The sequence below is a fragment of the Coregonus lavaretus genome, assembly GCF_964263955.1.
Source record: "Coregonus lavaretus genome assembly, chromosome: 7".
In the NCBI taxonomy this organism is placed as follows: domain Eukaryota; kingdom Metazoa; phylum Chordata; class Actinopteri; order Salmoniformes; family Salmonidae; genus Coregonus; species Coregonus lavaretus.
Window position 1 is genome coordinate 32,078,188 of NC_139994.1, and position 72,089 is coordinate 32,150,276.

General features: G+C 42.4%; 1 protein-coding gene across 1 annotated transcript; it reads left to right on the forward strand.

Moving 5' to 3' along the window:
• Positions 1 to 4,021: 4,021 nt before the first annotated feature.
• On the forward strand, positions 4,022 to 48,551 carry LOC311132333 (sterile alpha motif domain-containing protein 12-like; the record flags this gene model as incomplete). The annotated part of the gene is made up of 5 exons (XM_084165578.1): positions 4,022 to 4,082; positions 28,567 to 28,763; positions 34,038 to 34,167; positions 47,993 to 48,133; positions 48,499 to 48,551. The coding sequence occupies 5 exons, from the start codon at positions 4,022 to 4,024 to the stop codon at positions 48,549 to 48,551; spliced, it is 582 nt and encodes a 193-aa protein (XP_084021704.1).
• Between the last annotated feature and the right edge of the window lie 23,538 nt (positions 48,552 to 72,089).

The following is a 72,089-nucleotide window of genomic DNA, read 5'->3' on the forward strand; positions in this document are numbered from 1 at the left end:
TTATATAGACAGGTGTGTGCCTTTCCAAATCATGTCCAATCAATTTAATTTACCACAGGTGGACTCCAATCAAGTTGTAGAAACATCTCAAGGATGATCAATTGAAACAGGATGCACCTGAGCTCAATTTCATGTCTCATAGCAAAGGGTCTGAATACTTATGTAAATGTAATATTTCCGTTTTTTATTTTGAATAAATTAGCAAAAATGTCTAAAAACCTGTTTTTGCTTTGTCATTTAGGGGTATTGTGTGTAGATTAGAATAAGGCTGTAACGTAACAACATGTGGAAAAAGTGAAGGGGTCTGAATACTTTCCGAATGCACTGTACATGTAAACAGGGCTGAAAAGTGACTGGTAGCAGGAATATATAAATACTTATGGTAATATACTAATGGTAATATATACATGTAAACAGGAGTAATAGTGACAAGTAGCAAGATAAATAGATAGATACTAATGGAAATGGCAATCAATAATCAATTAACAGCAGCATAGTGGTAGTAATAAAGCTAATCAATAATCATTTTAGCAGCAGCGTACGTGTGGGGATAGAAGCTTTTTGGGAGTCTGTTGGTCTTAGCCTTGATGCAATGGTACCACCTGCCGGAGGGGAGCATGGAGAACAGTCCATGTCTCAAATGGCTGGAGCCTTTGGCAATTTATCTGGCTTTTTTTAGACACCACCTGGCAGGTACGTCCTGGATGGCTAGGAGCTCACCCCCTTCCGGTCGTGGGCCATGCAGTTATCATACCAGACGGTGATACAACCAGTCAGGATGCTCTTGATGGTGCAGCTGTAAAAGTTCCTAAGGATCTGAGGGGCCATGCCAAATAGATACAACCATAATCCAAGGCGGGACATTTTCCTGCATCCAGGATGAGGCCTGCTCCCAGCAGGAACATGAAGCACTCCATGTCAGTAAGTCATGCATATTTTTTATATATACTGTATATAGCTAATACTCCACTCATATGCAGAGTGGAGAAGCACTATGCACCATAAACCTGTCTAATCCTGGAGTAACTCCCTGTCAGAGACTGATTAGAAGGTTTTGGGCCAATGGGAGTGAGAGCGAAGCTACAGACATGGTCCTCTGTAGCTCAATGAGTAGAGCATGGCGCTTGTAACGCCAGGGTAGTGGGTTCGATCCCTGGGACCACCCATACGTAAAAATTGATGCACACATGACTGTAAGTCGCTTTGGATAAAAGTGTCTGCTAAATGGTATATTATACGATACAACTTGAGCCACAGAATAAGGCTACCTTCAAACCAAAATTCATGAAGCACATGTCCAACACAGCTGTTTGGTGAGGAAAACACTGTTTTACATTTTTTAATTGGTTGGATAGTCTTTGCAACGGAGTTGCTGCGTCTTTTACTCATCCATTTGACTGATTGGAAGGTAGTGACACCGTTTCGCCCCAGCCTCCCAGGTACCAGAGTCCCCCTTAGGACTAGCTGGCTAAGCTAGCACACAGTGTATTTCGCTCCCGCTTGCCGAACACCTGCCCTCACCGTCGTTAACAGAACTGCAGGAAAACAGTGCCTGACAGGCGGGGACGAAGGACACTGCCTCCCGGTGTACGGCTAGCTAGCTACCGTTGTCGCCCCCGTCCTTTCTTCTGTGGAGTTTATCGGCGGCTGGCATCCAAAGTTATTGTGCATTAACGCCACCTACTGTACTGGAGCACACCCGCCTCCCGCCTATCCTAACTTAAAAATGGACCAATCTAAATATAAAAAGGGGTTCTTGCAGATGCAGGAACAGCCCGAATTGCAGGCCGCAATTGCACCCTTCTTGGATGCCTCAAAACAAAAGTGATGTAGGCTAAATTAAGCACGTGGAGTAATGAGTAGGATTCTGTGTTTACTTTTCACATGCAAAAGTGATTGCATAAAAATAATTTGCTTTATATGCCATCTCAATTAAAATTAGTTTGAAAATTCAAACATAGATTTTATGGAAAATAGATGCACCATGCTGCCTTGCTGACACCATGACCGAGTGGTGCAGATTACTGTTTGATTTGAGAAGGCCGCTCCTCCCTCAACGTCATGGGCCATAGACGGTGCACAATGGCTCAGGTTAATAGAACTCCCTCAGTGATGGGTTTCTTTCTTTCTTGAAGGGTAGGCTTAGTGGAGTTGCCAACAACCGGATGCATCAGGTTTTCAGGGATACAGCTAATTCAACCTAGCTTCCCTTTCCGTTGAAAACCGGATAGGTTTCCACAGCCACAAAGTCAAAATTGTCTGTATCGTAAAAATGAAAACTAAAATTAGATTTTTGGTCTTAATTTAAGGTTAGGGTTAGGCATATGGTTAGCAGTGTGGTTAGGGTTGAAATCACATTTTAAGAAGATAAATTGTAGAAATAGGCTGGGTTTATTGCTTACCTGATAGTTACTTTAGGTTCCTCCAGAGAGGAAGAGGTGAAGCAAGATGTTTTACTCCGCCCAATATATGTTCACGAAAATAAGCACACGAAGTAAGAAATTTTTGTGTGGAGCTCAATGAGAGCGTGTCGAATTTGGTCAACAAAAAATAGAATTGCTAATTTGGTATTTGAGGCTTATTTGATCGAATATACGTTTTGTAATGGTTAGGTTGTTACAAATGCACTGATATAAGTGGACACACGTGTCATTTCGGCAACATACCCAAAAACTACTTTATATTGGAGTTGTGCCTGTGGTCATAGAGATAGATAGAGGACTCATTAAGATTTTAAAGTAGTTGACTGTGTGGGAATTCCTATGAGTTGGGAGCAATCAGCCAATGAAGACAATGTACTACTTTTAAATGGAGATAGCCTCAAAGGCGCTGCCCAAGCTGTCACAGATGCTATAATGGCTCCGATACAAAGATGAGTCCTCTATCTATCTCTATGGCATGTTGTTCACAAACGTATCTGTCTTCACATTAGCTAGAATGGTCCCTCCCGCCTAACTTCCATCTTTGAGGACATGTATTTCCATTGTTAGTGCGGTCACTCCAATATCTTGTCAATATAATAGACAATCTTCGGTTACTGGTCAACTGTGAAAGCCTGTGATTGGACGATATTGCAGTTGCCGCGCTCTGCATATTTTTGGCCTGGTCATCTATTCCTACAGTGCAATTGATATGGATACCACTATAGTGTTTGCGAAGAGGGCTTGGTGTTTGCGAAGAAGTTCATTCACATCACGTGCTATACAGATCAGTATTAATGCGCAGGCATCTGTCGGTATTTGAAACTAACTGAAGGGAAGATTCCCGGTGTTTGTGATGCTCGTCATTTGGTGCGACGCAAACAGGGTGGCGAGAGTGTGGAAACAGAAGAGTAGTTGTCTGTTCTTTTGAGTTTTGAAGTTGAGTCTTTGCCTGACAAAGTGAAGTTAGAATATATAAGTTATCCTGTACGAGCTGTAATATTTTTGAATTTGTGAGTGTAGTGTTAGATGGTAGGGTATTTCTTTATATTATTTTTCAAGTAAAATATAAGGGAGTTGTACTCCAGTCTAGTAGGTGGCAGTAATGCAACAAATTGGATGCCAACCGCAGTTAAACCTCATCGAAGAAGAAGAATAAGGTATTTGAAACCCAATACAGCTTTCCTTAGAAAGAGCTGTGATTGAAATACTACTGAATAGGTCTTCTGTCTTCAATAATCATATACAGCCTATGCAGGTGTGGATATATTTTGAGCAATCATTGGCATAATTAGTCAATTTTTGACGCGCGCTGTTATCGTGCTGTGCTCGAGGTCTGCACCTGTTCACTAGGATACTGGAGCCCGCGGTGAGTGTTCCATCTGCGTAGGGAAACATCACTTTGTTTTGACATTTTAAACCCTTTTACTTGCATTAACTACATAGCGCGTTATTTCTACCGAGTATTTACAGTGAAGGCTGGTTTAGCAGTTATTAGGAGTTATGCCATCTAGACCCGCGAACGGCTTTGTTCAGACCAGTGATATTCGGTGAAGAAGGCAAGAAGCCATAGCCGAGTCATAGTGTGCAGTTCAACTGCAATGCTCGGCCAGTCACCTCACGTTCTTGGAGGCATCTTGTGGATTCAGAATCCAATGAGAGGTATGTTTGGTGGGCTCATAACCTATGGGAATGCAACCCTTCTCTGTGTCAGGTGGGATGAAAATTGTGGACAGGTTGCTGATCTCATGATCATCCATTTTTTGCCATGCACTGATGCTATCACGTTCAATCCTAACCATTCTCTCTGGTTCCACTTCTTCAGTAAAAATGTAACTTGGTTTGGTGTAATCAACACCTATCATTTCATCACAATTTTAAAATGCAACATTTGTTACTATTCAAGCTGATAGCATTACACATGATGATGACACAGTCGGTGTGTGTCATTCATGTGTTGTCCTGGGTCACCTCTGCATCTCCTGGGATATTTTATGTGGAACTGAAGTGAGGAAGTCTAAACTCCTATTTGGCCCATATGACCAGACTACTATTCAACATACCTATGCTCTAAATCTTGTAAAACCATTTTTACATTTTCTCAAGGACCACCTTAACTGTGGTACCTTTTGCTATATTTGCAGATCAATTAGGCCTTCATCTGCAGAAATGATTATTGAGACTGCATTAATTAATTGCTTTGCTGAGATTGTGGAGAAATGTGAACGGCACATCAGAGGCATTTCTAATCTCACAGAAGGTCTTCTTCTGCTAAAACTGCCCAAACATCCTTTTAATGCACTGGAGATTACATTTGTATATTTCTTACACATAATGTTTCCGTTTTTACACACTTTTAGTGAGGGTGCCCCTATATCTAGACATTTTTAATTATTACTAATACCATATAGGGCCTACATACATAGAGACAAAATGTACCTTGGTCCTACTCTCTAACCTGCAAACAAGTCCTGTAATGAATATAAATAGCATGTAGGCAGTTCTGTGATGAGTCCTCACTGTGCTGGTATGAGTTTAAACAACCTGGATTCAGGGGTAGACGTAATCGTAAATCCGGGACACTCCAATTAGTATGATATGTTACGTTTCATATGGTATGTATTCATTTGTGCATGTCCATCATCCGTTTCGTATGATATATGTTACGAATTGTAATTTGTACATTATGTTTACGAATTTGCTAAACGTATTTTAATGTTATGACTTCCAATTGGTTGTGGCTAATGTTAGCTAGGCTAGGGGTTAAGGTTAGGAGTTAGATTAAAGGGTTAGAGGAAGGGTTAGTTAACATGCTAAGTAGCTAAAAAGTAGTAAGTAGGTGCTAAAGTTGTCTGTGATGAGGTTAGAATATGCAACCTTTAGGTTGCTAGACGTTAGCGTTATATGTCCACCCTGACCAACCATACTACTTTAGTTTTTAGCCTTAAGTAACCTTCTGTCTTATGGAACCATACCAAACGTAACATATCATAGTAATTTGAGTGTCCTGGATTTACATTTACTATGTTATGTATAGTCTATGAAACCAGGCTGGTTTAAAAAAAACAGTAGCATCCTTATGTTGGAGTTTCACCTTAGTACAGATGTGATGTAGCCTGGTTCTGCAATGTCACCGTGTTACATTATGAACCGATACCAACTCTTCTTAGACAATGAATGCAGCGCAGGTATTAATCAAATCAAATCAAATTTTATTGGTCACATGCGCCGAATACAACAGGTGCAGACATTACAGTGAAATGCTTACTTACATGTATAACATGTGAGACAATTATTAGCTGTTTGAAAATGTGAAATTTTTAGAATCCCTTGGTTTAACAGTTAAATATTTGTTTAAGTCATTAGTTATTTTCTGATTTTTATGCACTACCCGTTCAAAAGTTTGGGGTCACTTAGAAATGTCCTTGTTTTCGAAAGAAAAGCATATTTTTTTGTCCATTTTAAAATAACATCAAATTGATCAGAAATACAGTGTAGACCAGGGGTGTCAAACTCATTTTAGCTCAGGGGCCACATGGAGGAAAATCTATTCCCAAGTGGGCCGGACCGGAAAAATCATGGTGTGTGTGTGTGTGTATATATATATATATATATATATCTTAAAAACAACAACTTCAGATTGTTTTCTTTGTTTTAATACGATCAACATACAACATAAAGCTGGAGCCTGAGGACAGTGTGTCCAAAATAGTACAAGCACAACATCACTATTAATCATAAAACACGTCAAGTTTATTTGAAAATTCTAAAGAAAAAGAACACACAAACACACAATGCCTCAGTGATTAACAGAACTGTTTCACAGATCACAGAACTATATCAGGGTGTCATTTCTCAGGCAGAAATGTAGATAAAAATAATGAAAATCCTGTTCCCCAAACAAGTGCAAGAACCACAGTCAAGAATAGGTTAAATATACAAATAAAATAAAATCAATTAAAAACAATAGCACATCAACATAAAAACATATAAACATAAATCTGAAAGCGTTGCTCAAACTCCCGTAACAGTCCCGTTATTTTATCTTTGAACCGCTTCATGTCTGCCACATGTTGGGTCGCGCACACATTTTTCAGACAGGGGAAGTGAGCTGCATCACCACCGGCAAGTTGCGTCTCCCACAATGACACCTTTAACTTGAAAGAACATATGCTGTCATAATACTGCGTGACAACTTTGTTGCGCCCTTGCAGCTGTTTGTTCAAGTTATTCAGGTGCTCTGTAACATCCACCATAAATGCAAGGTCCTGCATCCATTCTGCGGAATGAAATTCTAACACTGGTTTGCCCTTTTCTTCCATGAACTGTTCAATTTCTTCTCGTAAATCAAAGAAAAGCCTCAGCACAGCACCTCGGCTTAACCATCTTACCTCAGTGTGGTATGGCAGGCCATTGATGTGGTCTTTCTCTCTGAGAAGGCTGTCAAACTGACGGTGATTCAGGCTTCTGGATCGGATGAAATTAACAGTTTGGATGACCACCTTCATGACGTTATCCATCTTTAATGACTTGCAACACAAAGCCTCCTGGTGCAAAATACAGTGAAAAGTCAAAAAATCACGTCCTCCATTTGCAGATTGCACTTTCTCTGCCTGCTTTTTTCCCGATCATTGAGGGCGCACCATCTGTAGCCAGGCTGACAGCGCGGGACCAGTCCACTCCGACCCTGTCCAGCGCGCCGACGAGTGCGGTAAAAATATCAGCTGCTGTCGTTGTATCTGTCATCGGCACCAACTCCACGAACTCCTCGGTGACGGTCAATGTGTCATCAACTCCGCGGATGAAAATGGCCAGTTGTGCAACATCTGTAATGTCCGTGCTTTCATCAATTGCAACCGAAAACGCAATAAATGACTTTACTTTTTGCTTCAACTGGCTGTCCAAATCCACTGAAAGATCGGAAATCCTGTCTGCAACTGTGTTTCTTGGCTTTGTGTTGCAAGTCATTAAAGATGGATAACGTCATGAAGGTGGTCATCCAAACTGTTAATTTCATCCGATCCAGAAGCCTGAATCACCGTCAGTTTGACAGCCTTCTCAGAGAGGCTGATATTTGCAAAAGCCTGCCGCTTTTCAGGGCACACAATCTCCGCTGCCTTCATCATGCATGTTTTTACAAATTCACCCTCACTAAATGGTTTTGAAGCCACTGCGATTTCATTAGCAATGAGGTAGCTAGCTTTCACTGCAGCGTCACTGATGTCTCAGCTGTGAGTAAACACAGACTGCTGTTTCTTCAGACCCGCCAACAGTTCATTCACCTTCTCTCATCTCCGCTGTCCTTGAAAGTTGTCATATTTGTCGGCATGAAGACTCACATAGTGGTGACGAAGGTTATATTCTTTCAGCACTACAACATGCTCTGAACACACCAAACATACAGCTTTCCCATTCAATTCCGTGAATAAATAGGATTACCATTTTTCTTGGAACACTCTGCACTCTGCGTCCACTTTTCTCTTTTTTGACAGAGGCATATTGGGGCAATGAGGGTGCCAAAGCACATAATGTTAAAAGTAGAAGCCGTAATAAATATCGCGGGCAACACAAAGTAGCTCATTGGCTGCACGTGCTTGACCTACTTGCTCTGCCCCGGTATAAACAGTGCTTGCTTAACACAATTGCTATTGCGCCATCCAGTGGACGCAATTGGAACAGCAGTTTATTTTATAGAAAAATTGCAGCGCATTTTTATACTTTTTTTATTTTGTTCAAAATCATCTCGCATCTCGTTTGACACCCCTGGTGTAGACATTGTTAATGTTGTAAATGGCTATTGTAGCTGGAAACGGCTTTTTTTATTTTTATTTTTTTTAATGGAATATCTACATAGGTGTACAGAGGCCCATTATCACCAACCATCAGTCCTGTGTTCCAATGGCATGTTGTGTTTGCTAATCCAAGTTCATCATTTTAAAAGGCTAATTGATCATTAGATAACCCTTTTGCAATTATGTTACCACAGCTGAAAACTGTTGTGCTGATTTTAAAGAAGCAATAAAACTAGCCTTCTTGAGGCTAGTTGAGTATCTCGAGCATCAGCAATTGTGGGTTCAATTACAGGCTCAAAATGGCCAGAAACAAAGAACTTTCTTCTGAAACTCGTCAGTCTATTCTTGTTCTGAGAAATGAAGGCTATTCCATGCGAGAAATTGCCAAGAAACTGAAGATCTCATACTACTCCCTTCATAGAACAGTGCAAACTGTCTCTAACCAGAATAGAAAGAGGAGTGGGAGGTCCCGGTGCACAACTGAGCGAGAGGACAATTAGTGTCTAGTTTGAGAAACGGGCACCACACAGGTCCTCCAACTGGCAGCTTCATTAAATAGTACCCGCAAAACACCAGTCTCAACGTCAACAGTAAAGAGGCAACTCCGGGATGCTGACCTTCTAGGCAGAGTTGCAAAGAAAAAGCCATATCTCAGACTGGCCAATAAAAAGAAAATATTAAGATGGGCAGTCTGAGATATGGCTTTTTCTTTGCAACTCTGCCTAGAAGGTCAGCATCCCGGAGTCGCCTCTTCACTGTTGACATACAGTAGTGTATAACCTGCAAGTGATAAAGCACATCATTACTTCAACTGCTTGATCTCCAGTCGAGACACCTTGATCTTAATATAATTATTTAGTAGCATGAAATGTATTCTGGCAGATTCAGACAGTCTAAAATGCTAGGGATGGTGAGGTGATATTGCTTTGTGTGAAGATCCTGTGGTGAAGCAGGCAGACTGTCTTGGAGATGAGGTACAGTTGAAGTCGGAAGTTTACATACACTTAGGTCGTTTTTCAACCACTCCACAAATTTCTAGTTAACAAACTATAGTTTTGGCAAGTTGGTTAGGACATCCACTTCGTGCATGACACAAGTCATTTTTCCAACAATTGTTTACAGACAGATTATTTCACTTATAATTCACTGTATCACAATTCCAGTGGGTCAGAAGTTTACATACACTAAGTTGACTGTGCCTTTAAACAGCTTGGAAAATTCCAGAAAATGATGTCATAGCTTTAGAAGCTTCTGATAGGCTAATTGACATCATTTGAGTCAATTGGAAGTGTACCTGTGGATGTATTTCAAGGCCTACCTTCAAACTCAGTGCCTCTTTGCTTGACATCATGGGAAAATCAAAAGAAATCAGCCAAGAAAAAAATAAAATAATTGTAGACCTCATTCTTGGGAGAAATTTCCAAACGCCTGAAGGTACCACGTTCATCTGTACAAACAATAGTACGCAAGTATAAACACCATGGGACCACGCAGCCGTCATACCGCTCAGGAAGGAGACACGTTCTGTCTCCTAGAGATGAACGTACTTTGGTGCGAAAAGTGCAAATCAATCCCAGAACAACAGCAAATTACCTTGTGAATATGCTGGAGGAAACGGGTACAAAAGTATCTATATCCACAGTAAAACTAGTCCTATATCGACATAACCTGAAAGGCCGCTCCGCAAGGAAGAAGCCACTGCTCCAAAACTGCCATAAAAAGCCAGACTACGGTTTGCAACTGCACATGGGGACAAAGATTGTACTTTTTGGAGAAATGTCCTCTGTTCTGATGAAACAAAAATAGAACTGTTTGGCCATAATGACCATTATGTTTGGAGGAGAAAGGTGGGTAGCTTGCAAGCCGAAGTACACCATCCCAACTGTGAAGCAGGGGGGTGGCAGCATCATGCTGTGGGGGTGCTTTGCTGCAGGAGGGACTGATGCACTTCACAAAATAGATGGCATCATGAGGAAGGAGCATTATGTGGATATATTGAAGCAACATCTCAAGACATCAGTCAGGAAGTTAAAGCTTGTTCGCAAATGGGTCTTCCAAATGGACAATGATCCCAAGCATACTTCCAAAGTTGTGGCAAAACGGCTTAAGGACAACAAAGTCAAGGTATTGGAGTGGCCATCACAAAGCCCTGACCTCAATCCTATAGAAAATGTGTGGGCAGAACTGAAAAAGCATGTGCGACCAAGGAGGCCTACAAACCTGACTCAGTTACACCAGCTCTGTCAGGAGGAATGGGCCAAAATTGCCCCAACTTATTGTGGGAAGCTTGTGGAAGGCTACCCAAAACGTTTGACCCAAGGAAAAAAAAAAAAAGTAAATGCAATGCTACCAAATACTAATTGAGTGTATGTAAACTTCTGACCCACTGGGAATGTGATGAAATAAATAAAAGCTGAAATAAATCATTCTCTCTCTCCTATTATTCTGACATTTCACATTCTGAAAATAGTGGTGATCCTAACTGACCTAAAACAGGGAATTTTGACTTGGATTAAATGTCAGGAATTGTGAAAAACTGAGTTTAAATGTATTTGGCTAAGGTGTATGTAAACTTCCGACTTCAACTGTATATCATGACAGTCTGAGACAGTTATTAATCACATACACACTCGAAATACATATTACATCATGTTCTTGAGAACCTATGGGCAGACACCCTACCTCCCTCAATCTACACACACATCCTTGATTAAAGACCAGTGCCGTTACAAATGTCCACTGAGTTCTACTTGAGGCTTCATCATGTAGCGTCATCATAACTTAATACTGCCCTGAGAAACGTGGAGGACATAATTGTTATTATGTTGTCCGTGATATCATAACTTGTGTCGCTTCATGACAAATGATACGATCACAGTCATGACATCATGTCCCGCTTTATGACGGTGGACGCTTATCTTGCACATACTGACATAAGTTATGACTGCTTATGTAATCTGTTGCATAATACTTGGGACACTGTAAATGGCTTTGTGGCTGAGGGTTCCAGTGAACTGGTACAGAACATTACTTTAGCCTACAATTGGATGCCCTGGCCTATCCATCAGACCAATGCTCTCAAACCTTAGTTAAGCGCAGCGTTTACCTCTTTGGCCAAGCCTATCCATTCCCTTCAGTCTGGCCTCTCTCTGCTCAGCCTGTCTAATGCGCCCTACACTGACCCTCCTCACTAAGCATCAGGGTTTGCACAAGGTGCTTAAAGTACTTGAATTTGGCACTCTGAAATCCAAGTACTGGAATACCTTAAATCAGAAATTTTCTCAAGTTGGTACTTGAATTTGAATGGAGAGGAGAACAGAAAATGATCAAATATGTTAATATGAAAAAGATTAAACATTTGTTGGTCTTGCAAATTCATTTTCAGGCAGACTACCAAGTTTTATTTCCTCACGTGTTTCGTGCCCTGTTGCCAGGCGAACTCGCTCATTCCACCCACACTGCCACTCAGCCAGGCAGGTACAGAACTGACTGATTAGGCGCCGCCAAATGTCACATTGATAGCTAAAATACTGGGCAAATGTAGATTCAAGCCTGCCTGACAGGATATTGATGTTTATGAATGGGTTTTGCCAGACCCAACCAGGGATGCAGTGGAGGGTAAACACAGTTTTTAAGCACTTTTTTGTTTGTGAAATAGCGTTTACTCACCGTTTTTATTTAGTTAATTATTGTTTACCCACTTACTGCGTTACCAGCATTGATCAACGTTCAGAAGGCTTCTTGATCTGAGTTCTAGTCGCCCCTACCTCTAAGAAATGAGTGAAATCGTGAATGATTCATGCATGTTCGCCTGCTCGCCCGGATTTAACTTGTTAGCGGCGCATTCACGCACCACTCTGTCCAACGGGAAACTCCGCCCACGACATAGGCCGAGAGGTGAAACGAACTACCTCAGTCCAGACCTACAGTGGCAAGTAGCAGAGAGACATCACCCAAACAAAAACAAACCTGACTCTTGGAGAATGAGTGTACAACTGGTAAATAGTTGCTGATATTTCAGTCAAATGTCTAGCTAGCTAGGTAACTCAAGGGCTCTGGCTATTAGCTAGGTAACTATCTATAACTAACTGGCTAGAAGGATTAAGTTAGACACTAACGTTGAACGGAGCCTGACCTCAACAGGAGCAGTTGACTGAAATTAAGCTAGCTATAATCAAAAGATGGGCTACTATAAGTTAACATAACAAAATAGAGAGTAGTGAGACGGACTGTGGTGAGTCATACAGCAATGTAGGCAAAGGAGATGCACAGAGAGAGGAAGCATTGAAGCAAGCAGGGAGAGAGTTTAGTAGTACAGTGGTTCCCAAACTTGGGTTCCAGGACCCTTGTGGGGTCCTCTAAAATTGAAATAGATTCTCTCAGGGGAACCTTTCATCTTACCAAAGACATTAATAAGTTGTTTCTCTTCAAATGGGTATAGAATACAACATTTTAGAGTAATCTAAGGGCCTTTTTACACTGTCGGAATTCACCTTTATGTCATTGTGTTGGGACAGCCTGTGGGACCAAACATTTTGTGAAATATAAACACAATTTAATATTATTATCATGTACACTGAACAAAAATACAGTTCAAATAAGGAAATCAGTCAACATCATCAGTACTGACTTACCACTCATGTATGTCGTATATAAGTAGTGAAACACTTGAGTAGAAATTGTAAGGTAGTGATGAATAGTAAGTAAGTTGGTTATTTTCATGAGGTTGTGGCGATATACTGTCATCTGGTGGCGACTAGAAACAATTGCATAATAGGAACTATTACAAATTGATGGTCCTTGAAATTAAATATTAGTGCTTGAAAACTTCCATGAAAGTCCTTGAATTTGACTTGCCACTGTCTGTACGAACCCTGGTGCAGCCATTCAGATGCCTAAATCTCTCAGTTCCACCGCCCCTGGCAACGTAGCGGCCTGTCAGCCCAGGGAAAGAGGCTGGCTACACTTCCCTGAGGGACCTGTAGGCTATTTGTTGCGCCTCAACACTAGCCCCTTTCGCTTAGTTTACCCAGGGCTTTGGGGAAAACCCCACAGTATAGGGAGAAAACACTTTTTAACAGAACCTACGTGATATCATATTTAACTAAAAAAATTTATGTGGTTGTCAGTTCTACACAAGAATATGAATATTTATAGCTGAGAAACCATTTATTTGGTGTTGTAGTCATTCAGTATCCCTAAGTAGTACGTTACAACATCACTAATATTTTCAGTCATATTGTAGTCAATAAAAGCGGTTAAGATGGATAAGATACAGTGAGGGAAAATAAGTATTTGATCCCCTGCTGATTTTGTACGTTTGCCCACTGACAAAGACATGATCAGTTTATATAATTTTAATGGTAGGTTTATTTGAAAAAGTGAGAGACAGAATAACAACAAAAACATCCAAAACAACGCATGTAAAAAATGTTATAAATTGATTTGCATTTTAATGAGGGTAATAAGTATTTGACCCCTCTGCAAAACATGACTTAGTACTTGGTGGCAAAACCCTTGTTGGCAATCACAGAGGTCAGACGTTTCTTGTAGTTGGCCACCAGGTTTGCACACATCTAAGGAGGGATTTTGTCCCACTCCTCTTTGCAGATCTTCTCCAAGTCCTTAAGGTTTTGAGGCTGAAGTTTGGCAACTCAAACCTTCAGCTCCCTCCACAGATTTTCTATGGGATTAAGGTCTGGAGACTGGCTAGGCCACTCCAGGACCTTAATGTGCTTCTTCTTGAGCCACTCCTTTGTTGCCTTGGCCGTGTGTTTTGGGTCATTGTCATGCTAGAATACCCATCCACAACCCATTTTCAATGCCCTGGCTGAGGGAAGGAGGTTCTCACCCAAGATTCGACGGTACATGGCCCCGTCCATCGTCCCTTTGATGCGGTGAAGCTGTCCTGTCCCCTTAGCAGAAAAACACCCCCAAAGCATAATGTTTCCACCTCCATGTTTGACGGTGGGGATGGTGTTCTTGGGGTCATAGGCAGCATTCCTCCTCCAAACACGGCGAGTTGAGTTGATGCCAAAGAGCTCCATTTTGGTCTCATCTGACCATAACACTTTCACCCAGTTCTCCTCTGAATCATTCAGATGTTCATTGGCAAACTTCAGACGGGCCTGTATATGAACTTTTTTGAGCAGGGGGACCTTGCGGGCGCTGCAGGATTTCAGTCCTTCACGGCGTAGTGTGTTACCAATTGTTTTCTTGGTGACTATGGTCCCAGCTGCCTTGAGATCATTGACAAGATCCTCCCGTGTAGTTCTGGGCTGATTCCTCACCGTTCTCATGATCATTGCAACTCCATGAGGTGAGATCTTTTATGGAGCTCCAGGCCGAGGGAGATTGACAGTTATTTTGTGTTTCTTCCATTTGCGAATAATCGCACCAACTGTTGTCACCTTCTCGCCAAGGTGCTTGGTGATGGTCTTGTAGCCCATTCCAGCCTTGTGTAGGTCTACAATCTTGTCCCTGACATCCTTGGAGAGCTCTTTGGTCTTGGCCATGGTGGAGAGTTTGGAATCTGATTGATTGCTTCTGTGGACAGGTGTCTTTTATACAGGGAACAAATTGAGATTAGGAGCACTCCCTTTAAGAGTGTGCTCCTAATCTCAGATCATTACCTGTATAAAAGACACCTGGGAGCCAGTGATCTTTCTGATTGAGAGGGGGTCAAATACTTATTTCCCTAATTAAAATGCAAATCAATTTATGACATGCGTATTTCTCTCACTGTTCAAATAAACCTACCATTAAAATTATAGACTGATTATTTCTTTGTCAGTGGGCAAACGTACAAAATCAGCAGGGGATCAAATAGTTTTTTCCCTCACTGTATCGTGCCAGATTCGTTATGGTTTCAAAATATCCACAAAAAAACATCTTCATATTCACAGAGCAACCTATATTTTGTCAAAGTCACTGATTAGAGAACTTCTGCTATTCCTCCCACTGAGCTTGTATAACTCCCAATTACTGAAGTGGATTCGATTTAAATAGAAAGGCAGCTTTTATTTTTATACACTGACACACTATGTACTGAGGCAGATTCACACACAGAGATACAGGGATGAGGTAACTCAGTCTAATTTTAGACCTGATAAATATGCAATTGACACAATGCACTGAGAGCACGTAACTCCTGTTGTCGCTCATGTGTACAGTAACATCAGCTCTATAGATTTGCTGTTTGTCAACATAATCAATTCACTCAGTCAAGGACATGAATGACCTCTAAAGGGGGCTTTCACACCAAATTGGTTTGGTGTGGTTTTTCCGAACTGGTGCATTTACCACCTTTTAGTTTGGTTCATTTGGACTGGTGTGAACATTCTATCCACATTCGGGAGCACACTAAACAACTCACCACGGTACGCTCAAAAAGGGTGGTCTCTGTTCAATTCGTACCGTGGTGCGGTTCGCTGCAGGTGAAAACGCAGTCCGGACCAAACACAGTAACGCATTATTATTGGTTGTTTGACTGCGAACATTTGATGAAATACACACAGTATCATAACTTGATCTCTGAAACATTCTGTGAGTAGCAGCGAATCCGATGCAGATTCTGGGCTATATTTTCCACACTATTGCGCTGTTTTCTCCCACATGTTGTTGGAAGACTAAAGCGAAAGTAATATGAAGATTGGGACACAAGTGACGCTTCATGATAATCATAAATGGATTTAACGTGAGCATGTTTGTCCAATAAACAAATAATTAGCATGGACACGTGGCTTTGTTTTAGGAATTTGTTTGACATTTGTGAAACCAACCAGACCAAAAATACAATGTAACATACCGTTTGAACTATAGCTCAGAACTATGTGTGAAAATACTTGGGAGTAAAAAAACATAAGAAAGTAGGACTTTGGACAGTTATTTCTTCCACCTTTTAGAAATCTATAAGAACTATTTTTGTTATAATTATGATTCCCATCTCCTTTGAATAAAGGGTGTGTCCAAAATGGCACCCTGTTCCCTTTATAGTGCACTAGTCTTGACCAGAGCCTTATGAGCCCTGGACAAAGGTAGTGCACTATAATGGGATTAGGGTGCCATTTGGGACGTAGACATTGAGTCAACTTGCTGTGTACTTCTGCTTTGTCACAACTCTGGATGACCATGAAGTTCACTGAGCCCCATTCTGCTGAGTGATTGAAGCCACTGAAGTGAGAATTTCAAAGTCATTGATATAACTGTGGGCACAGATGTGGGACTCTGTCAGAGGAAGTCAGTAGAGACTTATTTGCTGAATTTTTGCATAAAATATATTTGTTTGGGCCATGACGTCTTTCGCATGAGGTGAGAGCGATGTCTTGGTAAGGAATGCAATTGTATGCATGATGGAGCACCTGAGTTTGAATACAAACTCTTAGTTCACTGGGTCATACAGTGCCTTGCAAAAGTATTCATCCCCCTTGGCGTTTTTCCTATTTTGTTGCATTACAACCTGTAATTTTAAATGGATTTTATTTGGATTTCATGTAATGGACATACACAAAAGTCCAAATTGGTGAAGTGAAATGAAAAAAATAACTTGTTTCTAAAAAGAAATATAAACGGAAAAGTGGTGCGTGCATATGTATTCACCCCCTTTGCTATGAAGCCCCTAAATAAGATCTGCTGCAACCAATTACCTTCAGAAGTCACATAATTAGGTAGATTGCACACAGGTGGACTTTATTTAAGTGTCACATGATCTGTCACATGTTCTCAGTGTATATATACACCTGTTCTGAAAGGCCCCAGAGTCTGCAACACCACTAAGCAAGAGGCACCACCAAGCAAGCGGCACCATGAAGACCAAGGAGCTCTCCAAACAGGGCAGGGACAAAGTTGTAGAGAAGTACAGATCAGGGTTGGGTTATACAAAAATATCAGAAACTTTGAACATCCCACGGAGCACCATTAAATCCATTATTAAAAAATGGAAAGCATATGGCACCACAACAAACCTGCCAAGAGAGGGCCGCCCACCAAAACTCACGTACCAGGCAAGGAGGGAATTAATCAGAGAGGCAACAAAGAGACCAAAGATAACCCTGAAGGAGCTGCAAAGCTCCACAGCGGAGATTGGAGTATCTGTCCATAGGACCACTTTAAGCCGTACACGCCACAGAGCTGTGCTTTACTGAAGAGTGTCCAGAAAAAAAGCCATTGCTTAAAGAAAAGAAGAAGCCGATAGGTTTGGTGTTTGCCAAAAGGCATGTGGGAGACTCCCCAAACATATGGAAGAAGGTACTCTGGTCAGATGAGACTAAAATTGAGCTTTTTGGCCATCAAGGAAAATGTCTGGCGCAAACCCAACACCTCTCATCACCCCGAGAACACCATCCCCACAGTGAAGCATGGTGGTGGCAGCATCATGCTGTGGGGATGTTTTTCATCGGCAGGGACTGGGAAACTGGTCTGAATTGAAGGTATGATGGATGGCGCTAAATACAGGGAAATTCTTGAGGGGAAACCTGTTTCAGTCTTCCAGAGATTTGAGACTGGGATGGAGGTTCACCTTCCAGCAGGACAATGACCCTAAGCATACTGCTAAAGCAACACTCGGGTGGTTTAAGGGGAAACATTTAAATGTATTGGAATGGCCTAGTCAAAGCCCAGACCTCAATCCAATTGAGAATCTGTTGTATGACTTAAAGATTGCTGTACACCAGCGGAACCCATCCAACTTGAAGGAACTGGAGCAGTTTTGCCTTGAAGAATGGGCAAAAATCCCAGTGGCTAGATGTGCCAAGCTTATAGAGCCATACCCCAAGAGACTTGCAGCTGTATTTGCTACAAAAGGTGGCTCTACAAAGTATTGACTTTGGGGGGGGTGAATAGTTATGCACGCTCAAGTTTAGTTTTTTTGTCTTATTTCTTGTGTGTTTCACAATAAAAAAATATTTTGCATCTTCAAAGTGGTAGGCATGTTGTGTTTTTAATTCCAGGTTGTAAGGCAACAAAATAGGAAAAATGCCAAAGGGGGTGAATACTTTCGCAAGCCACTGTATACACTGAGTGTACAAAATATTAAGAACCTGCTTTTTCTATGACCAGGTGGATCGAGGTGAAAGCTATGATCCCTTATTGATTCCACTTCAATCAGTGTAGATGAAGGGGAGGAGACGGGTTAAATAAGGATTTTTTTTTAAAGCCTTGAGACAATTGAGACATGGATTGTGTATGTGCCATTCAGAGGGTGAATGGGCAAAACAAAAGTTTTAAGTGTCTTTGAACGGGGTATGGTGGTAGGCAATGTTCCCTAAAAAAAAAAAAAAAGCGGCACTGAGCAAATTTCAGGTCTGCTGAGCGCAAACTTGAATGTTTAGAAAGTTCTGTGTAATTTCTGGCGCACGTTTAATGTGAACGCTTTAAGTTAGTTTTAACAGTGGCCAAGTAAGCTACTGTGGCTATTTAATCATAATGTAGGCCTACCAGAGTGGCCTACCATCAAAAACAGTGGAGAAAAATGCATCTCATAACATTTTAACATGGAAATAGATGTTCTATCATTCAGCATACAGTAGCAGCAAATGTGTGTTCAATGTAGGCCTACATTCCATGAGACGTTTGAAAAGAAACATGCAGGGCTTGACATTAACCTGTTTATCCACTTGTCCTTCAGACAAGGAGGTGACTGAAATGTTGTTTGATGCAAGAAACAACTTTACAAAATAATTCATTATTATTCCCATACCACTATTACAGGGAATCAGACAAATGCTACCCTCTGCCTATTGGCTACTTAGCTTATTCAATAAGGGGGGTACAACTAATTATTAGGAAGGTGTTAATGTTTCGTACACTCAGTGTACATTTCCCAGCAGGAAGAAGTTGGCATTGATGTCATACTTCTCGTGGTTGTTCAGACATTACAACCAGGGAAACACGTCATATTCTGGTTGTTATCTGGAGACATAACCAGCTGTCTTTATCTGGTCACTAAAAAGACGTATGAAAAAACATGGCATAAGGATGCCGTTGCAACCCGTTTTGGCTTCTGGGACATAGGTTAATCTCTAAGTCATTCAGGAGGGCACTTGCCTTGCCTACTGTACTCTCCATATAGATGTCAAATAGTTTGTGGTTGCAGAAAAGACCCATGAGGCTTCTCATACCTATGGGTATTGGTTGGACGGAGCTTTAAAAGCTGCAGCTGCTGAAGTCGGAAAAGGTACAGAAAGTTTCAGTCAATTTTTTTGGCAGAAGCTAAATTGGGAGAGTTGTTCCTTCTGCTGAAATATTAAACACTGTCCTTATGCTCCGAATCGAGCATATCATCTATTTTTGTCTTTGACTCTTTGTGTTTGATGCCGAGTGCTAATAGCTTACTGCCTCAACGGTGTGTTAAATTTAGCATGTGTCGTTTATAAAGTGCCCACCCCCAAACCAGTGAGAGATGTTCAGAGCAGAACGCATCTATGGACAGCCTATCAGAGACCAGCCCGAGTTCATGGTGGAGCCTGGCAAAGTTTGAACAGTAACTTTTGATAGGATGTCAGGGTGAATTGGGGAGAAAAGTATGAGATCTTTCAAACTTCAGTCAGTCTGAAAGTTACCATGCATAGCCGGGACATAAACTCATCAAGCCTGCCATGCCCAAAGCCCTACATCTGATCCTAGACCTTGTCGGTACTGTCAGGCGCATGGTTGTTTGTGCGTACTCTAATACAGTGCGTTCGGAAAGTATTCAGACCCCTTGACTTTTTCCACATTTTGTTACGTTACAGCCTTATTGTAAAATGGATTAAATTGTTGTTTTTCCCCCTCAATCTACACAACACATTTTTGCACATTTTATAAAAACAATTAAAACTGAATTCACATTTACACAAGTGTTCAGACCCTTTTCTCAGTACTTTGTTGAAGCACCTTTGGCAGTGAATACAGCCTCGAGTCTTCTTGGGTAAGATGCTACAAGCTTGGCACACCTGTATTTGGAGCGTTTCTCCCATTCTTCTCTGCAGATCCTTTCAAACTCTGCCAGGTTGGATGGGGAGCGTCGCTGCACAGCTATTTTCAGGTCTCTCGAGAGATGTTGGATCGGGTTCATGTCCGGGCTTTGGCTGGGCAACTCAAGGACATTCAGAGGCTTGTCCCGAAGCCTCCCTGACCAAGGCCCTTCTCCCCCGATTGCTCATTTTGGCAGGGCGGCCAGCTCTAGGAAGAGTCTTGGTGGTTCTAAACTTCTTCCATTTAAGAATGATGGAGGCCACTGTGTTCTTGGGGATCTTCAATGCTGCAGAAATGTTTTGGTACCCTTCACCAGATCTGTGCCTCGACACAATCCTGTCTCGGAGCTCTGCGGACAATTCCTTTGACCTCATGGCTTGGTTTTTGCTCTGACACATTGTCAACTGTGGGACCTTTTTATATAGACCGGTGTGTGCCTTTCCAAATCATGTCCAATCAATGTAATTTAACACAGGTGGACTCCAATCAAGTTGTAGAGACATCTCAAGGATGATCAATGGTAAGAGGATGCACCTGAGCTCAATTTCGAGTCTCCTTATGTAAATAAGGTATTTCTGTTTTATTTTTAATAAATGTGCAAAAATGTTATGGGTTAGTGTGTAGATTGATTAGGAAAACAATTAATTTAATCAATTTTAGAATAAGGCTGTAACGTAGAACAAAATGTGGAAAAAGTGAAGGGGTCTGAATACTTTCCGAATGCACTGTATATTCTATTGTTGGAGCCGACCCATGTAGACCGAGTTGACCTATGAATCTTAATACGCTAATAACCCATGCGGTAGCAATGTTAACTCCGTTGCAGGAGTCAACCTCTCAATCTTGTATTGACAAAGCTAACCCATGCATTCCAATGCCCTGTTAGCTGCGATAATTAAATGCATCTCATTGCAAGTAGCACAGTTGACCTATAAATCTTGAGGCCCTGTACAAACGGCCTGTGGCAAAGAACTGTGCATACCATACCATGAGACATCCATGTCTTCATCACTGGAGAAGATAAATAGTTGAGATTGATATAATGTAAAAGCTTACAAACAGGGTTATCAAACTATTTGATTATTTTATATATATATATATATATATACACACACACACAGTGGGGAGAACAAGTGTTTGATACACTGCAGATTTTGCAGGTTTTCCTACTTACAAAGCATGACACATGGAATCATGTAGTAACCCAAATAGTGTTAAACAAATCAAAATATATTTGAGATTCTTCAAATAGCCACCCTTTTCCTTGATGACAGCTTTGCACACTCTTGGCATTCTTTCAACCAGCTTCATGTGGTAGTCACCTGGAATGCATTTCAATTAACAGGTGTGCCTTCTTAAAAGTTAATTTGTGGAATTTCTTTCCTCCTTAATGTGTTTGAGCCAGTCAGTTGTGTTGTGACAAGGTAGGGGGGGTATACAGAAGATAGCCCTATTTGGTAAAAGACCAAGTCCATCTCAAATAAGCAAAGAGAATCGACAGTCCATCATTACTGTAAGACATAAAGGTCAGTCAATACGAAACATTTGTGCTTGCAAAAACCATCAAGCGCTATGAGGAAACTGGCTCTCATGAGGACCGCCACAGGAATGGAAGACCCAGAGTTACCTCTGCTGCAGAGGATAAGTTCATTAGCGTTACCAGCCTCGGAAATTGCAGCCAAAATAAATGCTTCACAGAGTTCAAGTAACAGACACATCTCAACATCAACTATTCAGAGGAGACTGTGTGAATCAGGACTTCATGGTCGAATTGCTGCAAAGAAACCACTACTAAAGGACACCAATAGGAAGAAGAGACTTGCTTGGGCCAAGGAACACGAGCAATGGACATTAGACCGGTGGAAATTTGTCCTTTGGCCTGGAGTCCAAATTGGTGATTTTTTTTGGTTCCAACCGCCGTGTCTTTGTGAGACGCAGAGTAGGTGAACGGATGATCTCTGCATGTGTATTTCCCACCGTAAAGCATGGAGGTGGTGTTATGGTGTGGGGGTGCTTTGCTGGTGACACTGTCTGTGATTTATTTAGAATTCAAGGCACACTTAACCGGCATGGCTTCCACAGCATTCTGCAGTGATACGCCATCCCATCTGGTTTGGGCTTAGTCCCACTATCATTTGTTTTTCAACAGGACAATGACCCAACACCCTTCCAGGCTGTGTAAGGGCTATTTGACGAAGAAGGAGGGTGATGGAGTGCTGCATCAGATGACCTCCACAATCCCCCGACCTCAACCCAATTGAGATGGTTTGGGATGAGTCGGACCGCAGAGTAAAGGAAAAGCAGCCAACAAGTGCTCAGCATATGTGGGAACTCCTTCAAGACTGTTGGAAAAGCATTCCAGGTGATGGTGGTTGAGAGAATGCCAAGGGTGTGCAAAGTGTGGCTATTTGAAGAATCTAAAATCTAAAATATATTAAGGTTTGTTTAACACGTTTTTGGTTACTACATGATTCCATATGTGTTATTTCATAGTTTTGTCTTCACTATTGTTCTACAATATTGTAAAAATAAAGAATGAGTAGGTGTTCTAAAACTTTGACCGGCTAGAGAGATAGATAGATATATATTTTAAAAAATGGATCCCCTTTTTCTCCACAATTACAATCTTGTCTCATCGCTGCAACTGTACACTGAACAAAAATTGCAACATGTAAGGTGTTGGTCCCATGTTTTATGAGCTGAAATAAAAGAATCCCAGATATTTTCCATATGCACAAACAATGTATTTCTCTCAAATTTTGTGTATATCCCTGTTAGTGAACATTTCTCCAAGATAATCCATCCACGTGACAGGTGTGGCATATCAAGAAGCTGATTAAACGGCATGATCATTACACAGGGGCACCTTGTGCTGGGGACAATAAAAGGCCTCTTTAAAATGTGCAGTTTAGTCACACAAAACAATGTCTCAAGTTTTGAGGGAGTGTGCAATTGTCATGCTGACTGCAGGAATGTCCACCAGAGCTGTTGTCAGATAATTGAATGTTAATTTCTCTACTATAATGAATGTCGTTTTAGAGAATTTGGTAGTATGTCCAACTGGCCTCACAACCGCAGACCATGTGTGACCATGTGTAACCACGCCAGCTCAGGACCTCCACATCTGACTTCTTCACCTGCGGGATTGTCGGGGGGGGGGGGGGGGGTTTCTGTCTCTAATAAAGCCCTTTTTGTGTGGAAAAACTAATTCTGTTTTGGTGTGCCTGGATCCACAGTGGGTGGGCCTGGCTCGCCCAGTGGGTGGGCCTATGCACCCCTGCACAGTCATGTGAAATCCATAGATTAGGGCCTAATGAATTTATTTCAATTGACTGATTTCCTTAAATGAACTGTAATTCTTGCATGTTTCGTTTATATTTTTGTTCAGTATAGTAACTGAGATCACCTACTCATCTCAATGCTGTTGTGACGAAGTTGACCCATGCATGTCAATGCCCCATTGGCTGAGATGACCTATGCATCTCAAAGCTGAGCTAGCCATGACAAATGATTGATAGATGACAGTCCCACTCAAACCTCCCCCATCCACTCATTGGCTTATTAGTAAGAGGCACCCGAGGCGAAGAGCCCCATATGGGACAATGAGCTCCTCTTCCCCTCAAAGAAGTTCCAATTAGTACTTTTAAGCAAGCGTGTAACAAGGATCTGACTGTGCCTTCCCCCGCTGATGGAAAATGTGCTCTTGAAAGTCCTTAGGGTAGTCAGTTGTGGAGACACTTATGCTTACACTTTTAGAGCGATTGGGAGACTTTTCTGATTGTGCATGCAGACAGTAGAAAGGGGGAATCGGCATTGCCCAGAGTCTTTTTTGTTGTTGTTGTTGTCAGTAACATTTGTGCAGTGGGCCTAGGACTGTGTATTAGTATTTGGATGGGCTATAAAGCGGGATGATGAGTGAACCACAGATGGAGGAAGTTAAAGACTGCATCGAAATATACAATATCCATTACCCACACTCCCTCGGTCCATAAAACCACAAAATAGTTGTTTGCGTTTAGAGCATCTACAGAAGTAAAGATGATTTTCTGCAGCTTATGAAAAGGCTTGTTTGTGGTTAGCGCTCAAAGCTACTGTTAGCAGCAGATAAAGGAGCAGCTGCGGGGCTGGCAGCAGAGCCTATGAATCGTCATTTTACTGGAGCCCAGCCAATCCCTGACTCCTCTTCTAGCCCCCCTCAGGGTCTCCCCTGGTACGAATGGGGAGAAGGAGCGAGAGCTCCCCCCCCCGTTTCCTCTGTACATCCCCTAGTGGATCACTAATTAGCTTCACCTTTGGAAAATGTCCTGGGAGTTGGCTGCTGAGGCCCCTAATGTAGTGTACAGGGCTACAGTCAGCTGGTCACTTTCTCCAGGCCTGATTTCTGGGTCATACAGTGTATGCATAAACAATTCACTCTGCTCTACTTGGACAGTGAAGACGGAGCGCCCGGCGACCAGCTCACACTAAGCAAACTTCACTTCTGATTATACTGGCTCTGTTGGTTCAAATATGGCTCTGGATGCATGTAGGGAAAATAAAACTAGTATATATATTTTTGTATTTATAGTACAGATTGTAATAGCCTAATTGTGCTTCCACAACCTTTACCACCTTGTTTCCCCCTTCTACATTGCTTTGTCTTCAATCCAAACTTTGATGTTGGTGGACATGGATTCTGATCTGGGGGCTTCATGCAGTCCGACTTAAACATCTGGGGTAACGTCTGTAATGCTCATCATTGTATATCTTTAAGGGAAATTTGAGATGGAAGTTTTGTATGAAATAAAATCAGGGTCTATGCTCATCTCATTCTTAGCTCGCTTCTAATACTTTGTACTATACACAGAGCTATAAATTAAGTAAAGAAAGCCCTCCGCAAGATTGTTGTCGGAAACTATACCATTACAACAGCGTGATATGAGTCCTTATACAGGTGATAAGACATAATTCCACAGGGCTGCTATGTTGTAACATTCGTACGACCTTTGGATTCATGACCAACCTTTGTTCTTCCAAAGACCATTGATACAGTAATGCCAAGATGGTGGTTCTATGCGTTTTCCATGCAGTTCTTGCTTTCTCTTTCCCCCTCATTGACTCTGCCTCATTGAGAGAAAAAAGGAGGGAGGAAAGCGGACGGATGCGTCTCTCTTCCCTCACAATGTGCGCATGTCAGAGGAAAGGAGTGGGGGTGAATGTTCTGGGCAATTGCAGAAAAAAAGTCAGGCAACTCTCAATCTTTCCCTCTCCTTTCATCCCTCCCCCTCTATCCTTTCTCTCTCTCTTTCTATTTCCATATTGCTGTAATTGTACATACACACTTAACAGAGGATGCATAATTCAGTGCTGCTCCAGAATGGTTGAACACCAGTCATACAATGCATTACGATACAGAGGGGGAGAGAGCAAAAGAACGAGGGAGGCGACAAGAGCAAAAGAACGAGGGAGGCGACAAGAGAGCAGGAGGAGAGCTCTGTGCCATGCATCCTAAGTTGCCTTTGGTTAAAACATGGCCCTCATGTACATGTACAGTGGGGAGAACAAGTATTTGATACACTGCCGATTTTGCAGGTTTTCCTACTTACAAAGCATGTAGAGGTCTGTAATTTTTATCATAGTACACTTCAACTGTGAGAGACGGAATCTAAAACAAAAATCCAGAAAATCACATTGTATGATTTTTAAGTAATTCATTAGCATTTTATTGCATGACATAAGTATTTGATCACCTACCAACCAGTAAGAATTCCGTCTCTCACAGACCTGTTAGTTTTTCTTTAAGAAGCCCTCCTGTTCTCCACTCATTACCTGTATTAACTGCACCTGTTTGAACTCGTTACCTGTATAAAAGACAGCTGTCCACACACTCAATCAAACAGACTCCAACCTCTCCACAATGGCCAAGAACAGAGAGCTGTGTAAGGACATCAGGGATAAAATTGTAGACCTGCACAAGGCTGGGATGGGCTACAGGACAATAGGCAAGCAGCTTGGTGAGAAGGCAACAACTGTTGGCGCAATTATTAGAAAATGGAAGAAGTTCAAGATGACGGTCAATCACCCTCGGTCTGGGGCTCCATGCAAGATCTCACCTAGTGGGGCATCAATGATCACGAGGAAGGACCTGGTCAATGACCTGAAGAGAGCTGGGACCATAGTCCTTAAAGAGAACCATTAGTAACACACTACGCCGTCATGGATTAAAATCCTGCAGCGCACGCAAGGTCCCCCTGCTCAAGCCAGCGCATGTCCAGGCCCGTCTGAAGTTTGCCAATGACCATCCAGAGGAGGAATGGGAGAAGGTCATGTGGTCTGATGAGACAAAAATAGAGCTTTTTGGTCTAAACTCCACTCGCCGTGTTTGGAGGAAGAAGAAGGATGAGTACAACCCCAAGAACACCATCCCAACCGTGAAGCATGGAGGTGGAAACATCATTCTTTGGGGATGCTTTTCTGCAAAGGGGACAGGACGACTGCACCGTATTGAGGGGAGGATGGATGGGGCCATGTATCGCGAGATCTTGGCCAACAACCTCCTTCCCTCAGTAAGAGCATTGAAGATAGGGCGACAGCCCCGAAACCTGAAGGAGTGGGCCAAAATCCCTGCTGGAGTGTGTGCAAACCTGGTCAAGACCTACAGGAAACATATGATCTCTGTAATTGCAAACAGGTTTCTGTACCAAATATTAAGTTCTGCTTTTCTGATGTATGAAATACTTATGTCATGCAATAAAATGCAAATTAATTACTTAAAAATCATACAATGTGATTTTCTGGATTTTTGTTTTGGATTGACTCTCACAGTTAAAGTGTACCTATGATAAAAATGACATACCTCTACATGCTTTGTAAGTAGGTAAACCTGCAAAATCGGCAGTGTATCAAATACTTGTTCTCCCCACTGTATATTGCCCTTTCTATTTGAAAGGGAATGCATCATGGTTTCTGCCTAGTTACTCTGTCTTGGGAATTCCAGACCAAGGGTGTATGCTGTCCGCCTAGGGAGACTACTCAGAGATTGAAACTGAAACCAAACCAGATGTAATCTTGTCAACAAGTCAGTTACTGCTATTGATAATGAGGTGGCATTGTAAGGGTTCAATAGAGTTCAGTTCACATGTATTGCTGCCATTGTGTGTTTTATAGTTTACTATTGCTTGGATTTAAAACTGTCTCTGGGTTAATGTCTAGTTGTCTAATTTGCATTTATTTCTATCAGCTCAAATTGAAACATACACTTCCCTTACATTTAAATATTTATTTGTTGATATTAGTTAGTCAAATCCAGCAGATTACATCCAGTAACCCTTTGTGGTAATCTCTGCTGTACGTTGTCGTGTCATCATAAGTAGACTGAAGTGGTAGAGCTAGTGGATCAGGATCAGAAGGGCGTCTCGCCTCCTCTTACTCTACTATGAGGAAAAACACATTTTTTTATTCATTTGTTCTTCCTTGTTGGGTTTCCTGTAATCTCTTGGTGACAGTGGCCCAGAACAAGCCTTGGCAGCTATCCACCACCTGGCATCGTGCCAACATGACTTACATCAGGGTCAGACTTATGAACGTGTCATCTTTTTAATCTCCCCACAGCACAAATATGCCTGTCGCAGAAATGTATGGGAATAATATGCAATTATTATGCAGCTCGTGTAGTTTGTGTACCCTCCAAAAAAAGTGTGGGGTTAGACTGGGTCAGAGCTTAGACGGTGAATGTGTTTTCCCGCCTAATGGTGTGTGTTTTCAGAGATCACAGTCAGGGAAACAGTTATAATATTTGACCTCAAGCATAAGAGTGTGTTAATTTTATTTATGCGTTTTAATTATTTGTTTTGGATCATTTTACAAGCCTTTTTAAGGTGATGTAAAGTTTGGTTTTTCAAAAGCCTGACATGGCTAGATGGTAAAACTATTTTAGTTTACCATGGTAACTTCTGTCAGTACTCTTTCTGTTTTCTGATTAGACTTCAAATAGCGCCTGCAATCGACTTTTGTCAGTATGTGTAATTATGTAATGAATGTCAGTGTTATAAAAGCTTTAGACCTAAATGTTAGGCCTAATTGTTGAATGTTCTCCAAGTAAAATGGTGTTGGCCACTCTACCAAATTATGTTATGTACCGCCCTCTAGTGATATTCTAATAGTACAACATGCACCAAGAACTCAAATGTGGTAACGCTGGTACCTTTGCTACTGGTATTCATGTCCCCAATTTTCCATAGTATTTTTTTACATTTCTGAACTGTCACTCAATGTGATCCAGACTTCCAGAATGGATGTGCATACTATTACCAACCAGCAAGTTGATGGTTGGTACACCGACACACAGCTATACTGTACACATTGATGTCCTATAGTTTAATTTAACCTTGTGTCCGTCCCCTCCCTCCTATTTATCCCTGCAGCTGTCCACTGCAACCTGAGCCAGAATGGGATCGACCACCAGATGATGTGCCCGGACGACGTGACCTCACACCTGGAGGAGCCCCTTGACCAAGGTGCCATGCTGGACGACGACAGCCCCACCTGTCAGGACGTGAGCCCCGGGTACCAGCACCGCTCGCCGCCCCAGCGCTCCGTCTCTGAGTCAGAACTCTCACGGGTAAGAACAGGGGGACTTCAATGCAGCCTTTATCAACCCAGTCCTCGGGACCCAATAGTCATTCCATATATTTGATGTATCGTAAACCCAGCACAACTGATTCTAATTAAAAGCAGCTTGCTGATTAGTTGACTAGTTTCAGGAGTGCATGGTGTTGGAGCAAATAGATGGTACAGCTGGTGTGTCCCAAGGACTGGGTTGAGAAGGTCTGCTCTAACGAATGTCAGGATAGGTACCAGGCTGGGGTGACCACTCATACCATAATTATTGGTCTGTAATAGATTTGTAGGTTGATTTTGGGATATTAGTAACAGGTCCCATCCTTTGCTGTACCCTTGCACATTTTTAGGGACTTTCAGAAATGTAATTCTAACAGACAATTTGAATTCAGTAATTACTTCCTTACTACACTCTTTCTGGCACCTAACCATTGCTTGAGCAATCGAGGAACTTTTCAAATGAACTCTTTCGACAGCCCTTAATTAATGTTTCCTGAGAACGACTTATTTAGATTAAAGGTTGTTGTCAGTGGAGATTTGCTTTTATTTCCTCTCCAAAAATAGCATCCTGTCGAGACGACGGACCTGACATATCTTCCTCTTTCCACCGCTGTCTCTAAAGGGAGATGAGAAAGAAAAATGACAGATAATTATCTGGCTGACTGGAACTGCTTTCACCCAGACAATATGTCCTCCAAGAAGCTCCACGTAGCTACGCCTTTGACGAAAAACTAGGATGCTTTTTAGAGTCACCCTGCATGGTACATGCCTTCTATGTTCCTACAGTAGAAGAGGAAGCGTGATAAACCACCATGTTAGTTCATTTGAAAAATGAATGTCATCACTGCATGGAATCCTCATTAGAAAGCAGTGGGAGTTCTGTTACCTCACTTCATAGGGCATCAGTCAACTCTTCACATATTTAATAAAGAGCATGAAGTAGGACGTCTTAATCACAAACTGTATTTTCAACCATGCACATTGTACAGTATCCGTCATTTGAGTTAATGACTTCGATACCCTTTTCACACTACTGAGCCAAACCAACCCGAGCCAAGCTGTAGTGCTCTGGCCAGGCTACACATACCTCTAGTTGCTGGAACATGTTTGAAAATGTCAGAGCCAGCACAGTAAGGTGCAGTTCAGCCAATAGGAAAACTCTGTGGCTAAGCAACAGCATCGACTGAAAGCATGACCTGGTAGAGCATGGTGCTTGCGATGCCAGGATAGTGGGTTCGATTCCCGGGATCACCCATCCGTAAAATGTATGCACCCATGACTTTAAGCTGCTTTGGATAAAAGCGTCTGCTAAATGGCATGTATTATATATAAAAAATGTTGTTTTTATCGCACTGCTTTGCTTTATCTTGGCCAGGTCACAGTTGTAAATGAGAACTTGTTCTCAACTGGCTTACCTGGTTAAATAAAGGTGAAATAAAAATAAATAAATGCAACAATTTCAACGATTTTACTGAGTTACAGTTCATATAAGGAAATCAGTCAATTGAAATAAATTCATTAGGCCCTAATCTATAGATTTCACGACTGGGCAGGGGCGCAGCCATGGGTGGGCCTGGGAGGGCATAGGCCCACCCACTGGGGAGCCAGGCCCAGCCAATCAGAATGAGTTTTTCACCACAAAAGGGCTTTATGACAGACAGAAATATGTGGAGGGCTGGCTTGGTTACACGTGGTCTGCGGTTGTGAGGCCGGTTGGACGAACTGCCAAATTCTCTAAAATGACGTTGAAGGCGGCTTATGGTAGAGAAATTAACATTACATTCTCTGCCAACAGGTCTGGTGGACATTTCTGCAGTCAGCATGCCAATTGCATGGTCCCTCAAAACTTGAGACATCTGTGGCATTGTGTTGTGACAAAACGGCACATTTTAGTGGCTTTTTATTGTCCCCAGCACAAGGTGCACCTATGTAACGATCATGCTGTTTAATCTGCTTCTTGATATGCCACAGCTGTCAGGTGGATGGATTATCTTGGCAAAGGAGACATGTTCACTAACAGGGATGTAAATACATTTGTGTGCAAAGTTTGAGCGAAATAAGCTTTTTGTGCGAATGGAAAATGTCTGGGATCTTTTATTTCAGCTCATGAAACATGGGACCAACACTTTACATGTTGCGTTTATATTTTTGTTCAGTGTGTGTGTATATATTATAATTGAAAATCAACAAACCTTACACATAATCAATATCATGCCCAAAGCAATATATTACTTTGTGTACACACTCACCAACTCTTATTGCCCTGCTTCATAAAACACCGATATTGACTCCCAAGGTCAGGGAATTAAAAGCCAGCGTTGTGTATGTTCTTTCTTTGATGTGGCCCCAAATAAAGTCTGTCTCCACACTGCTTGTAAATCCAATTTCAACCCGGAGGCGTCTTTAAAACTGTTATTAATTTACTTAGCATAGCGTGTTATTTCTCCCTTGCTGCCCGGCCTGCCTTATTCCTGCAACGTAACGGAATAATTAGCGATGTGTGTGAGAGAGAGAGACTGGGGCTCAATGTCTCAAATACCCACTTACTTGGTCAGCGTGACGCTAATGGATATTCCCACTCATCACTAAGGAAATATTGTACTGTATCATTGGAATTATGCGGTGTGGTCATTTATTCACTAGATGGCGCTGTATGTTTGAGAATGCCAGAGCTGTATACTGCCCTACCAAGCAAAAGAGCAGTAACTGAGAAAAACGACTTCAAAGTTGTTGTTTTTTTGTCCAGCCAAATTAATTGTAGGCAAATCATTAGAGATGTGGTTAATTGTTGTCTTACTATGAGGTTTATTCATATTGACCCTGACCTCTGACATTACCTTTGACCCTAGACTGCAGTTACTGCCGCCCCTTGCTTGGTACACCCACTGGTTTCCATGACATTCTTTTTTTGACACACACTTGTGTTAATATATTTATTTGTATGTGGCTGTCAGTGTCATAAACCGTAGACACTGCAGCCCAAAGCTCAGTGAAACAAGGTAAAAGGCAGTAACTGATGTTAGTGATGGCAGTTAGTGCCTTTTTTTACCTGGTTTCACTAACATTTTGACCCCCCCTCAAACATGACCCCACACATTTTGTCCACAACACAATGGAGCCAGGCTATTTGTCCACATGATAAAGCATGTATTTAATGTATAAAAAATTTCTAACTCATTTTTGACCAAATGCACAGTTACTGCTCTTTTGCTTGGTAGGGCAGTATAGTGTACTAACTAGGCTATACATGGTGGTGGCGCTACGCCAACACTACGAGAACTCCTAAAATGCCTTTACATTGTTGTAATAATGGTGTTACTTTAAATGAATATAAGTAATTCATTAACTACCTGTAATGCTTTTAGTATCAATATCAAGTATCCTATTAATTACACCTGGTAGTAGTCAGTGTTTGTTGCTGTGGGTGTATGTTTTAATTTTAATGGCTTTGTGAGTTGAAATTCTAAATTTTTTGTGTTTATGTTTTGAAGTTGTCCTTGCTCTGTTGCTAAGGTAACATCATGAGAAATACCTGAACTGCATAGTGCATTTTAATTATGTCAAGGACAGATTTGACTGTGTGTGTGGTGTTTGCGAGCGTGTGCGCACAGACATATTCTCAATTTCTCACTTAGAAATGAAGCTAGCTTTTTCTCGCTCCGCACAGCAGCGCTGTCACTCAAATCTCTAATTGGCTCAGTCTCAAATGCATTTCTGTGGATGATTCCCCCTTTTCTCCCTTTTCCTTTCCTCTCTTTCTCTCTTTCTCTCTCTCTCTCTTTTCTCTCTCTCTCTCTCTATGCGTTCCATGGCTGGCAAGCATAGCCTCACACAATGTTAAAGTCCCAGAAACACTGCTCTGTGCTACATTACAGTACTATGTAATATTGACTCAGGAACTGTTGCAGTTCCCTCTCCAACCCCACCGAGCTCACCCTGTGCAGTGCACCCTAATACACACTCACCCCTGAGCAGTAGTGAGCAAAGCCAAGCCTCTCTCTGACTTCATCCCTCTCTCCCGATCCTCTTTCCAGCCCTGTCCCTTATCTCTTTAACTATCTCTCTCGCTCTCTGTCACACACACACACACAGACTTATATACACACACACACACACACACACGCCCCTTCTCGCTCTCTTTCTCTCTCTCCCCATTACTCCCTACTGGCTCATCATGGTAGTGTTTCTGGCTAAGCCATCCAGAGCTACACTAACTCCTTCCCCTTCATGCACTGTACTGCATCATACGCCGCAGGCTGCTAGTCAGGGTTAATTAGTGTTGAGCTGAGCTGAGCTGTATGTAATGGTTAACGTGGGTTTTTGTTGCAACGCCATCCTCCCCTCAGCGGAGGTCTCCCATCTCTTCCCTCCCTGCAGATTCAGCATCTATGTGGCCTGCCAAAGCAGTCACGCTGGTCGTCATAGTCTGCACTCTGACTATGCTTGGCACGGGAAGAATGACTGTGTTCCCTGGTGGTGCTCTCTATCTATCTCGCTCCCGGTCTCTGTCTCTCTCTAGTCAGTCAGGTACAGACAGACAGGGGAATGCTGTGGGTACTGTGTTGTTATGCTAGCCTAGATGGAGGCATGTTCTATTGCTATGCCGCACCACACAGTACCCTATGCGAGCCACCACTGAGCTGCTGACTGGAGTGGGAGGGAGATGGGAGGAAGGGGGTGGATCTGTAATTTGTACCACCTTTCGGTGGGTAATTTTAGTAGCCCCTCAATCAAAAGGAAGCGATGCCAGCACTTTAGCTATGATGGCGGTTGTTAAGCGGGACGCAGGCTGAATGCCTGAGGGATTAGGCAACATATTAACTATCACCCTGGCTGCATGTTGTTGTCGGGTCAAATTATCTACAGTATGTCCTCTTTGGTCTGAGAAATAGTACTGTACCATGATTCCATTAGTGCTGTCTAACATGCGTATCTGCTTATTACCATATATCTGTAGACATTGCTATATCATTGGTACTGGCATGTACTATGTAATTTCTAACCCTAGGCCTACTTATAGTGTATACGCTAGCAACTCTTGTGTATTGCTGTCTATTACTGACATGCAGATCATCCATCAGGATGATACAAATGGCCCTTACTTTTATCTGCATTGGTTGATATTGTATTGTTTGTGTATGCACTGTATAGGTACAGGCTGTCTTGTGTGTTAGTGGTTACTGGTATAGTGTATTACTGCGTAGTGTATGTTAGTACTGCATATGCCATCTATTTTGGACCTATAATTGATCTGTTTTCTTTCCCCTCCATGCAGCCGGGGAACGTAAAGCTGTCCAAGCCGGTGGCCCTGTGGACCCAGCAAGACGTATGCAAATGGCTGAAGAAGCACTGCCCCAAGCAGCACCAGATCTACAGCGACTCCTTCAAGCAGCATGACATCACAGGTGCGCCGGCCACAGCCCGAGTATCTGTCGTCACGGTTACCGTTGTTGTCATGTCAATCTTCCCCCTAACGAGCCCCTCGGCAAGGTCACACCCGCCCACCCGCTAACGACCCACCTGCCGCATAATGACGAGACTACTAATTGCCGCACACTCAACCTCTCGGAGCACGACTCGTTACATTAGAATGTTTGTTTATTTGCGACGTACTGACGCCCTCTAGGCTCGCCGTGACTGCCGAAATTGAGCACTTCATCCATGATGCACTTAGGCCGCGAGGAAACAGATCGCTGGGGTTAAGGGCTCAACCAGAGCACACGTCAGGGTGTTCCATCAAGAGGTTGATGATGCTACCTGGAAAATGCTACTTTCTATTAACATTAATAGGATCTCGCTACATGTGGTAGGAATCTCATTTATCCCATGTCAGTAACATGTACAGTGCATTCAGAAAGTATTCAGACCCCTTGACTTTTCCCACATTTTGTTACGTTACAGCCTTATTCTACAATGGATTAAATTGTATGTTTTCCTCATCAATCTACACACAATACCCCATAAAGCAAAAACAGGTTTTTAGAAATGTTTGCAAATTTATTTAAAATGAACTATCACATTTACATAAGTATTCAGACCCTTTTCTCAGTACTTTGTTGAAGCACCTTTGGCAGCGATTACAGCCTCGAGTCTTCTTGGGTATGATGCTACATTCTTGGGTATGATGCTACAAGCTTGGCACACCTGTATTTGGGGAGCTTCTCCCATTCTTCTCTGCAGATCCTCTCAAGCTCTCAGGTTGGATGGGGAGCGTCTCTGCATAGCTATTTTCTCTCCAGAGATAATAGATCGGGTTCAAGTCCGGGCTCTGGCTGGGCCACTCAACGACATTCAGAGTCTTGTCCCGAAGCCACTCCTGCGTTGTCTTGGCTGTGTGTTTTGGGTCGTTGTCCTGTTGGAAGGTGAACCTTTCAACCCAGTCTGAGGTCCTGAGCGCTCAGGACCTTTCATCAAGGATCTCTCTGTACTCTGGTCGTTCATCTTTCCCTCGATCCGGACTAGTCTCCACTGAAAAACATCCCCACAGCATAATGCCGCCACCACAATGCTTCACCGTAAGGATGGTGCCAGGTTTCCTCCTGGCGTGACGCTTTGCATTCAGATCAAAGAGTTCAATTTTGGGTTCATCAGACCAGAGAATCTTGTTTCTCATGGTCTAAGAGTCCTCTAGGTGCCTTTTGGAAAAATCCAAGCGGGCTGTCGTGCCTTTTACTCAGGAGTGGCTTCTGTCTGGCCACTCTACCAATAAAGGCCTGATTGCTGGAGTGCTGCAGAGATGGTTGTCCTTCTGCAAGGTTCTCCCATCTCCACAGAGGAACTCTGGAGCTCTGTCGGTGACCATCAGGTTCTTGGTCACCTACTTGACCAATGCCATTCTCCCCTGATTGCTCAGTTTGCCAAGGTGGCCAGCTCTAGGAAGAGTCTCGGTGGTTCCAAACTTTTTCAATTTAAGAATGATGGAGGGCACTGTGTTCTTGGGGACCTTCAATGCTGCAGACATTTTTTGGTACCCTTCCCCAGATCTGTGCCTCGATATAATCCTCGAACTCTGCGGACAATTCCTTCAACCTCATGGCTTGGTTTTTGCTCTGACATGCACTGTCAACTGTGGAACCTTTTTTATATAGACATGTGTGCCTTTTCTAAAGCATGTCCAATCAATTGAATTTACCACAGGTGGACTCCAATTTTACATTTACATTTACGTCATTTAGCAGACGCTCTTATCCAGAGCGACTTACAGTTACTGAGTGCATACATTATTGTTACTTTAAAAAAATAATAATTAATACCCCCCCCCATGGGAAACGAACCCACAACCCTGGCGTTGCAAACGCCATGCTCTACCAATTGAGCTACATCCCCTGCCGGCCATTCCCTCCCCTACCCTAGACGACGCTGGGCCAATTATGCCCCGCCCCATGGGTCCAATCAAGTTGTAGAAACATTTCAAGGATGATCCATGGAAACAGGATGCACCTGAGCTCAATTTCGAGTCTCATAGCAAAGGGTCTGAATACTTATGTAAATAAGGTATTTCATTTGTTAATTTTTTTTATTTATTGGCGATTTCTAAAAACCTGTTTTCGCTTTGTCATTATGGGATATTGTGTGTGGATTGAGGATATTATTTTTTTAAAATCCATTTTAGAGTAAGGCTGTAACGTAACAAAGTGGAAAAAGGGAAGGGGTCTGAATACTTTTCGAATGCACTGTACATAAACTAATAAAATATCAAATTATGCTCAATGTAAAGAATTTAGAAAAGTGCTCATTTCATCCATTTAATTTTGCTCATGAGACCATCACAATGAGTTTGGCTGAATTCAACCTCCTTGACGATAACCTTTAGATATAAGATATTAGATAATCTTAGCACGTTGTCTTTAAATATGCATTTCCTCATTAGCCTGCCGATAATGAAACAAACAGTGACTAAGATGTTGCCTCACAATTAGTGTAATTACCTGCAGTTGTGAGGTGTTGTTGTCTCAGGATCAATTAGCGATAACGATATGCACAAAACACGCTAGTAATTCCTCTCATCATCCCATCCAACATTAATTAACAGAATCCAATTAAAACAGGCAAGGACATACCAATCGGGCGCACAATGCAATTTGCATCCCAATCAATCTCTTAGAAATATCATGCAGATCTTTTTTTCCACTCCATTAGAATCAACAAGAGCACTGATGACTGTAGGATTGTGCTCGAGAACAACACTGTGTAAACAAACAAGGTGTGTGTGTGTGTGTGTGTGTGTGTGTGTGTAATGCACACAGTGAGGGAGAAAAAAGAATTTGATCCCTTGCTGATTTTTGTACGTTTGCCCACTGACAAAGACATGATCAGTCTATAATTTTAATGGTAGGTTTATTTGAACAGTGAGAGACAGAATAACAACAACAAAAATCCAGAAAAACGCATGTCAAAAATGTTATAAATTGATTTGCATTTTAATGAGGGAAATAAGTATTTCACCCCCTCTCAATCAGAAAGATTTCTGGCTCCCAGGTGTCTTTTATACAGGTAACGAGCTGAGGTTAGGAGCACACTCTTAAAGGGAGTGCTCTTAATCTCAGCTTGTTACCTGTATAAAAGACACCTGTCCACAGAATGCTTTTCCAACAGTCTTGAAGGAGTTCCCACATATGCTGAGCACTTGTTGGCTGCTTTTCCTTCACTGTGCGGTCCAACTCATCCCAAACCATCTCAATTGGGTTGAGGTCAGGTGATTGTGGAGGCCAGGTCATCTGATGCAGAACTGATGCAGAAATCTCCTCCTTCGTCAAATAGCTCTTACACAGCCTGAAGGTGTGTTGGGTCATTTGTCCTGTTGAAAAACAAATGATAGTCCCACTAAGCCCAAACCAGATGGGATGGCGTATCGCTGCAGAATGCTGTGGTAGCCATGCTGGTTAAGTGTGCCTTGAATTCTAAATAAATCACAGACAGTGTCACCAGCAAAGCACCCCCACTCCATAACACCACCACCTCTATGCGTTACGGTGGGAAATAGACATGCGGAGATCATCCGTTCACCCACACTGCGTCTCACAAAGACACTGCGGTTGGAACCAAATTTGGACTCCAGACCAAAGGACCTATTTCCACCGGTCTAATGTCCATTGCTCGTGTTTCTTGGCTCAAGCAGGTCTCTTCTTATTGGTGTTCTTTAGTAGTGATTTCTTTGCAGCAATTTGACCATGAAGGCCTGATTCACACAGTCTCCTCTGAACAGTTGATGTTGAGATGTGTCTGTTACTTGAACTCTGTGAAGCATTTATTTGGGCTGCAATTTCTGAGGCTGGTAACTCTAATGAACTTATCCTCTGCAGCAGAGGTAACTCTGGGTCTTCCATTCCTGTGGTGGTCCTCATGAGAGCCAGTTTCATAATAGCGCTTGATGGTTTTTGCGACTGCACTTGAAGAAACTTTAAAAGTTCTTGAAATGTTCCGTATTGACTGACCTTCATAGTTTTGATGTCTTCACTATTATTCTACAATGTCGAAAATAATAAAATAAAGTTACAGTTCATATAAGAAAATCTGTCAATTGAGGTGAATTCATTAGGCCCTAATCTATGGATTTCACATGACTGGGAATACAGATATGCATCTGTTGGTCACAGATACCTCTTTAAAAATAGGTAGGGGCGTGGATCAGAAAACCAGTCAGTATCTGGTGTGACCACCATTTGCCTCATGCAGCATGACACATCTCCTTCGCGTAGAGTTGATCAGGCTGTTGATTGTGGTCTGTGGAATGTTGTCCCACTCCTCTTCAATGGCTGTGCAAAGTTGCTGCATGTTGGTGGGAACTGGAACATGCTGTCGTACACATCGATCCAGAGCATCCCAAACATGCTCAATGGGTGGTGACATGTTTGGTGAGTATGCAGGCCATGGAAGAACTGGGACATTTTCAGTTTCCAGGAATTGTGTACAGATTCTAGCGACATTGGGCCGTGCATTATCATGCTGAAACATGAGGTGATTGCGGCGGCTGAATGGCACAACAATGGGCTTCAGGATCTCATCACAGTATCTCAGTGCATTCAAATTTTCATCGATTAAATGCAATTTTGTCCGTAGCTTATGCCTGCCTATACCATAACCCCACCACCATGGGGCACTATATTCACAATGCTGACATCAGCAAACCGCTCGCCCACATGACGCCGTACATGCTGTCTGCTATCTTCCGGTACAGTTGAAACCGGGATTCAACTGTGAAGACCACACTTCTCCAGCGTGCCAGTGGCCATCGAAGTGGGTTACGATGCAGAACTGCAGTCAGGTGGGGACGACGAGTACGCAGATGAGCTACCCTGAGACGGTTTCTGGCAGTTTGTGCAGAAATTCTTCGGTTGTGCAAACCCACAGTTTTATCAGCTGTCCGGAAGGCAGGTGACGAAGCCGGATGTGGAGGTCCTGGGCTGGCGTGGTTACACGTGGTCTGCGGTTGTGATGCCGGTTCAATGTACTGACAAATCCTGTAAAATGGCGTTGGAGGCGGCTTATGGTAGAGAAATGAACATTAAATTATTTGGCAACAGCTCTGGTGGACATTCCTGCATTCAGCATGCCAATTGTATGCTCCCTCAACTTTAGATATCTATGGTGTTGTGTGACAAAACTGCATATTTTAGAGTGACCTTTTATTGTCCCCAGCACAAGGTGCACCTGTATAATGTTCATGCTTTTTTAATCAGCTTCTTGATATATTCCACACCTGTCTGGTGAATGGATTATCTTGGCAAAGGAGAAATGCTCACTAACAGGGATGTACAGAAATGTGTGCACAAAATTTGAGAGAAATACATTTTTTGTGCATATGGAAAAATGTCTGGGATTTATTTACATCTCATGAAACATGGTATCAACATGTCAATGCATTGTCACACTCTGGCTGGGACTAGGAAATTGAGTTGGAAATTGAAAATGATGTTGTGTGTTTGTTTCTGGTCTGATTAGGTGGAGGCCCTCTGTTTAATAGGACTTCCTCTGCAATGCTATCTATAGTAACAGAGCAGGACTACTAGTAGAAAACCCAAGCCTATTGTAGGATGTCAATACTACTCAATTTCATTGGTGTTGGCCCACTGGTCCTCCTCTCAGAAGTATCAAATCAATACACTGCAGCGTATCCAAATCATAACTCTTACACATCCCTCATTTAATGTCCTAGCTCTGACAGTGCAAGATATTTTACATCTCAGGGATTTGCAGTACTGCTACATTTTCACTTCTTTGAAAGACTTCAATATGCAGCCGCCGGTTGGCGTCCTCTGCCAGCGTTGTTGAGCGGCAGCCAAAATCAAAATCTGTGTTTCCCATCCTCCAGCCTCGATTGCCAAGGTTCCCCTCTCTCTTGACACTACCAAAAGATAGCCTACGAATTTGACTTTAACAGAGCTGTCATTAAAATTGCATTAAAGCATATTAAGGCGTAATTAGATATTAGTCCCTAATCTTGTGTAATTACAAAGACAGAGTTGTGGCGGCGAGCAAAGAGCGTGGTGTGGTAAATGAGTTAAGTACACATTTACTGATACCATACGTGTAATCAGTGGAGAGGTGCACTGTCATATGTAATCAGAAGGGGAAGAGAAGGGGTTGGTGATTGAATCACACTCCCCTGTCATGGAGCAGTGGATTGAATGAATTAGAACATGGTGATCCAATGGCCTCCACTTCAGACAGACCAAGAGATGCAGCTGTAGATACGAGACAGTTGATCTGTATCGCAAATGGCACACTATTCCATATGTATTGCACTACTTTTTAATCCATAGGGGCTCATATGGCTCTGGTCAGAAGTAGTGCACTATATAGGGAATAGAGTGCCATTGTGGATGCACCCTTGGTGTCAGACAGTTAGTTAAGCATGGCAGGCCTTTGGATTGCAGTCAAAATTAAAGCATCCAACAAAATCTTGTATAAAGTGACTGTAGGGAAATGGTGACGCTTGCACCAGTGTTGGTTCTATTTAAAGGTTCATCTTCGCAAGAGCATACTGTAAGAAGGATAGTAGTCTTTTTTATTGTAATACTGAATGTTTGATGTATCACCAAGTGCCAAAAGTATGTGGACGCCTGCTCGTTGAACATCTAATTCCAAAATAATGGGTAATAATATGGAGTTGGTCCCCCCCTTTGCTGCTATAACAGCCTCTACTCTTCTAGGAAGGCTTTCCACTAGATGTTGGAACATTGCTGTGGGGACTTGCTTCCATTCAGCCACGAGCATTAGTGAGGTCGGGCACTGATGTTGCGTGATTAGGCCTGGCTCGCAGTCGGTGTTCGAATTAAAATAAATAGGTCATTTAGCAGACGCTCTTATCCAGAGCGACAACAGGAGCAATTAGGGTTAAGTGCCTTGCTCAAGGGCACATCGACAGATTTTTCACCTAGTCGGCTCGGGGATTAGAACCAGCGATCTTTCGGTTACTGGCACAACGCTCTTAACCACTAAGCAACCCCAAAGGTGTTCGATGGGGTTGAGGTCAGGGCTCTGTGCAGGCCAGTCAAGTTCTTCCACACCAATCTCAACAAAGATTTCTGTATGGACCTTGCTTTGTGCACGGGGCTTTGTCATGCTGAAACAGGATAGGGCCTTTCCCAAACTGTTGCCACAAAGTTGGAAACACAGAATCATCTAGAATGTCATTGTATGCTGCAGCATTAAGATTTCCCTTCACTAGAACTAAGGGGCCTAGCCTGAACCATGGAAAAACAGCCCCAGACCATTATTCCTCCTCCACCAAACGCAGATTTGTCCGTTGGACTGCCAGATGGTGAAGCGTGATTCATCACTCCAGAGAACGCGGTTCCACTGCTCCAGAGTCAAATGGTGGCGAGCTTTACACCACTCCAGCCGACACTTGGCATTGCGCATGGTGATCTTCGGCTTGTGCTCGGCAATGGAAACCCATTTCATGAAGCTCCCGATGAACCGTTCTTGTGCTGACATTGCTTCCAGAGGCAGTTTGGAACCACTTCACGGCTGAGCCGTTGTTGCTCCTAGACGTTCACACTTCACAATAACAGCACTTACAGTTGACCGGGCAGCTCTAGCAGGGCAGAAATTTAACAAACTGACTTGTTGAAAAGGTGGCATCCTATGACGGTGCCATGTTGAAAGTCACTGAGCTCTTCAGTAAGGCCATTCTACTGCCACCTAATTGTATGATCATGTTGATCCTCTCACAAATCAAATGCTATGTATGACATTCTTCCTCACTTCTCTGTGCTAGTTAATAAACGATTAGTGATCAGATACTGTAGATGGGCAGTGACTCTGAATTAGCATCCTGCTGAGGTTGCAGTGTGATTGTGCTGCTGATTATCCCTCTGCTGCTGTGCTTCATTAAGGAAGAGGGCTGCATCCCCTTGAGAATGATGCCCCTCTTTGCTCCAGTCAGCATTAGCATCTAATTTGGAACCCATTGGATCTTATCTCAGAGCATAGCCCATCTCATGGCCATTTGGGAGCAGCACTTTACATATCGTGCCTAGGTTACTGAGAGAGTCACATAATGGTCACCATGTATTTGTAATGTGTGTCAGTAAGCCAAGCACTAGTAAAGGATGGTATACACAGCAAGTTGGGAATGTTAACTCTCGCATTTATTTAGACAACAGTGGGCCACATTAAATGGGCTCGTGGGCCGGATCCGGCTCGCGGTCCACCAGTTTGAGACCCCTGTTATAGAATGGTCTATTGATAAGGATGTGTTGCTGCATGTAGTGACTTATTGCACATGTGGAGGGTAACCAGAGACTCCTGAGACATTCAGTGGTCTGCCCACTTCCCCAGAAGAGACACACGCACAGCTGTCTGAAGGTTTCACCTGAACTACATTTTCTTCCTCGATCTCCAGCTCACAGCCAGCCCAGCTCTTACTGTAAAACACATGTAGGTTCACTGACTGGAGCCGTTTGGAGAGAGTTGTGAGATGGAGGGAAAGTGAGGTTAATTTGCTGCTTTTGTGCCCCTGTCCTCACCCTCTGTTGCTCCACAGAGCAGTAATTAGCATGGCTTTTGGTTCACACGCAAAAAGGGACAGGTCCTGCAGGGGTGGGTACGTGTGCATGTGTGCACTCTAAGCCCCCATTCATCAAAAGCAGTAGTTGACTGTGCCAGGCCATAGCTGTAGATTAATCTGCCTGCAGCCTCACACTGAGGTAGGCCTGCACTCCCCCTGCCCATTAATCTAACGCCTGGTCCGTGGGCTCTCTGTGTGTGTGTGTGCCTAACGTGTGTGCACTGTAGGTTTGTATCCGTAGATTTATGAATATATATATATATATACTGTATTTTAAAGCATATGTACCTTTTATAGGGGGGTAGCCTTTTCAACAGTAACTAATATTTGGGTTAGAAGGAGGCAGTGCCTCGTTCACAGGCAGGTTTGCGGTAATGGTATAGAGGGGCGGACAGTGAGAGAGGGCAGACCTAACACCGCCAGCCAACAAGCTACAGGGGAGACCAACTGGAGAGTGGGAGTGAAATTTAAATCCAATCAATATTGTGCAACTGAAGAGGCAGAGTGCCGTAAGTCATTTTTTCAGTCAATTGACCAAAGATAAGTGAATACAGGAGATGAAGTAAAAAGGAAGCGTTGTTGTCTGGCAGTGTTCCCATCACAGACGGTTTAGAGGAAAGGAAATTATTACACTTATTCAGATAGAAATAGAAGCCCTCTTACCTTAGCTGGGGTTGAGTCCGAGAGAGTGCTGTGTGTGTGCGTGCGTGCGTGTGTTAGAGATGGGCACGGTTAATCAAATGTCTAACAGACGCTCGCCTAGCGGCAGTTCCACTAGACCTGAAATGGATCAATGCAAAACACCTTTTTTTGTAACAGAATCACATCTATCGTGGCAAAAATCTGACTTCTCTTTCACTGTTGCTTACAAATTACCCTGTCCTCTGTTTACATCTGCCATGTGCATTTGCGTCATTCTGATTAGTCGAGAGAGTCGAGCAATTTTTGATTTTAAAACTTCCACTATCTGGAAATCCAAAAAACTGAATAGTAAAATAATTTCAAATGCCCATTCCTTGTGTGTGTGTGTGTGGGTGCGCACGCTTCCATACTATTTCTGCCATTACCACAAATAGTATAGCTAGTCTTTTGACATTTTCTTTTGAACCACTCTCTAAATGTAACCATGTTACCTGCCATGACGTGACCCATTAGGAAATAGCTACTCCAACCCCACCCAATGGTCCACCATTTTGGAGACACTGTGCTTTGTCATAGCACTCCACTCAACCCTAAGCTGTCTATTCAAGTCTCCTCTTCCTCTCTTCTCACTTTTTATGAATAATTGTTTCAAATCCACTCCCTCTTAACCTTCTCTCTCTCCTCCTCCTCCTCTTCTCTCTCTTCAGACATACTCCTCTCTGCTCTCTCCGCCCGGCCATGCTACACTGCTCTGTGTATTAATTGTGGTTTGATAAATTCCCTGCTGTGGCTTCGTGGGATTGTCGAGTCAATGACTCAGAACTGCAGTGGAGAGAAAAGTTTGGACTCCTCACAGAAGCGTTTCGCCGGGCTGCTACCGGAAGGAGAGGAGAGGCGCTATGTTGGCACCTCCGCCAAGAAACTGGCAGCTTGGCTCCAAATTGCTCTCATCTTGAGGCATCTTAAGCTGTCCAGTATCGTGCAGTTCTGTCTCCTTTTAACTCTGAGCTATTGATGATTAAAGATGCTTTATTATAGCAGTTGTTTAGTCATTGATTTGAAAGCTTCATCTCTCATACATCCTGTATGGTTGTTTGTTTATAGGACAGATAGCCATGAGGTAAAGCTAAAGAGGTGCCTCTGTTGCCAAGCATATTTGTGTAGGATTTCAAATGAGGTGCCAAGTGATGGTTGGTCATTATTTATAGACTCCTCAAGTGATCCTTTTACATTCATATTGTTGTTCTAGTTAGCTCTCACACATCCCATTTTACTGGCCCTCATAGGTTTTCCTGTCTATAGGTAGCTACTCTGTAATGGGCATCATTAAACCGTAGCTGGCATTTCAACATCTTTTTTTTTTTACACATTTTTGCCGCTCTTTGGCCATGGTCGCCCACAAATAGTGTTTGGGCATAGTAGGTTTGCCATTGCTGTCAGCCTTATACCAATACACAGCCTACTTGAGCTTCATTAACTGCTCACTGTGTGTTAAGAGGCATGGTTGCATAAGGCCTATAATAAATCACCAAAAGTGACTTTCACAAGACATTCTAGCCTACAATGCTTTCACACAACACCCCTTGTCTCATTTTTTCCTATCTCCAATAATGAGCCTTGTCACAAAGTAAATATACAAAGTCGTTAAGTAACAAATCCTTATGAAATCCCATAAAATCTAGATTGTGTAATCACTGCAGTAAGTACAGTACTGTTGGAGGAGTGGATGGGAGGAAGGAGCTCGGGGTGAAAGAGCGTGAGCATGTGACAGTCACGCCACCACAGTCCTGCTTTGAGACCATAAACCAGGGAAAGTTAACGGGCTGCCAGCCAATCAGGAGGAGCGATTCAGAGCCCCGAGTCATTAGGGTAAACGAGCGAGGGGATCTACAGGGGTCGGGCTAATGCATAGTAATCGGCAGGAATGAGCTTCTATCTAGCTCCCCAATCCCACACATTGCCACAAAGGCCTTCCATAAAGAGCATAATTAATTAGACTGTACTCTCCACTGCATTTTTAGCACTGGTCAAAATCACCTACTTTTAAGAAATTATATTGAAGATTAAATTAGGGATTTTAAAATCAAGGGCTCCCAGAAGAAGGTGCCTATTGGCAAAAGAAGATTAATAAATACGCTAAAGTGTGTTATGTAGCCAGATGAAGATATTCCTTTGAAAGAAAATGGGTCATCATTGGCTGCTCGATGCTTCCTGCAAGCATACCCAAGCATAAATTGAATAACATGTATTGAATGGATAGGGAAGTATCTATTCATAGATTGAGAATAGAGTCACCTTGACGATATCTATGCATAATGGAACTGGAAAATTGGATATTTCTTGTGCTGCTTATTGTATGTAACAGTACAGTTGAAGGCAGCATTCAGAGAGAGACAGTCCTATTGTTCAGGTATGCTTTAGTTCACCTTGAGGTGCTACTGAGATTTGAACAGCGATCCTATTCCAAACAATGGTTATCAATTTCAATAAATATATATTGTGTAAATACACTTATATATTGTGTAAATACAATTAGGAAGGAACACCTTCCTAATATTGAGTTGCACCCTATTTTGCCCTCAGAACTGCCTCAGTTCGTTGGGGCATGGACTCTACAAGGTGTCAAAATGTTGTCTGGATGTCCTTTGGGTGGTGGACCATTCTTGATACCCACGGGAGACTTGAGTGTGGAAAACCCAGCAGTGTGCCAGTTCTTGACACACTCAAACCGGTGCGCCTCAAAGGCGCATAAATCTTTTGTCTTGCCCATTCACCCTCTGAATGGCACACATACAGTGCATTCGGAAAGTATTCAGACCTTTTTCCACATTTTGTTACGTTACAGCCTTATTCTAAAATGTATTTAAATATACTTTTTTTTCCTCATCAATCTACACACAATACCCCATAATGACAAAGCGAAAACAGGTTTTTAGACATTTTTGCTCATTTATTAAAAAGAAAAAGTAGCATTCAGACCCTTTGCTATGAGACTCGAAATTGAGCTCCGGTGCATCCTGTTTCCATTGATCATCCTTGATGTTTCTACAACTTGATTAGAGTCCTCCTGTGGTAAATTCAATTGAATGGACATGATTTGGAAAGGCACACACCTGTCTATATAAGGTCCCACAGTTGACCGTGCATGTCAGGAAACAAAACAAGCCATGAGGTCGAAGGAATTGTCCGTAGAGCTTTGAGACAGGATTGTGTCGAGGCTCAGATCTGAGGAAGGGTACCAAAACATTTCTGCAGCATGAAGGTCCCCAAGAACACAGTGGCCTCCATCATTCTTAAATGAAAGACGTTTGGAACCACCAAGACTTCCTAGAGCTGGCCATCCGGCCAAACTGAGCAATCGGGGGAGAAGGGCCTTGGTCAGGGAGGTGACCAAGAACCTGATGGTCACTCTGACAGAGCTCCAGAGTTCCTCTGTGGAGATGGGAGAACCTTCCAGAAGGACAATCATCTCTGCAGCACTCCACCAATCAGGCCTTTATGGTAGAGTGGCCAGACAGAAGCCACTCCTCAGTAAAAGGCACATGACAGCCGGCATGAGAAACATGATTATTTGGTCTTATGAAATCAAGATTGAACTCTTTGGCCTGAATGCCAAGCGTCGCGTCTGGAGGAAACCTTGCACGGTGAAGCGTGGTGGCAGCATCATGCTGTGGGGATGTTTTTCAGCGGCAGGGACTGGGAGACTGGTCAGGATCGAGCAAAGTACAAAGATCCTTGATGAAAACCTGCTCCGGAGAGCTCAGGACCTCAGACTGGGGCAACGGTTCACCTTCCAACAGGACAACGACCCTAAGCACACAGCCAAGACAATGCAGGAGTGGCTTCAGGACAAGTCTCTGAATGTCCTTGAGTGGCCCAGCCAAAGCCCGGACGAACCCGATCTAACATCTCTGGAGAGACCTGAAAATAGCTGTGCAGCAACGCTCCCCATCCAACCTGACAGAGCTTGAGAAGATCTGCAGAGCAGAATTGGAGAAACTCCCCAAATACAGGTGTGGCAAGCTTGTAGCATCATACCCAAGAAGACTTGAGGCTGTAATCTCTGCCAAAGGTGCTTCAACAAAGTACTGAGTAAAGTGTCTGAATACTTATGTACATTTAATATTTTATTTTATAAATTTGCAAAATTTTCTAAAAACCTGTTTTTGCTTTGTCATTATGGGGTATTGTGTGTAGATTGAGGGGGGAATTTTTTTTAAATTCATTTTAGAATAAAGCTGTAACGTAACAAAATGTGGAAAAGGTCAAGGGGTCTGAATATTTTCTGAATGCGCTGTATACACAATCCATGTCTCAATTGTCGTCCCCTTCATCTACATTGATTTGAAGTGGATTTAACAAGTGACATTCATAAGGGACCATAGCTTTCACCAGGTCAGTCTGTCATGGAAAGAGCAGGTGTTCCTAATGTTTTGTACACTCAGTGTATTGTCTTCCTTGCCCCCCCCCCCTTTATGGTGTTGGCTTTGGGGGGGAGAGATGGGAGTCTTTATCTCATGAGGGGTTGAGTTTAACCTTTCTTTCGCTCTCTCTCTCTCCCTCTGTCTGTCCAGGGCGGGCTCTGATGAGATTGACAGACAGGAAGCTGGAGCGAATGGGCATCATGCAGGAGGGCCAACGGCAGTACATCCTCCAGCAGGTCCTGCAGCTCCGCGTCCGAGAGGAGGTCCGCACCCTGCAGCTACTCACGCAAGGTACAGCTCTCACCATGGCAGCGTCTCAAATGGCACCCTATTCCCTATATAGTGCACTACTTTTGACCAACAGTAGGAATATAACGAATAGGATGCCATTTGGGATGCACCTCATAACACCTCTGTCAGTGGCCATGATAGAGCCTGTGTGACTAGCTTTACAATGATAGCCTATGAAATTATAGGCCATTTCACTCACCCGATTTGCGTGGTCGTGCAGCTTTAGATTCAATCAGTTTAAATTGTTCTCTCAGCACTCTTTATGTGGCCAAAGCCAGCTACCTGCACCTATAAACACTACAACCAATTTACAGTATGTGTGTATTTCTGGGCCCTACTCTCTACAGTCTGTCTCCCCATCTCAGATCTTCCAATCACAACACTGACCCCTTACACACTGACATCCAGTCATTCTTAGCGATTTGTCTCTCCTCCGCATCACTCATCACCCACATCACCACCGGCAACTGAAATCAGCATCATCCCCATTAACATGTCTCTGGCTCTCAACGCAGATCGCTTTTGCCTCGGGCAAAATCCAAATACTGGGGAACTGTTCTCGTCTCGAATTCCGGGAAAACAGTTGGAGTTGTGTTGTTTCTCTTTGATGATCCTTTCTTGTTGCCACTGGTTTCTCTCTCTCTCGCCACTGGTTGAGGGAGAGAGAGCGAGATGCTACGCTACTGCTGGGGGAGAGGGGCCTCTTGTGTCCCTAGAAAGGCTGAACTTGTGCTACTAGAACTACTGCTGTGAGAATTAGAACAGTGAGGGAAGAAAGGAGAGAGAGAAATGGGGAGTAGTGTGAAGGGAAGGAGTGAGACAAAGGAGAATTTTGCTTTACTGCGGAAAGGACTGGGTGTGGGTCATTAGTGGGGGAAGCGAACACTGAAGGAAGATGATAGAGGGAGAGAGCCTTGAACAGAGGAGAGCTAGCGTGCTTTAGACACCTTTGGAATAAAGGTGTGGGAAGGCAGGACCTAACGGTCAGGGAAGTTGAGGAAAATGACAAAAGTGACAAAAGGCAGCATGAGAGAGGAGTTTTAGTGAAGGTGAGATGAGGAGAGCGGTGGTGTAATTACTGCAGTGTACCCAGGCAGAATTAGCCAGACGGACAGTGATTAACCTTTAAGGCGCAGTGGGCCATGGGAGGAAAATAATTAGATTCCCATCTCCTCTCTCTCCTCTCATTGTCTCCACGCCAGAGGGAGGATTCTGAAGGATTCTCTACTTTTTATCAACAAAAAAGGAGAGTTGTCCTTTCGCTAAACAGTAATACTCAAGTTAGGTAGATAGGTTTTTTAGACTGAGGAGGACAGATAAAGTGGCATTGTTTGCCAAAACTGAGCCATTCCATTACATATACTTTCATAACATGGTTTGTTCACATTCAAGTACAGTGCCTTCAGAAAGTATTCATACCCCTTGACTTATTCCACATTTTGTTGTTACAGCCTGAATTCAAAATGGATGAAATATATATTTTTGTCTATACACAACACCCCATAATGACAAAGTTAGAAATGTTTGCACATTTTTGGCAGTGATTACAGCTGTGAGTCTTAATGGGTAAGTCTCAGAGCTTTGCACACCTGGATTGTACAATATTTTCCCATTTTTATTTTCACAATTCTTCAAGCTCTGTCAAATTGGTTGTAGATCATTGATAGACAACACTTTTCAAGTCTTGCCTTAGATTTTCAAGCAGATTTAAGTGAAAGCTGTAACTAAGCCATTCAGGAACATTCATTGTCTTCTTGGTAGGCAACGCCAGTATAGATTTGGCCTTGTGTTTTAGGTTATTGTCCTGCTGAAAGGTGAATTAATCTCCCAGTGTCTGTTGGAAAGCAGACTGAACCAGGTTTTCCTCTAGGATTTTGCCTGTGCTTAGCGCCATTCTGTTTATTTTTTTCTCTGAAAAACTCCCCAGTCCTCAACGATTACATGCATTCCCATAACATGATGCAGCCCCCACTATGCTTGAAAATATGGAGAGTGGTACTCCGTAATGTGTTGTATTGGATTAGCCGCAAACAACACTTTGTATTCAGGACAAAAAGTTAATTGCTTTGCCACATTTTTTGCAGTATTATTTTAGTGGCTTTTTGCAAACTGGATGTATGTTTTAGAATATTTGTATTCTGTATAGGCTTCCTTCTTTTCACTCAGTCAATTAGGTTAGTATTGTGGAGTAACTACAATGTTGGTCCATCCTCGGTTTTCTCCTATCACAGCCATTAAACACTAACTGTTTTAAAATCACCATTGGCCTCGTGTTGAAATCCCTGAGTGGTTTCTTTCCTCTCAGACAACTGAGTTAGGAAGGACGCCTTTCTTTGTAGTGACTGGGTGTATTGATACACCATCCAAAGTGTAATTTAATAACTTCACCATGGTCAAAGGCATATTCAATGTCTACTTATATTTTATTTTTTTACTAATAGGTGCCCTTCTTTGCGAGGCATTGGAAAACCTCCCTGGTCTTTGTGGTTGAAATTCACTGCTCGACTAAGGGACCTTACAGATAATTGTATGTCTGGGGTACAGAGATCAGGTAGTCATTTAAAAAAATCATGTTAAACACCTTTATTGCACACAGTGAGTCCATGCAACTTATTATGTGACTTGTTAAGCACATTTTTACTCCTGAACTTATTTGGGCTTGCCATAGCAAAGGGGTTGAATACTTCTTGACTCAAGACATTTCAGCTTTTCATTTTTAATTAATGTGTAAAAATGTCTAAAAACATCATTCCACTTTGATATTATGGGGTATTGTGTGTAGACCAGTGACACAAAATCTCAATTCAATCCATTTTAAATTCAGGCTGTAACACAACAAAATATGGAAAAAGTCAAGGTGTGAATACTTTCTGAAGGCACTGTATATGGATGTTCAAAGTGGATCCAAGCCTGATGTCTTTGCTATCGATCTCATAAAAGTAGTTGTGCACAAATTCCAACTACATCAGTTAAAGGAAAAATCCTTTAATTTACAGTGTTAAATAATACAAATATGTGAACAATTATTTTTTGTGAACAAATGTTTCATTTTGGCATTATAATAAGGTTGGTAGCAACATGGAAAATCGTGGAAATCTGTTGCAGCTCAAGTCGACTACAAAATCCACAATGCAACGCTCTCTAGAGTATCACAGTATGAGTCATAATACCTGTAAAACCTAGAGGTCAAACAGGGAAATGGTTCCAATCGTTTTTCCACCATTCATTTTTCCCATAGGGGATTTTGGAAACACTTAAAATAAGGGCTGTGTTTTGTGTAGGCTGACCCTGGCGTTATGTTTTGATAACCATGTCAATCTCTCTAGGACAAGGTGAATTATCAATATATTCGCCTGTATTTACCCCCCCCCCCCCCCCAAAAAAAAATGTTATGCTCATTAGCTGCTAATGTGGCTATCATAAAGAACTACAAATGCCATGATGATCTGGACGAGTCTGCCGAATCGAGGCAAAGGTAAGAATCTCTGTATTAACTATCTAATGTTAGCTAAATGTAGTAATGAATAAATAGGCTACATTTCTTTAAATTGACAATTCTGTGAACGGTCTTATGCAAGTTTTTAAATTGACACAATACCTCTTAACAAAGGTATCAGCTAGAGATAACGTGCAGGGATTTGTAGTTTTGCATGATGTCTACTTTGATGCTAATTAGCATGTTTGAATCAGAGTAAATAGAGCCAAATATATTGATATGTCACCTTGTCCTAGAGAGATTGAAATGGTTATCAATATGTCATGCCAGGATAAGCCTACACAAAACACAGCCATTATTTAAAGTGTTTCTAAAATCCCCTATGGGAAAAATGTATGGTGAAAAAACGATTAGAACCATTTCCCTGTTTTGAACGCTATCTTGTACGGGTATTATGACACCTCCACTGTGGGCTCTATGGGCTGGCTGACTAGCTTCTCCCACTTTTTTTGATGCTGTTGAATTTTCTGATTTCTAATAGCAATTGTACTTTCAAGAATGAATCGGTGTCCAAATGTCTTTTTAAAAAGGGTTGGACGCTAGAGATGTAGAATTTTGTGATTTGAATATAAATATTCAACCTAGCAGAAGAGCGTATTTAGATTGCATTTATTAGACTTATAGTGTATGCCACCTTGACTTTCTACTTTTCTTCTGCATCCATGGAATAAGAGTCAGATACTTAGTTAAGACAGTGTACTAATGGTGAAAATAAATGTTCTCGCTAGTTGCTTGGTAACGAATTATAGCTTGTTGTTAACCTTCTTGACAAGCAACCATAAAGGAAAAACGAAATCAATTTAGTACTAAAGGGTACAAGGTTAATGGAAAACTTGAATAACTCTAATGTTAATGTTTTTATTAGAGCTGTTTTATTATTATTATTATTATTATTATTATTATTTAATTTTTTTACAATAGGCTGTACTGAATCTCCAAATTGTCTGCGCTCCATAGACCGGAAAGTTAACGGTTGGTTGTTCAAAAAGATTGTCCCCTCTGTATTGAATTTCATGGCCATAAACGATGCATAATGTTTTCTGATAGTAACTCTTTATTAGAGGCAAACCTCATTTAACATACCATTGAATGCATTACTCTTAAACTTGAACTAGCACAGCACAAAGAATTTGATACCAAGTTATCCGTCAAGTGTATTGGACTACTCTGTGGAGATGGATATAGCAGGATATACTTCAGTTAGTATGTTAGAAGAACAATAAAATCAGTAGCAATAATAACAACTAAATTCTTCGTAGCCTAACTCCACTTCTTACAATATTGTCTTTGCTATAGGTTCATTAGTTAACACTGTCTCTGCACTCACTACATTCTTAAGCAAGAGTGTCTTCTTTCTCTAATGAAGTGTCTTTGCCCCAAGGCCTTCAGTGAAAAGAGTATCTTTGCACTGTAGTCTAAAGTGCAGTTTCCTTGCTCCAGGCTAAAGGAATTAACTCTCCCTGATCTATGGCCTCAAATAGGAATGTCTTTGCTTGGTGATCTTTAGTGAATAGTGTTGCTTGGGGATCTGTATTGAATGTATTCTTACCTCTGGAGTCTTTAGTGTATAGAGTCTTTGGCAGGTAGTGTCTTTCCTTGGGGTATTTAGTGAATAGAATGTCTTTACTCTGGAGTAGGAAGCTGAGCTGAGTGGTCTCATTTTCAGAGCTCTCTGCTCGGCAGGCTCCAGACCTCTGTGGAGTCACTAGCCCCGAAAAACTCCTCAGTCTCCCCCTCCTTTGCTCTCCCCCAAAATAGACAATATCTGCACCGGAACATCGGCAAGATATGTTTAAGGTGAAGAAAATGGGAAATGCCTTTTAGATGTAATTCTTACCTATAAGACCGAAGCTGAGCGGTATAATATCACTATTTAAGTCCTCAGTTCGGGTACTCCCTATTTTAAACGTGAAACACAATGTGAATGCCTTAGGTGGCACTACATATTAGGTACCAATCGGGGCTCATATTCGAAAGGTTAGGAGTCATTATGTAGCAAAGTAACATGGCCACACTGTTCATGAAATTGCCTCGGAGCCCTCGCTCATTAGTCGCTAACGTCTGAAAGCTCAGCTACCCACGGTGAGAGACAATGTAGCTACACAGCCCACAAGCTAATAAATGTTATGAAATACAGGGAATAATTATTTCTGTCTTTGTGAAGTCACAGACTCCATTTACTCCATTTATTTGCACCGCATTGAGAGCGGCCTCGGTAATCAGTCGCCTCGCAGTTGGTATTGAGTGGGAAATGTAGCCCAGGTGTTTTTAAATGAGCCTGGAACAAAACACTGCCATTTGAAAATAATAGCTCTACCTTTGATAACCTCCGGTGACAAGTCCCCTCAATATGGAGTGAAGGCTTCCTGTTTAGGTTACCAATAAGAGTACTGTTCTCTCTCACAAATCCCTCAGACCGGAATGCGAGTGTGCGGTGGCCATTTTCTTTCTTTCTCCTTTTGTTTCCCTGCCTACTTGCATAGAGGAAGTTGAAGAACGTCAAGGTTAGCCGCTGAAGCACGTCATCTGGTTTTATCCAGGGAGAAACAGGGAATACAAGAATACAACAAAACACTTCTAACCTGCCTCACTGTCTCTCAAGGATTTCAGAGCTGTAGGGCAGTGAAGCATGAACAACATGTGCAGATCTGTTAATGAAGCTGAAGGAGAAAGGGCAACACTGTAGAATTCAAAAGATGGTATACCCAGAGCAGAGAGGGCATGCAGGTAGAATAGCCAGAGGCTGTAGTCCTACGTGAGGCTCTCTGCATTATCACCTTCGACCTGTGAACCTGGTAGAAGCACAGAGATAGCACGGAGAAGCACAGATTCTGATCTCTTAGCTGATGCTATAGACTCTAGAGGCAAAGTCTTTATTAGTTTCATCATGTCCTACAATGGACCTTTGCAGAGAGCATGGACATTGACTTTATACAAAAAAAAGTTTATTGTGAGCTTAATAGACTGTTATTATAGATTCTCTTTTCAAACTGTTACTCTGCAAGTCTCTGCACTGAACTTTGCAACAACAATGACCCGGCAGGTCGATTTTAAAGCCGCAAAAAGCTCAATCGTTTAAATGTCTTTAATCCTCTTACCGTGAGGGTTTGTTTCACTGCGTGGAGCCGCATTCATCAATATACGGAGCAACGAAGAGCATTTAAAAAGGCATCTTCCTGCCCTAGCTGGTTCCACTCAGTCTGCAGACAGCCATCCCCGACCACCACCGGCCACTCAGGAGTCCAGACGCCTGACCGCCTAGGCAGTCAGGCACATGAAGTCAGCTTCCGAGCGTTCACTCATGATCTAGCCAACCTGGATCAATAGCCAAGCAGGACGCTTTACTGTTAACACCGCCAGCCATTACATATCCCTGGGCCCTGGCTGCTGGCTCCATATATGGAGGGTTGCTATAGGATACTATTATAGAGTGATGAGGATGAGGAGGAGTTCCACGGACCCTTAGTGATCAGAAGTAATTTAGCCATTCATTGTAGTCATTGCGATCTGTGGCGTTGCTATTTTCTCGGGTTTTCTCATGTCAATTAACTTGTGACATTCCTGGATTACTATTTAAATTAATAAAGTCTTATTTAATCAACAAATACAATAGTCAGTTGAAAAAGGGTTAAGGGTACAAGACTGTGTACATATCTGACTGTGTTGGCAAAGTCACTACATATCCCATTGAGCCAAGTGGGGAGAGGCTGCCCGTTGTCACAGTTCCAAGACCAGTCAGAAACGTCCAGCTAACCCTACTCCAATGACTGGTGGATCTCAAAACTGAACTTGGATCCGCGTTGTCACAATGAAAACCTTCGCCTCCTTCGTCTTATGACAGATATCTCAAACCAGTCATGACTATTCAACAAAACAATAAAACAAGATATAATTTAAGTTTCTTTCCAACTAATTTCTTAGTTACATGATTGTATAACTAGCAAAGGAGTTTTGAAGTTGAGGGTGCAGTATTTATGAAGTTTGGCAATGAGGACAAACTAGCATTGTTCAGCTAGCCGGGGAAAACGAGCTCAGGCTAATTCAGGTGGTGAAAAGTTTGATATAAATAATAAATCAGATGACTTATATTTAAGGAGAGCAACTCGATATACAATTCTGAAATCAGCTGTAACTGTCAATAGTAAAACAAAGCTTAAAACAATGTTTGAGGGAACCCTGAATACAGAATATTCATGGTGAATTCGCTTCCGGATACGTGAGACTCCTCCTCACCACTCTATACAGTATAGAGGTTTTGATGGGTTTATGTTTTGCCATGGTGACCTTAATGTAGTGGATTGTGTGTCATCAATCATTAATGTCGTTTGGAGCGTAGCCTGTTTTTCTTGTACTGGTCTTGCTTATTTGGAGGTATTTTCATTTGATGTCTTGTTGTAATTGAGTGTCTAGTTATTTCGCTAGAGTGAGTGACTCTCGCTCTTATATTTTAGCACCTTTTTAGTAGCTGGTCAATCTTAATCTCAAGGTGTTTGTCTCTATTTGGTCTTTCAGTTAAGATCGATAAAGGTTAACTTATAGGCATGGAACAGATGGGATGTGTTAGCCCATGTTGCCATAGATACATATGAAAGACACGGAGAGCGAGAGAGCAAGGGCATTTTGAGGGAAAGTATGTGTATCAAGGGGTGCGTAAAGGAAATGATGTGTATATAATGCTGGATCATCATTTGTGTGCTCAGGATTTATGATACCGCACATAGCGGTAGCCGCGGCGCTACACCTGATGATCCATTATTATTGTAACATCTTTCACGTTGAGGGCAAATATGATTGTCAGTAATTAATGATATTTTTAGCCAGTAGTTCTCAAAGTAGCGCTCGAACCAAAGTGTGTCGCCGAAAATGTCTCTCTCGCGTGTGTCACTGAGCGGTTGGGCCCGCCCTGCAACCTCATTGGATGGCACTCGAATTGCTTGGGGGCTGGCCCACATGGGCCAAGCTTGCAGTACTCAAAATGGCGCCATACAGGCTAAACAATTTAAAGAGACTTTGAGGAAGATTTGCATACTTTTTAGCCAGTAGTTCTCAAAGTAGTGCTCGAGCCAAAACGTGTCCTCAAAAGGGGCGAGTGCAACTCAATATTAGGAAGGTGTCCTTAATGTTTTGTACACTCAGTGTATGTTTGCTGCAGAGGGTCAAGTGAGCCATGAGAAAACGAGTTTTGATCAGGAATGGAAATAAAAGTGCTGAAAACAAATTGGCTCCCTATTTAAAAAGAAGATGGAGAACAAGCTATGAAGGAAAAATACTGGAGTTTTGGTGCAGGTACAGCAAAATGGCGCTTAAATAATATTGCGATATTTACAAAATGATACAATGCGATATATTGTCTAAAATAAAATCAAAAATTTGGCCCCCTCACTAAAAGCTAGTACATCAAGACTCACAAGGTTCTTGTATGCCATCATCAATATCGCATTCCGTGCCTTCAGATTGTATTTACAGCCCTTGACTTTTTCCACATTTTGTTGTGTTACAGCCTGAATTTAAAATTGAGTAAATTTAGACGTCACGGGCCTACACACAATACCCAAATAATGTCAGTGGAATTATGTTTTTAGAAATGTTTACAAATTAATTAAAAATGTAAAGTGTCTTGAGTCAATAAGTATTCAACCCCTTTTGTTATGGCAAAATAAGTACAAATGTGCTTAACAAGTCACTTAAGTAGCATGGACTCACTCTGTGTGCAATAATAGGGTTTAACAAGGTTTTTGAATGACTACCTCATCTCTGTACCCCACACATCTGTAAAGTCCCTCAGTTGATCAGTGAAGGCCAAATGTACACTGGAGTTGCTTACCAAGACGACATTGAATGTTCTTGAGTGGCTTAGTTACCGTTCTGACTTAAATCGGCTTGAAAATAAATGGCAAAACTTGAAAATGGCTGTCCAGCAATGATCAACAAACAGTTTGACAGAACTTGAAGAATTTTAAAAAGAATAATGTGCAAATATTGTACAATCCAGATGTGCAAAGCTCTTAGACTTATTTATTTAGGGATGTGAAATGTGAATACTTTCTCTATTTCATTTTCAATAAGAAAAACGTTTTCACTGTCATTATGGGTTATTGTGTGTAGATGGGTGAGAAGACAATATTTAATCAATTTGAAATGCAGGCTGTAACACAACAAAATGTAGGATAAGTCAATGGGTATGAATACTTTTTAAAGGCACATGGGTAACTGCCAAAATAAAGGAAACACCAACATAGTGTCTTAATAGAGCGTTGGGCCACCACGAGCCAAAACAGCTTCAATACAACTTGGCATAGATTCTACAATGTCTTGAACTCTATTGGATGGATGCAATGATGTACAGTGCATTCGGAAAGTATTCAGAGCTCTTGACACACAATACCTACACACAATACCCCATAATGACAAAGCGAAAACATATTTTTTAATGATTATTTATCAAAATAAAAGATACCTTATTTACATAAGTATTCAGATATCCAGGTACTGGGTAGTAGTCACAAATGCATTGATCCCAACTTAGTTTCAACATAGGGCACACTTGATTATAAAATACTGGTAGGCTAACAGGTATTACCGTTTTTGATAAGATTTGGCCTCTTTTGGTTTTGAATAGTAGCTGAGAAATGCCTTTTATTAATATTAATATTATGCCATTTAGCAGACGCTTTTATCCAAAGCGACTTACAATCATGCGTGCATACATTTTTTGTGTATGGGTGGTCCCGGGGATCGAACCCACTACCTTGGCGTTACAAGCGCCGTGCTCTACCAGCTGAGCTACAGAGGACTTTTTATCTTTATAACTGAGACTAAATGAATTCACAGGAGCTTCAGATAGCTTCTAACTTTAATTTGTATAACTTTATCAATATTTACAGGCAAGGGTTGCCAAGAGGGTGAAATATAAATGAGGCTTTTATTTGTAAGTCGCATATTATAATTCTCTCGATCCATTATTCCTCTCTGCATCTATCTTGTTTGCGTGTGTGTGTGTGTGTGTGTGTGTGTGCATGCATGCCTGGGTTCATTTGTTTGCTTGCTCGTTTCATACGACATCCCTGACTATACCTCTAATGCTACTTAATATTTCAGTTTGTGTGTCAAGTATCGTCATTGTCTATGTGCATCATCAAGCATCCGGATCAGCGCGTGCACGTGCACGCATCACTGTGCACGTCGTCGGAGCCACCGCAGGCTTAACTTGCCCTCTATTAAAGATTTACGCTCTTCACAGGGAATTATTAAACCCCAGGGCCCCACTTTGTGACTCTCGGTTTGTAGCGTTGTGCTGAGATTAAAGGAGGTTCATTGAAAGGTCTTTTAACCATTCTGGATGATTGATCTCGCGCCGGCCCTTTTGATACGCTAAGAATACCAGTCTGCTCTCTGTCTCTTGGCCCTAGTTTTCTCTCTTTCTCGCGCACTCTCTCTAACCCTCTTCAGCCCCCTTTGGCCCCGCTCGTCCAGCCGCCATGTTTGAGGGACACTCCTGTAATTACACCCTTTGATTATCCTCCAAACTGAACTCCTCAACCTGGGAGAGGGAGAGATTGCTGATGGTACAGACCTGGGCTGCCTCAGTGCCTCTGCCAGGCAGCACCACAGTAAAGAAGAGGTGTGCCCAGTCCACGCTGAGATGTTTCCCCACTGAGATATTCTCTCAACATGCATGGGATTTTACTAGAAGAAATGTGTTTTGGTTTTTACTACCGGTCTTCAAGTCTTTTATTGGGCGGGGATGGTTGAAGATGGGCTGCAATGTTAGTTGAGAGGGGTTAGCCTAGCCTAACCTAGCACCTGGTTGTAGTGGTACCAGTATACAGATGGTAACATGCTGTAGATTCATCATTATGACGTGACATTGATGGGTTAGACATTTCCACTCATATAATCTAGCTGTAAACATTTGAAACATTTTCTTCTGTTTTATGACCCGTCATCATGGTTGTGATTTGTTGCCATGGCATGGCAGCCATTTTGTAATCCACGTTGTCCGATGAATGAGCATTATTTGTTCGTCTTAAGATCATGGGGGTCACACTTAAGGCCCGCACAGACTGTACCATTTTAGCCGTCTTATGCCACAATTTTGCCATCCCAGACAAAATGTCCACATCGTGGGCAAATTCTTAGGTCGTAAACGATTGTCGGATGTCTTGGCTCGTTCAGTGTGACAGGGTCTAGGTCTGCCGATTTTAAGCACCGCTACGTGCGGTCAGTGTCAGAAATGTTTTGCCTTTATCGTGTTGTGTGGCTGGTGTTATGAGCCAATCCCGGTGACTGACCAATAGGAACATGGCCAGCACTGAGTATGCACATAATAATACGATTATTGTGAATAGTCAGATTTAATATAATAGCTTGATTTAAACGTTTACATGCTTTGCAAGAAGAATGATTTCTCTAATAATAGCCTACATGACACATCTGAAATCAGGCTACCTGACGGATTTGATAAATGCACAAAATCGCCAATCAAAATAGATGTTCTACCACAGCGGCCATGTTCTTTTTGGGAAGCCTATTTGATTCTGAGTTTGGACATATAAAGTTTGTATGTGTAAACTATTTCTAAGATGCATACTTTTTAGTTTTTCCAAACTAAAAAGGAGCTGGCACATGCGCAGATCAAATACTCTGCTGCAGTTGACGTAGCCCCGCAAGCAAATCGCAGAATGTGACAAAACTGAAGCAAATCGTACAATCTGGCCAGCTTGATATCAAGATTTTAATTTGGTAACATTGCACAGTGTGACATGTAATAATCGTAAAAGACTGAATCTGACGTACAGTGTGGGAAGGCCTTAAGGAGCCTTGTTGTGATTTGTAGTACTACTGTAGGCCTTTGTGTGGCTAACTGGGTTTCATATGTCATGGGATTTCCACAATAAGTCAGGCTAGTTTGTATCTAATGACTTGACATATGAGGTGCATTCTATAGTTCTGTACAGACACGATCATTGTGGCCTTACCCTTTTAAGAACACTTGCTGAACTCCCCTCTCCTCTGTGTCCCTTCCATTGAGCAGTTTCACCACTGCATACACTGCAGGATTTCCAGAACAATGCCTAGTTTGTGTCTGTGTGCGTGCACATAGATCGATGCACATAGATCGATATTGTGATGGGTCTCTAGGAATTACTGTTCTAATTTTCTTTCCATTGACTTGGAGAAATCTGTGCAGATTGCTAACATATATGGTTGTCACTCGGTCTCAATATATTCCACTCGGTCTAGAATGCTGTGAGTGGGGAGAAATTGGCGGCTTGTTGAACATCAAAGCCATTGATCTGATGCATAAATCCTTTACATCTATACAAGTGACTGCCAACATAATGGAAACACTTTGGGAAATTAGGGATACAAAGTACACTGCTAAAAAACACTTAAATTAAACATCCTAGATCTGAATGAATGAAATAATCTTATTAAATACTTTTTTCTTTACATAGTTGAATGTGCTGACAACAAAATCACACACAAATGATCAATGGAAATCAAATTTATCAACCCATGGAGGTCTGGATTTGGAGTCACCCTCAAAATTAAAGTGGAAAACAACACTACAGGCTGATCCAACTTTGATGTAATGTCCTTTAAAACAAGTCAAAATGAGGCTCAGTAGTGTGGGTGGCCTCCACGTGCCTGTATGACCTCCCTACAACACCTGGGCATGCTCCTGATGAGGTGGTGGATGATCTCCTGAGGGATCTCCTCCCAGACCTGGACTAAAGCATCCGCCAACTCCTGGACAGTCTGTTGTGCAACGTGGCGTTGGTGGATGGAGCGAGACATGATGTCCCAGATGTGCTCAATTGGATTCAGGTCTGGGGAACAGGCGGGCCAGTCCATAGCATCAATGTCTTCCTCTATCAGGAACTGCTGACACACTCCAGCCACATGAGGTCTAGCATTGTCTTGCATTAGGAGGAACCCAGGGCCAACCGCACCAGCATATGGTCTCACAAGGGGTCTGAGGATCTCATCTCGGTATCTAATGGCAGTCAGGCTACCTCTGGCGAGCACATGGAGGGCTGTGCGGCCCCCCAAAGAAATGCCACCCCACACCATGACTGACCCACCGCCAAACCGGTCATGCTGGAAGATGTTGCAGGCAGCAGAATGTTCTCCACAGCGTCTCCAGACTCTGTCACGTCTGTCACATGTGCTCAGTGTGAACCACTTTCATCTGTGAAGAGCACAGGGTGCCAGTGGCGAATTTGCCAATCTTGGTGTTCTCTGGCAAATGCCAAACGTCCTGCACGGTGTTGGGCTGTAAGCACAACCCCCACCTGTGGACGTCGGGCCCTCATACCACCCTCATGGAGTCTGTTTCTGACCGTTTGAGCAGACACATGCACATTTGTGGCCTGCTGGAGGTCATTTTGCAGGGCTCTGGCAGTGCTCCTCCTGCTCCTCCTTGCACAAAGGCAGAGGTAGCGGTCCTGCTGCTGGGTTGTTGCCCTCCTACGGCCTCCTCCACGTCTCCTGATGTACTGGCCTGTCTCCTGGTAGCGCCTCCATGCTCTGGACACTACGCTGACAGACACAGCAAAGCTTCTTGCCACAGCTTGCATTGATGTGCCATCCTGGATGAGCTGCACTACCTGAGCCACTTGTGTAGGTTGTAGACTCCGTCTCATGCAACCACTAGAGTGAAAGCACAGCCAGCATTCAAAAGTGACCAAAACATCAGCCAGGAAGCATAGGAACTTAGAAGTGGTCGGTGGTCACCACCTGCAGAACCACTTCTTTATTGGGGGTGTCTTGCTAATTGCCTATAATTTCCACCTGTTGTCTATTCCATTTGCACAACAGCATGTGAAATGTATTGTCAATCAGTGTTGCTTCCTAAGTGGACAGTTTGATTTCACAGAAGTGTGATTGACTTGGAGTTACATTGTGTTGTTTAAGTGTTCCCTTTATTTTTTTGAGCAGTGTATATTGAAAGCATGTGCTTCCACACAGGTGTGGTTCCCTGAGTTAATTAGGCAATTAACATCCCATCATGCTTAGGGTCATGTATAAAAATGCTGGGCAGGCCATTATTTTGGCTACCATGTCTATGCCCCCATAGGATGACAATGCCCCCATCCACAGGGCACGAGTGGTCACTGAATGGTTTGATGAGCATGAAAATGATGTAAACCATATGCCATGGCCGTCTCAGTCACCAGATCTCAACCCAATTGAATACATGGGAGATTCTGGAGTGGTGTGTGAGACAGTGTTTTCCATCAACAAAACACAAAATGTATGACATTTCTCGTGGAAGAATGGTGTCGCATCCCTCCAATAGAGTTCCAGACACTTGTAGAATCTATGCCTAGGTGCATTTAAGCTTTTCTGGCTCATGGTGGCCCGATGCCCTATTAAGAAACTTTTATACTGGGTTTCCTTTATTTTGGCAGTTACCTGTAGGTGAGAGGCCTCACAAGGCTCAGAGGTGTATAGGCTTGGGCAATATCCCCATTTTCATATCGTCATCCCGGGATTTACCGGCATAGCACACAATGGGGCGCTAAAAAAGCAACAAAAGCCCGTTGGGCCTCCATTACAGAATGCTAACACAATTAGCACAAACTAACAGTGAGATCACATAGACACTAATTAGCTAAATGCTAACGAGCGAAAACGAACATAAACTAATTGAAAAACCGGCAAATACAGCTCATAAAGTTATACAAGCATACATAGCTAGTATTTTCACTGAGTGTGGACATTTATGTAGTTCCCTGTAGCTCAGTTGGTAGAGCATCACGCTTACAACGCCAGGGTTGTGGGTTCGTTTCCCACGGGGGGCCAGTATGAAAAATGTATGCACTCACTAACTGTAAGTCGCTCTGGATAAGAGCGTCTGCTAAATTACTCAAATGTCAATGTAATTTACAAGCGAAAGTGAATGAGAGAAATTATGCAAATGAATTGCATGCTTTTCTGAAGGAAGAGCAGCATGCTTACAAGGAGCAGAGGGGAGAAGAAGAGGAGAAACAAAACGTGAGTAGGAAGCACAGGGAAAAAATGTCAGATGTACAGAACTCATCCAGAGCTCTTTGACTTCTGTCAAAGCCATTATAAGATATCTGATGGCAAACGTTTAGTAGTGAATTGTATAGAAGTGTAACTTCATCACCTCATGTGCACCGCACTACAGAGACTCACCGATAGATCTAAATAAACACGTGACTGGCTCAACTGTTCTGGGGAACTACGGTAAGCGTCATCATATGACAGGTAAAATGAACGCAATCTGCTTTATGTCCTAATGTATTGCACAAGTTGACTGCAGGTATTAACTTAAAAAGTAGCTACAAATGTTCACATTTATTAAAAAACCATCCTGTGGCTTTTTCCAAATACCCCTATATATATATATATATATATATATATATATATATATATATATATATATATATATATATATATATATATATATATATATATATGTATATGTATATGTATATGTATATATATATATATATATATGTATATATATATATATATATATATATATATGTATATATATATATGTATATATATATATGTATATATATATATATATATATATATATGTGTGTATGGTATACCGTCCAAGCCTTGAGGTGTCCAACCCCACACTGTTTGAAGGAGGAATATATACTGGAAAGTCCAGCTGCCCAGACGTCATGAAGGTGTGTGTGTGTGTCATTCCCTAACTAACATTTCCACACACTGTCCCTCTTTTAATGTGCCTCCATCTAATCATACAGTCACCCGTGAAAACAGTACTGGTGCTGTAACTTAATTACGGTGGCTGGGCTGAGTGAGTGTACCAACCAGAGTGAGAGAGACCTTTACAGTGTGGTCTGGAGTCCATTCAGGGGCTGCGGATGGCGTTTTCAGCTCGCCTTGCCATCCGTTCGGTCTCATCCGCACCACAGCTCTTTTTAATTAAACTACTTTGTAGTGTAGTTTGCTGTGATTACGGGAGAAAACACAGCCGGCGTTCGTTGACAACCTCGGACAAATCAAACTCGCCCTCATCCGAGCTGATCAAAGGGCCCCCGCGGGCTCATCACAACACCGCCACGGCCCGCTGCCATTAGGAACACAGAGACCGAATCAATTCCATTAAGGCCTTCACCTGCATGTCACCTCTGTATTTACACCCTGCCCGGCTGCCCACCGTAAGTCGTACCCAGTTCAGTTTTGGTTACACTTTCATTTGAATTCCTCTTTAGCCATTTGTGTTCTCTCTAATAGTTCAATTTATTGTAATTTGTACCGCTCCAGGCAATGAGTCATAAAAAAGGCATTCGAATGTAAAGTAAATGTACAACAAGCCCCCCCCCCCCCCCCCCTCCTCTCTCCATCTCTCTCTTTCCCTTCTCCTCCTCTACCCCAATCATCCATCCTATTGGCTCAGGAGTGTTTGGCTCGTAGAAAATGAGGAATGATTACATGGCACACTTTTTAGTGTCCCTACTATAAAGCTGGCGCAGAGAAACCATAACTGGGTGGAATGAGTCGGGTTGGCCAACGTGCCAGCCGTTTTCTTTGGCACGACCGCCAGGTACAATGGACACTCGGGGCGTATATGACACACACTTACCACACAGATATTTATGGGGGAGATATTATTTCTCATTAAGCACACATTAAATCATAATCGAGAAATTTTAAGAAATGTTTCTCATCGGTGTGCTTCAGTCCAGGGCTCAAGTTCAAGTTTCAATTATTTGCAATTAGGTAGCCATTAGTCAACAGTAACTATTCTCAGAAACCTGCGGTTTCTCTTCCCAAGTCGTGTTTGTCTGTTAACAAGTTGTACCCAGTTAAGTTTTGGTTCTGTTTTCCTCCACCATTCTTGGATCAGATTGATAGAGTAGGACAATATAAGAATGGTGGAGGAAACCTCCCACAGATAAGAGCTGAGTCTGTGGTACCAAGCCCAGAGAACCAACTTCAGTGACGGCTACTATAGCTAAACTCGTATCAAGGGTATCTAATGCCTAGGTGTAAGTCCAGCACCTGTTCTGCTCAGATCAGAGAGTTGGTATTCAATGTGCTGTACACTCTCTGGCTCTCGGGGACTAGATGTTCTAGGGGAGTATGTTTCCCTGTTGTAATAATCTATGTTTCGGTAATTAACTGATGCGAGTCAGGAAGAGTGGAGCGGAATAAGTTATTTGATCATTAAAATAGTGAGTGTATTGTTGTTCAAACTTTAAATCGGTGTCATTAGGCACCAAACTGAAGAAAACTGACTGAAACGGGTAGGGACTAACTGAACTTGTCCAATAGGAAACGCTAGTTTTCCGTTGAAAAAACGTTTTGGTATGGCATGCCGTAATAATGAGTACGACCCTGATCTTATAACTGCAATTGAGGGAGTAAATTGGCCTCTCACAATCACAACAATGTTAATAGACTATCATGGAAATGTCCGATAATTACTTCAAAGCTCATCATAATTAACTGCTGTATTACACAACGCATTCTTGAACTGCCTCTATTAGAGCCAGAAAGTCTATACTGAGTAGCTTATCTCTCTATAGGAGCACACAGTGGAAGTAGCCAGCTCCTTCCTTATCTGTTATGTATGAAATAGACACAATTTTTTGAGTTGAGCTGCATTACATTCTGGCCTCCACAGAGATGTATTAACAAGACGTCTCCTATCAGCTCACAGTAATACAGTATATTGCCAATTTAAGTTTTGAGTCGGTCGACATATGAACTTTTGAAATGTTCTGGATCTGGACCGAGAGAAGGGGGATTCCTTCAGCTCCTCCACACCAGCTGCATACTTTTACTCGGAGTAGCAACGGACGTACGCACCCTCACTTATTCATCACCTCCAGATTTGCAGGGATTTTTCATCTTCCAAAAAGAACATGAGACTTCAGTTTTTCCTCCTGCTGCCGCATTCCACAGCGAAACTCTATTCCCTCAATTTCTCTCTCGCGCTGTCATTCTCTCTCTTTGTCTCTCTCTCTCGGTCTCTCTCTCTCGACGACTACTGTACTTTTGAACTTTTTTCCTCTTAATCCCATTGCCTAAAATGGGCCTGCGCTGTCTGAAGCCAAGCCAGTCCAGGAGAAACTGTGTGGTGTCTGCGGAAGAGAGAATTTGAGTACTGCTGTTCGCCCTCGCTCTCTCCAGCCAAGTGGAAATTAACGGAGGAAGAGACAGGCAGAGGAAGAGAGGGGGAGAGAGTGTGAGGAGTAAAATATTAAGGCTATAACAGTACCAGCACACACTCCACCCCGAACCAGATTAATCCAGTTTGCTTTATATCCAACAATTGCAGTCTCTCTCTCGCTCTCTTCAATTTAAGGGGCTTTATTGGCATGGGAAACATGTTTACATTGCCAAAGCAAGTTAAATAGATGATAAACAAAAGTGAATTAAACAATCAAAAAATTAACAGTAAACATTACACTCACAAAAGTTCAAAAAGAGTAAAGACATTTCAAGTGTCATGCCTATATACAGTGAGGGAAAACAGTATTTGATCCCCTGCTGATTTTGTACGTTTGCCCACTGACAAAGAAATGATCAGTCTATAATTTTAATGGTAGGTTTATTTGAACAGTGAGAGACAGAATAACAACAAAAAAATCCAGAAAAACGCATGTCAAAAATGTTATACATTGATTTGCATTTTAATGAGGGAAATAAGTATTTGACCCCTCTGCAAAACATGACTTAGTACTTGGTGGCAAAACCCTTGTTGGCAATCACAGAGGTCAGACGTTTCTTGTAGTTGGCCACCAGGTTTGCACACAACTCAGGAGGGATTATGTCCACCTCCTCTTTGCAGATATTCTCCAAGTCATTAAGGTTTCGAGGCAGACGTTTGGCAACTCAAACCTTCAGCTCCCTCCACATATTTTCTATGGGATTAAGGTCTGGAGACTGGCTAGGCCACTCCAGGACCTTAATGTGCTTCTTCTTGAGCCACTCCTTTGTTGCCTTGGCCGTGTGTTTTGGGTCATTGTCATGCTGGAATACCCATCCACGACCCATTTTCAATGCCCTGGCTGAGGGAAGGAGGTTCTCACCCAAGATTTGACGGTCCATCGTCCCTTTGATGCGGTGAAGTTGTCCTGTCCCCTTAGCAGAAAAACACCCCCAAAGCATAATGTTTCCACCTCCATGTTTGACGGTGGGGATGGTGTTCTAGGCAGCATTCCTCCTCCTCCAAACACGGCGAGTTGAGTTGATGCCAAAGAGCTCAATTTTGGTGTCATCTGACCACAACACTTTCACCCAGTTCTCCTCTGAATCATTCAGATGTTCATTGGCAAACTTCAGACGGGCATGTATATGTGCTTTCTTGAGCAGGGGGACCTTGCGGGCGCTGCAGGATTTCAGTCCTTCACGGCGTAGTGTGTTACCAATTGTTTTCTTGGTGACTATGGTCCCAGCTGCCTTGAGATCATTGACAAGATCCTCCCGTGTAGTTCTGGGCTGATTCCTCACCGTTCTCATGATCATTGCAACTCCACGAGGTGAGGTTCTTGCATGGAGCCCCAGGCCGAGGGAGATTGACAGTTCTTTTGTGTTTCTTCCATTTGCGAATAATCGCACCAACTGTTGTCACCTTCTCACCAAGCTGCTTGGAGATGGTCTTGTAGCCCATTCCAGCCTTGTGTAGGTCTACAATCTTGTCCCTGACATCCTTGGAGAGCTCTTTGGTCTTGGCCATGGTGGAGAGTTTGGAATCTGATTGATTGCTTCTGTGGAAAGGTGTCTTTTATACAGGTAACAAGCTGAGATTAGGAGCACTCCCTTTAAGAGTGTGCTCCTAATCTCAGCTCGTTACCTGTATAAAAGACACCTGGGAGCCAGAAATCTTTCTGATTGAGAGGGGGTCAAATACTTATTTCCCTCATTAAAATATAAATCAATTTATAACATTTTTGACATGTGTTTTTCTGGATTTTTTTGTTGTTATTCTGTCTCTCACTGTTCAAATAAACCTACCATTAAAATTATAGACTGATCATGTCTTTGTCAGTGGTCAAACGTACAAAAACAGCAGGGGATCAAATACTTTTTTCCCTCACTGTACAGTGTTGTAATGATGTGTAAATAGTACAAAAAGGAAAATAAATCAACATAAATATAGGTTGTATTTACAATGGTGTTTGTTCTTCCCTGGTGTCCCTTTCCTTGTGGCAACAGATCACAAATATTGCTGCTGTGATGGCACACTGTGGTATTTCACCCAACAGATATGGGAGTTTATCCAAATTGGATTTGTTTTCAAATTCTTTGTGGGTCTGTGTAGTCTGCGGGAAGTATGTGTCTCTAATATGGTCATACATTTGGCAGGAAGTTAGGAAGTGCAGCTCAGTTCCCATCTCTCTCTCTCTCTCTCTCTCTCTTTCTCTGCGCACACTCTTAATTCCCTGCACTCATTTGGAATGCCATTATAGTTGTGAATGTGTATCCATGTGTGTGCAAGACCATAATTTTGCTATCCCAGCATTGCCGAGACGCACCTCATATGTTGTATTATTCTAGATCATATCTTGAGCTTAATGCACAGACATTGAGAGTGAAATGCATGACTTGTTTTCCTGGTGGCGTTCAGATAGACGAGAGGGAGACGGGAAGATGGAGAAAGAGGCAGAGCGGAAGGAGAGAGACACAGACAAAGATTGAGGCAGAGAACGAGAGAAGTGGATGAGCGAGGGCGACAGACTCTGGGGAAATACCCGAGCAATATCCCGACCAGCCGGGCTCTGCCACCCTGCCCCACACAATTACAATATATCTGACAAAGATATTGAGCGCAGATCCCTTGCCATTTCTGTTGATGCGCCGGCCGTCAAGAGGCAGGGTTTTATATAAAAGTACAAAAAATTGCATTAATACTGTCTTATTGAAAAGAAGGCCCGGCCAGCCGAGGAGAATAACAATGAGTCTTTCTTTCTCCAGAGTCCTCTCCTCCTCAGATAGCAGGTGGAGGTTAGGCCGGACCATGTTGTTCAGTTAGGCTTATTACTCATTGTGCAAAAATAGAAATAGAGATTTCTAGGGGGCTGCTACCTTGACATTAGGTAGAATAGAATAAATATAAAATAAATGTGTATATACTGCAAGAAAAGCAAGGGGTTGACTGAAGCACTAGTCACTCCCTATCCTCTCAGGCTGTGCTATTGGGAAGGCGACCTTTCCCGTCACACCACCTCAGACGAGCACTTCGGTGACATTCGCAGAGGGCCCGGTCTACGTAGAGCTGTCCGTATTAGAAGAGACAGGCTTAAGGCAGGAGACAAGGCAACCTGTCTATGTCAGTACGACTCTGTCCTCAGCCACTCCTCCTAGCAAGGCACAGTCAGTAGACAATGGGCAGGCAGTCAGCTACTGCACAGCTATGTCTAAGGGACACTGTCTTCCCCTTGGCTTTTTACTGAAGACAGTGAAATTCTGTTTGTCAGAATTTGGGAGGTACACAGGACTGGTCAAAGGATATATACATTTAAGAGGTTTCTGTACTAGCTTTTTTTTTTTTTTAAGGTGTATTTGTTATAAAAAATAAAAATAGTTTTTTAGACAATAGACAGACAAAAGACAACTTTAACATTTCATAGACATGGATCCACTAAACTAGACATGACGTTGGCTGGGACTTAATGCCCAACCTTCAACATAAAGAAAAAAGACGAATAAAGACCAAACAATACCAATTCAGACGTACATAAAATTACAACAAACATTAATGACATCATACTTGCTCAAACCTACATGTTCCCACAATATCCATACCCATCTTGTTTGTTCTCATAATAATTTTTTTTTCTTCAATTGTTTCATCCATTGGATATTTCTAGGGCTTGTGATACGTTATGCCATATGGCTTCAAATCTGTAGCCCACATTTTTTTCTTTATTGAAATAATAATGCATTTGATTCATCCACTGTCTTAATGATGGAGGATCATTTGATTTCCAATTTTTAAGTAGAAGTTTTTAAAATGATTAAGAAGCTGATTAAACAGCATGATCATTACACAGGTGCACCTTGTGCAGGGGACAATAAAAAGCCACTAAAATGTGCAGTTTTGTCACAGAACATGTTTTGAGGGAGCGTGCAATTGTCATGCTGACTGCAGGAATGTCCACCAGAGCTGTTGCCAGAGAATTTAATGTTAATTTCTTTACCATAAGCCGCCTCCAACGTCGTTTTAGAGAATTTGGCAGTACGTCCAACCGGTCTCACACCCGCAGACCACGTGTAACCACGCCAGCCCAGGACCTCCACATCCGGCTTCTTCACCTGTGGATCGTCTGAGACCAGCCACCCAGACAGCTGATGAAACTGGGTTTGTACAACCTAAGAATTTCTGCATAAACTATGATAATCCGTTTCAGGGAAGCTCGTCGTCCTTACCAGGGTCTTGACCTGACCGCAGTTCGGCGTCGTAACCGATTTCAGTCGGCAAATGCTCACCTTCAATGGCAACTGGCACGCTGGAGAAGTGTACTCTTCACGGCTTAATCCCGGTTTCAACTGTACCATCGTGGGGGGGCGAGCAGTTTACTGACGTCAACGTTGTGAACAGAGTGCCCATGGTGGAGTTATGGTATGGGTAGGCATTAGCTACGGACAATGAACACAATTGCATTTTATCGATGGCAATATGAATGCACAGAGAGACTGTGACGGGATCCTGAGGCCCATTGTCATGCCATTCATCCGCATGATAATGCATGGCCCCAAATCAAATCAATTTTTTGGTCACATGCATCTATTATTGCAGGTGTAGCGAATGCTTGTGTTCCTGGCTGGAACAGTGCAGTAGTGTCTAACAGTAAAATAATGAAATTAAGAAATATCAGGATGAGCAATGGCATTGACTAAAATACAGGATATACATATGAAATGAGTAAAGTAGTATGGGATGTGACTCACTTTAATGTATGACTGTTAATTATCGAATCACCTAACTACAGTGGGGAAAAGTATTTAGTCAGCCACCAATTGTGCAAGTTCTCCCACTTAAAAAGATGACAGGCCTGTAATTTTCTTCATAGGTACACGTCAACTATGACAGACAAAATTAGAAAAATAAATCCAGAAAATCACATTGTAGGATTTTTAATGAATTTATTTGCAAATGATGGTGGAAAATAAGTATTTGGTCAATAACAAAAGTTTCTCAATACTTTGTTATATACCCTTTGTTGGCAATGACACAGGTCAAATGTTTTCTGTAAGTCTTCACAAGGTTTTCACACACTGTTGCTGATATTTTGGCCCATTCCTCCATGCAGATCTCCTCTAGAGCAGTGATGTTTTGGGGCTGTCGCTGGGCAACATGGACTTTCAACTCCCTCCAAAGATTTTCTATGGGGTTGAGATCTGGAGACTGGCTAGGCCACTCCAGGACCTTGAAATGCTTCTTACGAAGCCACTCCTTCGTTGCCCGGGCGGTGTGTTTGGGATCATTGTCATGCT